At 35.4% G+C, this 65259-nt stretch overlaps 2 protein-coding genes, 1 long non-coding RNA gene and 1 pseudogene across 4 annotated transcripts; 2 read left to right on the forward strand and 2 right to left on the reverse strand.

The window, feature by feature from the left end:
• The first annotated feature begins 23723 nt into the window (after positions 1 to 23723).
• LOC145140967 (uncharacterized) lies at positions 23724 to 24971 on the forward strand. The gene is made up of 3 exons (XR_013722376.1): positions 23724 to 24138; positions 24513 to 24609; positions 24703 to 24971. It is a non-coding gene; the product is annotated as an uncharacterized LOC145140967 (long non-coding RNA).
• A 3423-nt stretch (positions 24972 to 28394) lies between these two features.
• Positions 28395 to 30327, reverse strand: LOC145136983 (AAA-ATPase At2g46620 pseudogene; annotated as a pseudogene).
• Positions 30328 to 39068: 8741 nt separating this feature from the next.
• On the reverse strand, positions 39069 to 52064 carry LOC145138318 (uncharacterized). 2 transcript variants are annotated; one of them, XM_079072420.1, is made up of 5 exons: positions 51787 to 52064; positions 50945 to 51245; positions 50698 to 50856; positions 50315 to 50610; positions 39069 to 39175 (listed from the first exon to the last, which is right to left on the reverse strand). In XM_079072420.1, exons 1-5 carry the CDS (start codon positions 51982 to 51984, stop codon positions 39086 to 39088), a joined length of 1044 nt encoding a protein of 347 aa, XP_078928546.1. In that variant the 5' UTR covers positions 51985 to 52064; the 3' UTR covers positions 39069 to 39085. The 2 variants fall into 2 exon arrangements, with proteins under 2 accessions (XP_078928546.1, XP_078928545.1); XM_079072419.1 differs by lacking the exon at positions 39069 to 39175 and adding an exon at positions 49781 to 50224 and having other exon boundaries at positions 51787 to 52054.
• A 2913-nt stretch (positions 52065 to 54977) lies between these two features.
• Positions 54978 to 55829, forward strand: LOC145139219 (uncharacterized). The gene has a single exon (XM_079073125.1). It carries the CDS (start codon positions 54978 to 54980, stop codon positions 55827 to 55829), a length of 852 nt encoding a protein of 283 aa, XP_078929251.1.
• The last annotated feature ends 9430 nt before the right edge of the window (positions 55830 to 65259 follow it).

Raw genomic sequence — 65259 nt, forward strand, 5'->3', positions numbered from 1 at the left:
TGAACAACTTCCTTGGAACTTTCGTTTCAGGATGTTAGATCGGAGATCATATGTGTCCTTTCTAGTAGGTACGATTTGTTGAGATTGGTTAACACCAAGGTTTGAATTGCCATTAACACGTCCACCCACACTTGTAGCTGAGTCCATCTGGAGGATTGGTGTCTTACCGGTGGGTTGGTTCCGTTTCTTCGAAGGCATGATCTGCTATATGTCAAGAAAAGAAGTTTGTGAGCAAAAATGGTTGACTCTGGATATATCCTAAATGTTTATCTATGTATTGAGATTGTCTGTTTTTCTATCTGATTCTCATTGATTCGACCCACATCCCCATGATGTGGTCTTAGCAATAATAGAAAAGATTTGAACACAACAAAGTTCACATTCGATAAATTTACGAACTCTTGGTTGCTCGGCTCATCGGGCTGGCTGAGTAACTCTCCTATTTTCTCCGACTCTAGACGATATGGAGGGTTAGCTATAAGAGTAGCTTCGGGGATCAAGTCGATACAGGATTCAACTTGGCGCTCAGGAGAAATCCCTGGAATGTCCTTGGGGAAGACATCAGGAAAGTTGCTGACTTCGGAGGTGCTCTCGAGGTCTTTAACTCTTTGCGTCTCATTGACAGCATGAGCCCGGAATGCGTGGTATCCCTTTCGTAGATACTTCTGGGATATGACACAGGAACTGATACGAAGGTTCGAACAGTCTTATCACTGAAACTAGCGAGGACTTCGTCGGAGGAATGGCTGAGACGAATCGCTGTCTCGAAGCAAAGGACATCGGCACGATGGGAGGCTCATTCGTCCCATGCCAATTAGGACATTGAAGCTTTTCATGGAGACCGATATGAAATCGATGGGAAAAAGGAATGATTGCCCAAAGTAAGAGTACCTCCTACATGTTTTAAAGACAAAACAATGATAGAACCTTGATAAGGTTGCTCCATTTGCATGTTACCGATCTAAGATATACTTTGACAACGATCATTTTTAACTGAAATACTAGTGAATCGGTACTTGCAAGACAAGAATGTCTACAGGGAAAAGAGCTACTTAGAACATAAATATGAAAGCTATTCTTTAAACCAAAAGGAAGGATGAGTAGAATATTTCCTACTGGCGACGGGCACTCCTCGGACGGAACCTTAAGTTAGCCAGCTGGCGCTCCATGTCAAGCAGGCGGCTCTCGTATACTGATTGGCGTGCTCGGAGCTCTATGACCTCAGCTCGAGTTGCAACTAGCTCTCGCTGCTGGGCTTCATTGTCTCTCAAAATTCTCCCATGAGCAACTTCGAGATTGCGAATACGGTTTATGTTGGCATCCGAGTCTGCCTCAAGTTCCACAGTTCGCTGAATGGCCGCCGCGTTTAGTTCAACATTGCGGGCCACTCGGCGGACTATGATTGGAAGGGCTCTATCTGCGGAGCCTCCTTCGTCCACATTGTAGAAGCGGCGATCCCCATCGTACGGGCGGGGTTGGCCTTGTTCGTGACTCCACCTATCCAGGCTTCCGACCCACATAGGCGTTGGGCCTTCGAGTACAAGCTGAGGGTTGGGATTTGGTATTGGGGCCACTGGAGGTAAGTTCTCGACTTCGGGTTCCGAGTCAGTCTCTTCAGGAAATGGTTCGGCAAAGTCATCGTCCAAAGGAATTTCATGGTTTCCTTCTGGCTCTGGCTCGATCCATCCACCATCTCCTTGATTGGGAAAATACGGGTCGCCAGGAAGATGGAATCCAGCCATGTTATCTACGTGAGGTGATGGTAAAGGAATAGTTAATAGGCATCGAATCTAATAATACTTCCAATGTATTATAGCCACATGATTGATTCTTGAAGAATGGATCCTTGGGTAAGTTTCCAGCTTGGTCGTTATAGCATCCTAAAATACTCCTATAGTATTTTAATCCTTATGTTTGGCTCTAGAACTCTTCTGGTATCTAGGTAAGTTTTAGGCTTGCTGCAACACCACAGTCACTCCCAAGCACATGTTGGTCATGTCTCGAATGAATATAGTTGATCAGGTTATATTGACCCTAGACATGATTACATAACTGCTCAGGTTTAACCGCAGTGTCCCAACATCCAAATACTTTTGTGTTGTTCTACCTATGACACAGATTTAGGTACCTAGGTATATTTGTATACTTTTATAAAAATACTTATATTTTAGAAAGTATACTTTTAGTTTAGAGCACTTAGGTCCCTTAGTATTTATAGTTGTATACCATGTAAGGTTCGATATACTTAGTTCGCTATAAACAAGGGCTCTGATACCAATCTGTCACACCCCAGAACCGGAACGGCGGAAACGTTATGGGGTGGAGGACGTCATGCGTAGTATCACAACAATTGTATCATAGCAAACATAGTAAACACAACCAGACATTGAATACATATATGAAAAATGTTTACATTGTTTAATACATAGTTTTGTTCATATCAAAAGTAAAATGTAAAGACGTGACTCTAATGCTCCGACTTCTCCAAACTCCTGGAAGTACCTGTCTACTAATTCCCTGAGAATACAAGCAGTTTGAAAAATGTCAGCATAAAGCTGGTGAGTTCATAAGCATTTAGTTTTGGTGGAAAAATGTTCTTTGATCCTTTTGAAAAGCGTTCCTCGAGAAAATCCTATATTTTCTTATGAAAAGCGTGTTTGAAAACCCGTTCCTCCCACAATTTCCAGATTCATACAAGTTATGTACAATCCATAGTGTCGTGGAATGAATGTGAATATCTGTGAGTTACATGTTAACAATTCGTTTTGAAAAGCCGAGTTATCCCGGGAAAATCCGATATCTTCCCAAAAAGTTGATGATTGGTTATCCGTTCTGAACTGAGGTGTACAAGTATCTACCATACTTATATTGATAAACGTAGTTTTCTTTTAAAAACCCCGGTTACTCCCAGTGAGGTATATTAGCCTTATTACATAAATAAAACTAAGTAAAAGAAAACGTGATGAACTAAATCCTGAAGGTATTATTAATACCCTCTAGTAATTAAATCAGTTATTACTTTGAGATTAGTTCACTTGATTCATTATTACCAAAGTAAATTCGTGTTATCTACGTTGCGAGTGTCATGACCATAACTGACTGGATATGGCACGTATCGGGGCAGGTATCCTTTATGACTTTGTCACCCGTAGACCTGTCGGTCCTACTGTAGCTAGCAGTAAGGTGCGGAATTGTCAGTCCCATATAGGTCTATACACAACAGTCACGCTCTCCCTAGGCTAACAAATTTACATGTAATAATACTGAAAACCCTTTTTGTAAATAACATGAATTCTTTACAAAATGATACATTTTACTTTATGATTCATAAGTTCATTGCCGTAGTTCTGAAAACTGTTTCTGCGAGTTGATTTCATAACCGTTTGATAAAACTGTTTTCCATGTTCAAAGTATACTGAAAATATATTTATCTTAAACAAAATAATGTATTTTGAGCACAAGATTCCTTATGCTTTTGCTTGTATTCCCCCCCCCCCCCCCCGAAAACATGAAAACTCGGAAAAACGTAGGGGTATGTGATGGGTTTGAGCCATAAGAACTTTCCTATGTGCACATGCAAACCCTAATGCTTGGATCTAGGTTTCTCTAATTGAACATGCAATGTATCCAAGGCTTACAATTTTAGATCTAGTGAATACAATAGAAACATAACATATGAAATTAGATCTAGATGAATACCTTTTGTAGCTTGCTTGAATCTTCTTGTTCTTGGAGCTTAGAGTCACAATTATCACTCCTCTAATGGCTTACAAACACCAACTAGCAAGAGGATGATTTGGAGAGAGAGGAGGGATGTAGAAATCGGCTCTAGGGTTCCCAAGGAAGCAAGGTGGTCGATTTCTCCAACCCATGGGGTTTATTTATAATGTGAGCTTCTAGGGTTACATCCTTAACCCTAATTGAATAACTTAGGCCCTAAGCAATTCAAGGATCCTTCTAGAGTAAGGCTTGGACGAAATCAAGGAGCCCATGCTCCTTAATTTCGGCCACCCTATATCCATAAGGCTCCATAGCCCAAAAACTAACTATCACACAATTGACAGTTCCAGTCCCCTTTATTTAATTAACCTCTTTTAGTCACCAAATTAATTCCTAATTAATCTATGACTAATATTAATTAAATAATATGATTATTCCTTTAATATATTGTCACACCCCAAAACCAAGAACGGCGGAAACGTTCTGGGGCGGAGGACGTCATGTACAGTATCATAACAATGCAAAGTAGTAAACAAGCAAGAACATCATCCATTACAATAATAGTATTGTTTAATACATGTGTGTTCTTTCGTAGTAATATGACACCGAAACAAGTAATCAAAATAAAAGACGAGTCTTGAACGTGCTTCTTCTTCTCAAAACCTGGCATCGGTACCTGTCTACTGACGACCTGAGAATACAAGTTATTTTGAAAGCGTAGATCAGCATTTAAGCTGGTGAGTTCATAAGTATTTACTGTCAATGTTTGTATAAGTTTGAATGTAAATGTTTGTAAAAGTTTGAATGAAAATGTTTGTAAATATTCAATGTAAATGTTTGTATATGTTTAAAAACCCCTAGAAAATCCCATATTTCCTACTAGTATAAAAAGTAGTCTTCTGCCAAGACCCGACTATTTTGAATGTTTGTTTCTCTATAAAAGTGGATGTTTTTCCCTAGTTTATAACTATCTTAACTCGAAAATAGCTTGCATTGACTTTCAAGTAGAACTGTCACTATATGAAAGTAATGGGAAAAGTAAGTACTCAGGGGTCTTCAGAATTGACAGCCTGCAGTACTAATTACCTGAAAACATATTTGTTTTATTAAGGTCATAATGTGATAAGTAGTTCCCATACTAAACGTTCTCCCTACAAGAGATTCTGGGAAACAAGTGTGACTTCCGCAACGAATTGCTAGGCCGTAATATCCACATTAAAGTTATATGATCATGTATACCCAATTTATTATCACCTTTTGTTTAGAGCAATGCGTTAGTGATCATTGGTATAGTTAGATCATGTAGTTGTTCCATGCTATAGCATCTTAGTATGTTCTTTCTGTTATAGTATCTTAGTATGTACTTGTATATGATAGTATTCTCTATGTGTACTTGTATATGATAGTATTCTCTGTTATAGTATTCTCTGTCTAATATTTTTTTATGATAGGTATCTCCTAAACTATACCTATAATAGCTTACTAGTAATTTTTGTTACAGTATTCTTCTTTGTAGTATTCGAATGATTGACTGGTACTTTTATATCTACATATGTATACATAATATATAACTAATGTTTAGATGACCTTCGAACAACTAACCGATTACTCTAAGTACACATTCAGACAAGAAAAAGGAAATAAAGTGGGTTAGCAGTTCTAAGTCCTTTAAACATTACTTACATAACTCTACATATATAGGCATGCATTTGACGATATATAAGTTAAAAAAAAAAGTTTTGTAAAACCTTTTGAAGAGTTTAATAATAAATATTGATGACTTGATGTCAATTTATAAAACGATTTAAAAGTAGTTTGTTTGATAACACAGTTTGAAGTATATGAAATCCTATTGTTTGAAACACAGTTATAAATCACATATGATTGATTTAATAACAAAAAGTATAGCAAAAGATTTATGTTTTTCACATGAGGATAATCGTGTGTTTACTTGTATTTCCCCCCCTTAAAAGTGTATAAAAGCATTTACAAAGCATTTGAAAACTTAGTTGTAGGGGTATGAACTCACTTGATAGATTGAAGAAGGTGAAACGAAAACCGAGCAGAACTTCGACTTGAGAAAGTTGATTTCTCGGAATTCTTGGGAATCTCTGGAGTGTAAAACCTTCTTTCAGAACTTGGATGTGAAGACCGGGGCTTCGGGATGGCCTCGGGGTTTAAACGCAGAGCTTCGGCACGAGAAAGAGAAGGAATGAGCACCTAAACCCAAAACCATCGGCTTCTATTTATAGTCCTATTTTTGGGCGCCACGTCGTGGTCTTCTTCACCACGTCGTGGTGTTGATCTTATCCTCTTCCATGGACGATACGTTTGTAGATAACCCTGGCACCCATCAGTCACAGTACCACGTCGTGGCCTTCTGGTGCCACGTTGTGGCCAGCCTGACAGCCTCGGATTTTGTGTCTCGAACTTGTAAAATCCATAACCTCGGCGTACGAACTCAGTTTTCGACGTTCTATATGTGCACGCGTAGGTGAGATTATGCTCTACAACTCTCGTTTAGACTTCGTCGGCAAATTTTGAATTTATTTTTAATTAATTATTCTTGACTTTTTAGGTCATTACATTGATTCGAAATATCGGGTTGTCACATCATCCCCCGGTTAGAGAGAATTTCGTCCCAAAATTAGAATTCACGCAGAATTGATAACTACTCTACAGATAGAAGTTTCATTTGATCCTCGCGTTCCCAAGTGAATTCAGGTCCTCGCATGGCATTCCAGCGAACCTTTCACTATCGGGGTACGACTTTGTTTCTTTTGTTTGCCTTCACTGGGGTGATAACTCTTCCTGGTCAGATGTGTGTTGCATGTTCTCGTGGTCTGTGAATATAGTACTCTTTGGAGGTGTTGACTATGCTCCTCCTTACTTCGGGAGTAGATAAGGATGTCATCGAGAAATGATTCGTCTTTGTTCTTCACGAACAAGACCGATGCTCCCCATGGTGAGAAGCTTGGCCTAATGAATCCCTTCCTGAGAAGTTTGTTAAGCTGACTGGAAAGTTTATGCATCTCAGTTGGAGCTAGACGATAAGGTGATTTGGCTATTGGGGTAGTTCCTGGAACTAACTCGATTCTGAAACTCGACTTGGCGCTGTGGTGGAAAATTCGCGTACTTCTGGAATGTTCTGAATGTCTTTCACTTCTTGGCTCGTATTGACGATGTGTGCAAGGAATGTATGCCATTCCTTTCGTAAGCACTTCTGAGCTTGCATACACGAAATGATGCAAAGGTTTGTACTTGATTCGTCGCCGTAAATAACTAGAGTTTCATTGTTAGGGAGGTTAAGACGAACTATTTTCTCAAAGCACATGATGTCGGCTCGATGTAGACTCAACCAATTCATACCGATTATGACGTCAAAACCTTGGGGTGGATTAGATGTCGTGAAGATCAAAAAGAAAGTATGATTACTCATGAATTAAGGAAAAGGATAGGTACTTCTAAGTTTATTCTCACGGAAGCACGATCACTCACAGTCTTGGGCAGTCTCCGTCCTGAAGTTCATAGTAGAACTCATACCTGGTTCATCAATCACAGTCTCGGGTATACGAGTCGTATATAATTAAGATTGAAAAGGTAGTCGAATAAATGATTATTCTCTAAGCTCACATCCAAACAAGGAAAAGAAGTTAAAGCAGAATTATCAATTCTAAACCTGTAGAACCTTGATTATGTACCACCCTTGCGTATACATTCCTCAGTGATAGATTAACCATATGGGCCTTCGGATTGAACTTGACGTACTATACGAGTGGTATTCCGGGGAGGTTTGCTGAGGTTACTTCGGAAAAGCTACGAAACATAAGGCAATCTACGCATGAGTGCCTCGGAGTTCTGGAACTTCGGATTTGCTAGAAAGTTGATTACAGGGAGAAGAATTTTCGCACGAAACTGGCACTGTGAGGATCGAATCGACTCATGTAAAATGACAATGTTGGACTACTCGGAATAACTGGCATTAGACTAGTTCAAAACGGTGTTACAAGAACACAACTGTGCAACTTATGAAGGAGTTTCAGTACTTTAGTTTTACCTATGATGTTGCTGTTGCGAATAAGGTATACTGCGTAAAAGCAAGTACAAGAAGCACGAGAGTCCCTTGAACTGATGGGACCTCGCAGAAAGATATGACTCTAGTTGCACTAGTTTTATACAAGTGTTAAGATTTTATTCGACCGAGGGTATAATTATAAGTGTAATTAATTACTGTGATTCAGAAGTGTACCCATATTACAGCAGGATCCTTTGATGCCTTTTTGTTATTCTGAGGTCAAACTCCTCCTGTTCCCCCGTCACTCTTCTCTGTTGGTCAGTCCCTATTGAAATGTCCCATTATGCCGCATAGATGGCATATCCGAGAAATTTCGACATTGGTGGTCGAAGTAATGTGTTGGATCCGAGTCCTGCAGAAACGGGTAGTGTGCCCGTTCTTGTTGCAGTCCTTGCAGTGTAACTGTCGGCAATTACCTAGATGATGAAAACTGCACTTATTGCACTTTGGCAAATTTCCAGCATACTGCCTGGCTGGGTTAGGGGTAACTGGGATACTAGTAGGGATGGTAGTAGGAGTTACAGACGTCGTGGTCGCGAAGGCTGCCACATGTTGTCTTTTGTTCGTCCCTTGGGGTGATTTGCCTTTAAATCTATCCCAGAACTTTCGTTTATTGCTCTTCGGTTTGAGATTCGGGGTGTCGTGGTAGTTTAATACTCGTTGATGTACTTGGTTGTTACTTTGATTGGAATTATTGATAGCAATCCCGCTAACATTTGCATTGTTAGCATTAAGGTGAGTCATGACAGCTGACACTGCCGCTGAGACCGCAGCTTGAAAAGTAGTTGTATCTATCTGAAGAGTTGGTGTTTTGTTGATGGGTTGTTTACTTTTCTTCGATGGCATGATTCTGTTACACGATAAGAAAATGAGTTCGTGAGCGATTGTGGTTGGCCTCAGATGTATTCTAATCATTGAGGTAAATGTAAATCTTCCGTTTTGTTAAACTGTTCTCGATGGTTTGACCTACATCCCTATGATGTAGTACTGGTAAAGAGTGGAAGAAAGTTCATAGAATGGTCGCTAGATGATTTTTATCCAATCTAGGCTATCATTGGTTGGTGGATAACATGATCCAACATTTGAAAAGAATTGGAAGTGATCCATGAGCTAAGTTACCATAGTTCAACAAATTGACTAGGGTGAGATTTAGATAGAATCCCAACGATAGTAGAATGAAAGTATTTGAACAAGGATTGTCACAGAAATTAGCCGACTGTTAATATCAGTGATATTTAAGATGTAATAAGTTTGGGAAAAATTGATGGGTTTTGAGCATTCTAACACTCCTATGGTGTACATGCAACCCTAGAAACCTTGGATCTATGTTTGACTAAGATACATGCAAATAATTATTTTTCCAAGGTTCTTATCCTAACTAGCATGGCATGGGGTACTTGAATCAAATAAAACTAGTAGAATTACTTACCTTGTAGTAGTAGTTGATTGCTTGGAGTTTGAGAGCCTAGCACCAATAATGTGGATGCCTCAAATGGAAGTCACAAATCACCACAAACTTGGAAACTTGAGAGAATAGTCACAAACTTCTTGAAATCGGCCCTCTTAGTTTACACACATCAACTAGTGTTATTTCAAGAACCAAAGCCTCCTTTATATAGTGTGGTGGATTAGGGTTACATCCATGTAAACCCTAATACCCATGTCTTTTCATTTCCATGAGATCCATGGGTTAAAGCTCCATGGAGTATCCATGGACTTTCCATGCAAGCCTAGCCCATTCCAAATAAGCATTAGCCCACACTATATAAATACAAGAGCCCATATTTAATTACTCATACTTTTGATCTCTAAATTAATCCTAGATTAATTATAGATCAATACTAATTAAATAATATGATTTTATATTAATATATTAGAACTTATAATATATTAATAAATCATAACTTATACTATTCTCAAAAGATTATCCATAAATTGTTCGGGTGAAGTGCAACCCAAATGGACCATGCCGGGTCGGGTCAAGTACATACCAAATATAGTTATGGACTTAGACACTATATCCAACAAAAATGACCTTGGAGTAGGTCTTACATCATATCCGAAGTAGAAAAGTTTTGACAACGTAAAGGTCTACTAAAAGTACTTACAGTACAGGGATAGTTACATAGAAAAGTGCTACTTGGAGCATAGATAGGAAGACTATTCCTTAAGCCAAGGAAAGAAAGGTAGAATATCTCTTACTGGTGACGGTTATCCCTCCGGTGAACACTTAGTTCAGCCAGCTGACGCTCCACATCGAGCATGTGCCTTTCATACACCCTTTGGCGTACTCGGAGCTCTATGACTTCAGCTCGAGTTTCAGCTAACTCTTGCTGCAGGGCCTCGTGGTCTCCCCCAGATCTCTCACAAGCATATTCCAGATGAATGGTGTGGATGGTATGCATTCTCGCATTGGCGTTAACTTCCGTGATTCGATAGAGAGCTGTCCTGCTCTTGGCTCCATGTTTCCAAGCTTTCCACCCAAGAAGGCGCCGGGCCTTGAAAAGCCGGGCGAGGGTTAGGATTTGGGATTGGAGCCACTGGGGGTAGATTCTCAACTTCTGGCTCGCGATCAAGATCCTCTGGAAGGTCTTCTTCCAGATCATCATCTAAGGGAAGTTCAGGTTCTGCTTCTGGTTCTGCATTTAGCCCTCCTCCATTCTCTTGGCCGGGAAAGTAAGGGTCGTCGGGAAGGTGGAGTTCAACCATTTATCTAGACGAGAAATGAGGGTAAGAAATTTATCTAACAATTCCTAAATGCATCGATAAACAAATAAAATGTTTCTATGAGGGAAACTTACTGTTACTCCTAAGAAGTTTGTTCTTTGAATGAATAGTGTCTAAAACACTCCTTTAGTATTTTAATTTATGTTTTGTTCTCATGTTCTTCTGTATAAGAAGATGTATAATTTGGTAAGTTTTAGGTTTGTTGCAACACCACTATCACTCCCAAGCACAAGTTCACCATATCTTAAATGAATATAGTTGATCACGCTATATTGATCTGAGATATGATTACATAACTGCCCAAGTTTGACTGTTGTGCCCAACAATTAAATACTTTTGTTATGTTCTAGTATGACACTGTTCTATAGTAAGTATGCTGGTATGTAATTAGGTATAATTTTAGTTAAGTATTTTAATACTTAAAAGCATAAACTCTTTGTCAGAGTATTTTAATCCCATTGTGTTTATAGTTTGTATATCTTTTATGGGTTGATATACCTGATTCACTATAAACAATGCTCTGATACCAATCTGTCACACCCCAAAACCAAGAACGGCGGAAACGTTCTGGGGCGGAGGACGTCATGTACAGTATCATAACAATGCAAAGTAGTAAACAAGCAACAACATCATCCATTGCAATAATAGTATGGTTTAATACATGTGTGTTCTTTCGTAGTAATATGACACCAAAACAAGTAATCAAAATAAAAGACGAGTCTTGAAAGTGCTTCTTCTTCTCAAAACCTGGCATCGGTACCTGTCTACCGACGACCTGAGAATACAAGTTATTTTGAAAGCGTAGATCAGCATTTAAGCTGGTGAGTTCATAAGTATTTACTGTCAATGTTTGTATAAGTTTGAATGTAAATGTTTGTAAAAGTTTGAATGAAAATGTTTGTAAATATTCAATGTAAATGTTTGTATATGTTTAAAAACCCTAGAAAATCCCATATTTCCGACTAGTATACAAAGTAGTATTCTGCCAAGACCCGACTGTTTTGAATGTTTGTTTCCCTATAAAAGTGGATGTTTTTCCCTAGTTTATAACTATCTTAACTCGAAAATAGCTTGCATTGACTTTCAAGTAGAACTGTCACTATATGAAAGTAATGGGAAAAGTAAGTACTCAGGGGTCTTCAGAATTGACAACCTACAATACTAATTACCTGAAAACATATTTGTTTTATTAAGGTCATAATGTGATAAGTAGTTCCCATACTAAACGTTCTCCCTACAAGAGATTCTAGGAAACAAGTGTGACTTCCGCAACGAATTGCTAGGCCGTAATATCCACATTAAAGTTATATGATCATGTATACCCAATTTATTATCACCTTTTGTTTAGAACAATGCGTTAGTGATCATTGGTATAGTTAGATCATGTAGTTGTTCCATGCTATAACATCTTAGTATGTTCTTTCTGTTATAGTATCTTAGTATGTACTTGTATATGATAGAATTATCTGTGTGTACTTGTATATGATAGTATTCTCTGTTGTAGTATTCTCTGTTATAGTATTCTCTGTTATAGTATTCTCTGTCTAATATTTGTTTATGATAGTATTCTCCTAAACTATACCTATAATAGCTTACTAGTAATTTTTGTTATAGTATTCTTCTTTGTAGTATTCGAATGATTGACTGGTACTTTTATATCTACATATGTATACATAATATATAACTAATGTTTAGACGACCTTCAGACAACTAACCGATTACTCTAAGTACACATTCATACAAGAAAAAGGAAATAAAGTGGGTTAGCAGTTCTAAGTCCTTTAAACATTACTTACATAACTCTACATATATAGGCATGCATTTGACGATATATAAGTTAAAAAAAAAAGAAGTTTTGTAAAACCTTTTGAAGAGTTTAATAATAAATATTGATGACTTGATGTCAATTTATAAAACGATTTAAAAGTAGTTTGTTTGATAACACAGTTTGAAGTATATGAAATCCTATTGTTTGAAACACACTTATAAATCACATATGATTGATTTAATAACAAAAAGTATAGCAAAAGATTTATGTTTTTCACACGAGGATAATCGTGTGTTTACTTGTATTTCCCCCCCTTAAAAGTGTACAAAAGCATTTACAAAGCATTTGAAAACTTAGTTGTAGGGGTATGAACTCACTTGATAGATTGAAGAAGGTGAAACGAAAACCGAGCAGAACTTCGACTTGAGAAAGTTGATTTCTCCGAATTCTCGGGAATCTCGGGAGTGTAAAACCTTCTTTCGGAACTTGGATGTGAAGACCGGGGCTTCGGGATGGCCTCGGGGTTTAAACGCAGAGCTTCGGCACGAGAAAGAGAAGGAATGAGCACCTAAACCCAAAACCATCGGCTTCTATTTATAGTCCTATTTTTGGGCGCCACGTCGTGGTATTCTTCACCACGTCGTGGTGTTGATCCTATCCTCTTCCATGGACGAGACGTTTGCTGACAACCCTGGCACCCATCAGTCACAGTACCACGTCGTGGCCAGCCTGACAGCCTCGGATTTTGTGTCTCGAACTTGTAAAATCTGTAACTTCCGCGTACGAACTCCGTTTTCGACGTTCTATATATGCACGCGTAGGTGAGATTATGCTCTACGATTCTCGTTTAGACTTCGTCAGCAAATTTTGACTTTATTGTTAATTAATTATTTTTAACAGGCCGGGACACGAAAACTCCGTCATAAATCCATAACTTCTTCGTCCGACGTCCGTTTTCGTCAGACTTTTTACCGTTGCACTACTATTGTTGAGATATTCGATTCTCATATAGATTGTTTCGGCCAAAAGTCGCTCGATCTCTATTTCGAGTTTTTAGCTGTCTACTGCTATATCCGAAACTTAGAAAAATAATAACTTCCTCATACGAAATCAGATTTTCGACGTTCTTTTTAAGTACGCTTATGGTTTAGTGATATCTACTACTTTCATTTAGATACCTAAGACTGAAAGGTATTTTATTGAAATTTCGCGTTTTACTCTTAACAGTGTTTTACCGGTTTTGACGCGGATCTTTGATTGGTCATAACTTCTTCGTTATAACTCGGATTTGAGTGTTCTTTATATTTCTAAAAACCTTGACACGATATCTATCATTTTATGCAACCCAATAGAGACTTTTGAACATTTTATTTTTGACGCTAATTTCATTATATCAAAGAGATTACAATTCTTGACTTTTTAGGTCATTACATTGATTTGAAATACCGGGTTGTCACATATATTATTCTCATAATATATTAATAAATCATAATATCTTTTCTCTCTTCATAAATCACCTTGTCAAGTTGCTATGGTGAAGGCAACCCAAAAGGACCATGCACAACCGGGTCAAGTACTTACCAAATATAGTTACGGGCTTAGACACTAATCCAACAGTCTCCCACTTGGATAAGTCTAGTAACTATAAATGCAATCCTAATCTGATTAGCAATCGTAGCTCTCAAAGACGCTGTCAAACTCTGATCTTATCAGTAAACTGTCCTTCAGATAAGGGATCGTATAATCCTCTGTTCTAGATATCGTGCGGACAATTACATGGAACATTGTCATACTTATTGTCCAGCAATTGGTTTCTCGATCTCAGATTCATTTGACATAGAACTTAATTGAACACATCAATTCAGTCCTGACCGGGCCCGGCACATAAGTCAAATCAAATCATCGAGGGGCCCTGATATTGCTTTTACCCTCTTAGGATAAAAGGAACAGATAAACTTCGACTTATATGCATTTTTATCCACTAATCAAATCATACACAACAATGCGTTTTATAACATCAAGTTAATGATGCGTTTACGCATTATCAATGCACAACCAATTAGCAAACAATAAACCATGTATCTAGGTTTTAAGACCATATGATATTACCATCTTGCGATCACTCGTGATAAATTCCATGAAGTGATTCCAGCAAGTGTGGGTTTATTCCAATGCTCAAATCAAGTTCATAAGCACTCATGAACGTTGCAGCAAACTTTTGCTATGTCTAATACATTTTAGACAATCTGCACACCAATTCATGACAGTCTTCATTCATATCTACTTCCAACCTATGAACGACTGTGGACCGTTTGATTAATTCGATTATTATCAAATAATTCAATTATTCAGGAAGTCAAAACATGCAAAATGAAACAATAGGTAAATGATTAACATAAGACAGTAACATTACTAATAAATAATACTCTTTTATTTAATCATCAAATGTTAATAACAACTTATCTATTACACGTTTCCAAACTATCTAATCTAAACTAATATCGTCCTTCAGCCCAATGCTCCTAGCGTGCTGCAAGTGCTTAACCCTGCTCAGTCCCTTCGTAAGCGGATCTGTTGGGTTATCTTCTGACGATACCCTCTTCACTACGAGGAGTCCCTCTTCCACCCGATGTCGAATAAAGTGATATTTTCTGTCGATATGTCGAGATCTACTGTGATCTCTTGGTTCCTTGGTTAAGGCAACCGCTCCTTCATTATCACAAAAAATCTCCATAGGCTCCTTTATGGCTGGCACAACTCCAAGGTCTCCAATGAAGTTCTTCAACCATATTGCCTCCTTTGACGCTACGCTTGCTGCAGTGTACTCTAATTCGCACTTTGAATCAGCTACGGTTTCCTGCTTGGAACTCTTCCAAGTTACTACTCCTCCATTGAGGGTAAAGACCCAGCCCGACTTCGAACGATAGTTGTCCCTGTCGGTCTGAAAGCTGGCGTCACTGTAACCTCGCACCTTTAAGTCATCACTCCCACCGAGGACTAGAAACCATTCCTTGGTCCTCCGAAGGTACTTAAGAATGTTCTTGACTGCGATCCAATGTGCTCTGCCATGGTTCCCTTTATATCTGCTGACCATGCTCAAAGCGAAGGACACATCAGGGCGAGTACAAGTCATAGCGTACATGATCGAGCCGACTGCGGAAGCGTAAGGTACTCGGCTCATCTCTGCTTTCTCGACTTCAGTACTCGGACTCTGAGTCTTACTCAACTTGCATTACTCTGGATTGGTAATTCCCCTTTCTTTGAATTCTCCATACTAAAACGTTTTAGTACCTTGTCCAACTAAGTATTCTAACTAAGTCCTATTAGTCTCTTACTTCTGTCTCTCACTATCCTTATTCCCAGAATATAGGAAGCCTCTCCGAGGTCCTTCATAGCGAAGCACTTCCCGATCCAGGACTTAACCTCCTGCAATGTCGGGATGTCGTTTCCTATGAGTAGTATGTCGTCGACATACAATACGAGAAAACTTACTACACTCCCATTGGCTTTGACATATACACACGATTCATCTTCGCTTCGCAGAAAACCAAACTCTTTGACCTTCTCATCAAAACAAAGATTCCATCTGCGAGACGCTTGTTTAAGTCCATAAATGGACTTCTCAAGCTTACACACTCTATTGGGATGCTTCGCATTGACAAAACCCTCTGGCTGAGCCATGTAAACATCCTCAGCCAACTTCCCATTAAGGAAAGCGGTTTTGACATCCATCTGCCATATTTCATAGTCATGAAATGCAGCAATGGCCATCATCACCCTGCTAGACTTTATCTTCGCAACTGGTGAGAAGGTTTCGTCGTAGTCAACTCCAGGAGTTTGAGTGAAACCCTTCGCAACCAATCGTGCCTTATAAGTGTGCACATTTCCATCCACGTCAGTCTTCTTCTTGAAGATCCACTTGCACCCGACCATCTTACGACCTGGTACATTGTCAACCAAATTCCAAACTTGGTTGTCATACATGGATTGAATCTTACTGTCCATAGCCTCTTTCCATTTCGCAGACTCCGGGCCTGCCATGGCTTCCTTATAGCTGTTAGGTTCGCCCAGATTCACTAGTGTACTATCACTAATGAACGTATCCCCTTCCATAGTAATATGAAAACCATAAAACTGGGGTGGAACACTAACCCTTTCGGAACGTCTAAGAGGTAAGGACTCGTCAATCGGTTCAACCGGAGTTTCCTCCTCGAGTTGAGCGCCAGTGCTAGAGGTTCCTTCATCGCTCGACTCTTGAAGCTCTTCAAGATCAATTTGCCTCCCACTGTCTCCTTGGCTTATGAGTTCTCGCTCTCGAAAAACCCCTCTCCTCGCAACGAAGACAACATTGCCACTCGGTCTGTAGAAGAGCTATCCAAAGGATTTCTGTGGGTAGCCGATGAAAATACATCGCTCACTACGAGGTTCGAGCTTGTCGTGAGTTTCTCGTCTTACGAAAACCTCGCAACCCCAAACCTTGATATGTGCCAACGAGGGAGCCTTCCCTGTCCACATCTCGTGAGGTGTTTTGGCAACCTTCTTTGTAGGTACTAAGTTAAGGATATGGGCGGCAGTCTCTATAGCATACCCCCAGAATGAGATAGGTAGTGAAGCACGACTCATCATGGAACGAACCATGTCTAGCAAGGTTCGATTACGCCTCTCAGCTACACCATTCAATTGTGGTGTCCTAGGTGGCGTCAATTGCGAAACTATTCCACATTCCTTAAGGTAGTCGTGGAATTCAAGACTTAGGTACTCTTCACCTCGATCAGATCGAAGCATCTTGATTTTCCTGCCCAACTGATTCTCCACTTCTTGTTTAAACTCTTTGAACTTTTCAAAGGTTTCTGACTTGTGCTTGATTAAGTAGATATACCCATATCTGCTATAATCATCTGTGAAAGTCACATAGAAGCGATTCGCATCCCTTGTGGTGGATCTAAAGGGTCCACATACATCTGTATGTATGAGATCCAATAAACCCTCACCCCTCGCACAAGTGCCAGTGAAGGGTGACTTGGTCATCTTTCCAAGTAAACAAGACTCGCACACGTCATCGTCCCTAAGGTCGAATGACTCCAACACTCCATCCTTTTAGAGTTGGGCTATGCGTTTCTTGTTGACATGTCCAAGACGACAATGCCACAAGCATGCTTTATCCATACTATTGGAAGAATCCACACACAACACATCATTTCCTAAGTTATCTACAACCATCACAGTTTCATATATTCCATTACAAGGCAATGCTTCAAAAAATAAAACATTATTAAAATAAGCATAAATAGAACCCTTTTCATTATCAAATGAATATCTAAAACCTTGTCTATCTAAACCATGAAATGAAATGATGTTTCTAGCCATATCTGGCGAATAGCAACAATTATTCAAATTTAAATCTAAACCATTACTAAGCACTAAGGAATAAACTCAAATCTTGGTCACAGGCGACGATCTTCTGTTTCCCATGATCAGATTCATCCTTCCACGCTCCACATCCCTATTTCCTTTTAGTCCCTGCAAATCAGAACATATGTGAAAACCACATCCTGTATCAAGAACCCAAGAAGTAGCATGTGATAAACTATTAGATTTAATTGTGTAAATACCTGCGAAAGATGGCTTGATCTTTCCATCCTTGATGGCCTGCATATATTCTGGTCAGCTTCTCTTCCAATGCCCTATCTTGTAGCAGTGGTGGCACTCTGCCTCTTTATGGTTTGAGTTGGGTTTAGCAGAACCAACTTTGGTTCCACTAGAAGATGTGTCATCATGAGACTTTCCCTTGTGGTGGCCCCTTGAAGAGGCCTTCCTCTTCTTACCCTTCCCTTGCCCTATTGCCAAGACAGGGGCAGCAGCACGAGTTGGAGTTGATGCAACAGATTTATACTTGAGGTTGCTCTCAGCAGTCCTCAACAAGCCCTGAAGCTTGCTCAAGGAGACCTCTTCCTTATTCATGTGGTAGGTCATGCGGAACTGGCTATAGCAGGAAGGCAATGAGTGAAGGATGATGTCAATTGCCAGCTCTTCATCGAAGTTCACATTTAACTTCAGCAGGCGATCAACATATCTCTGCATCTTTTGCAGATGGGCAGTAAGGGACTCTCCATTGCCCATTTTGGTAGTGATCATCGAAGTGATGATCTCGTACCTCTCTTGCCTAGCGCTCTGGTGATAGCGTTCCAGTAGATCCTGATGCATCTCGTAGGGGTACTTGTCCTTATAGGACTTTTGGAGTTCAGCAGTCATAGTCGCTAGCATGATGCAATGGACTTTCGTGGCATCACACTCGTGGGCCTCATAGGCCGCGATCTCTTCGGCGGTAGCAGTGTCGATGTCAATCTCCTTTAGCTTCTCATCAAGGACATACTCTTTGTCCTCGTAGCGAGTGACCATGCGAATGTTGCAGATCCAATTACTGAAATTGGTCCCATCAAAGATCACTTTCCCACACAAGTTCATGAGTGAGAATGAACCAGAGGAGTTTGACCCAGAAGCGTTGTTGTTTGCATTCGACATCTGAAAAGGAAAAAAGAACAAAGTTGATTAGAAATGAATTTCCCAAATTAATCACCCAAATGAAAAATTAGGGCTAGGAACCAACAACATTATTTACAAATTAGAAATGGGATGCCGTAATCTAACAAGTAAATAATTTGAAGGCAAGTAAATAATTTGAAGGCAAGGAAATTAGGTTTTAAATGTATTAAAAAACTCCTAGATACTTTGAAATTCATTGAGCTTTTCAATGGCATGTTTAAATCTCGATGTGCCCCTCAAGTTTGTGACTGGGATGCCGAGGATCACAAAGTGGGTGTGAATAACCATGCAAATGTACATGGTGCCCTCATTGTTACAGTCACCTATTCGATGTGCCGGTTAACCACACACGCTCCATCGAACTATGACAAACAATGAGTCACCCTTTGCTACCATTGCTTAGAACCCAATTAATGTGTCGGTTAACCACACACACTCTATTAACGTCTTAGCAAGGGTACAAAGTGTAATTTCATGGAATTGCATCAATTCACTTTTGCCTAAAGTAACTAAGATTGGGAATTTCGTAAAAACATTTAGTTACTTTATATAGATTCATTATACTTTTAATGAGGAAAGGTTTGCCTTATCCTACCCGTTCGGCTAACGACCCTCCACCAATCAAGAAAGCGATGGGTGAGAATGGACACCCATTAAACGATCATTTTATAGGCCATAACCTTATACCCCCTTATAGATCGGCTTCGTGAATGAGGCCTACTAACGGTAAGACTAGTATTTAAGTTATATATATATATATATATATATATATATTAATCTTATAATATTATAAGTATAAGGGTGAATTTTAAAACTTGTAAAATTCTAAGGTTTGAAATTTAAATAATTCAAATTAAACTTTTAATTACAAAACTTAAATTTCAAAACTTGAGGACAAGTTTTGAACTTTTCAAAAGATAAAGGATCAAATAGCAAATAATATAAATTAACTTATTAATTTAATAATTATCTAAATTTGACCTAGTCAATATTACTTGCAAGACAATTCACCAATTAATTCAAATAATCAATTATTATCAAATAAGGAAATTATTATTTAACTAAATGGTAATTATCTTTTGTTTTGTCAAGGATATAGTCAAACATATGATAAAATTCGGATTTTTTGGACCCAAAACGATTTAGGTAAGTATCCTTAAGCAAAACAACAAGAAATCCCGAAAATCACTCTGACAGACGCTCCGACTCGCCGAGTACCATTATGGACTCGTCGAGTTCATGCGACTCGTCGAGTCCACAATGGGACTCGCCGAGTCTGTCAGTCAGGGGCACAAAAAAACGATTTTTCATGGCAAGAACAATCAAACAATGCATCAATTCAATAGAAATCAATCAAAGCTCTGATACCACTGATGGGTTTGAGCCATAAGAACTTTCCTATGTGCATATGCAAACCCTAATGCTTGGATCTAGGTTTCTCTAATTGAACATGCAATGTATCCAAGGCTTACAATTTTAGATCTAGTGAATACAATAGAAACATAACATATGAAATCAGATCTAGATGAATACCTTTTGTAGCTTGCTTGAATCTTCTTGTTCTTGGAGCTTAGAGTCATAATTGTCACTCCTCTAATGGCTTACAAACACCAACTAGCAAGAGGATAATTTGGAGAGAGAGGAGGGATGTAGAAATCGGCTCTAGGGTTCCCAAGGAAGGAAGGTGGTCGATTTCTCCAACCCATGGGGTTTATTTATACTGTGAGCTTCTAGGGTTACATCCTTAACCCTAATTGAATAACTTAGGCCCTAAGCAATCCAAGGATCCTTCTAGAGTAAGGCTTGGACGGATTCAAGGAGCCCATACTCCTTAATTTCGGCCACCCTATATCCACAAGGATCCATAGCCCAAAAACTAACTATCACACAATTGACAGTTTCAGTCCCCTTTATTTAATTAACCTCTTTTAGTCACCAAATTAATTCCTAATTAATCTATGACTAATATTAATTAAATAATATGATTATTCCTTTAATATATTATTCTCATAATATATTAATAAATCATAATATCTTTTCTCTCTTCATAAATCACCCTGTCAAGTTGCTATGGTGAAGGCAACCCAAAAGGACCATGCACAACCAGGTCAAGTACTTACCAAATATAGTTACGGGCTTAGACACTAATCCAACAGTGTGAACTCACCTTGGGTGATTTGAATGAAGGGTTGACACAAAATGGTGGATGTTCAAGTGAAGCCTTGAGCACGATTTGATCATAGTTAACATGTAATGACACATAAAGGAGTCAAATGAAGATATTTCACCACTAAATGTGATGGAGAACCACTCTAAGAACTTGGAACTACTTGCACTAAGTGTTAGGACCTTAAAGGATTGCATGAGGGAGGTGTATGACCACCTTAATGGTGTGTGTGGCCATGGGTGTGCGGCCGTACACTCATGTTGGAAAGTGTTCTTGGGGTGTTTCAAGGTCCATACTTGCAATCCATGAAGTGTCCTAGGTCTATACTCAATTGTAGTGCAAGTTAGGGGTCCTAGAAGTGGGTCGGTGGCCCTAGGAGGAGTGTGTGGTCGCACACTAGGGTGTGTGGTCGCACACTTGAGTGTGTGGTCGCACACTAGGGTGTGTGCGACCGTACACAGGTGTGTGCGGTCGTACACCCCACCAGATGATGTCCAAAATGTCTTTTCCAAGGTGCAACAAGGCTAGGGTCATATCTATCTCGAATATGGAAGTCAAACTCTCACTTTGGAGGGTCTTTTAGGAGTGTGTGGCCACCATATGTGGGTGCGCGGCCGCACTCCTTCAAGTAGATGAAGAACATGACGGGACTTGATGATTAAAGGCTTAGATCAAGTGGTTCTTCAAGCACAATAAGTTAAGGGATGGATTACTCACGTTTTTGAAGCCTTGGAGGGTTTGTGGTTGAAGAAGCTTGAGAGAAATGGTGTTGTGTGCTGCCAAGGTGTTAAAGGAATGAAAGGAAAAGGGGTCTACCCTTTATATATGAGTGAGTATGCTGTCTAAAGGTGAGTGTGCTGTCAGGAGGTGTGTGTGCGGCCGCACACCCATGTGTACGGCCGTACACTCCCTCTAAGGGTGTGTATGGCCTTGTTTTGACAGTATACGACCTGCCGACTCATTCCTAAACTCAACCTTGGTCATACTCAAGCTTAGAATCACTTAAACGAACCCTCAAACAGTGCAAGAAGTCAACAAAACAAGTTTAACTTTGATTGAATTGACTAAGTGTGCGAGATAGAAGTTCCAGGTTGTCACAAAAATTAAATTGTATATTTATAATTAATCAAATATATTTAATATATAACATGATTTTGCAAATATTATATTTTTATATTGATATTTTGACTAATAAATTAAAACAAACTAAAAATATATAAACCTAAAATGAGAAAGAAAAAAAGTTAACAACAAGAAGTTCCACTTCATTTTGGTGCAAGTGAACAATATTACTTTACATTTTTTTTTCCGTAACCTTATCAAAACATCATTCTATTTATTAACTTTTAACAAATATGTGTTATATCTTTATTGTTACAATAATTTTATAAATTGTATTATCCAAAATTATAACAAATAAATTATGTGTATAAAATATCTTACAAAGTTTTGATTTTTTTAAACGCATTCAAATTTTTATTTAAATACGATACATAAAAATTAAACTGTATATTTACGATTAATCAACACATTAAATACATGACATGATTTTGAAAATATTACATTTTTATGTTAAATATATGATCAATAAATCAAAATAAACTAAAATTATATAAACCTAAAATGTGAAAGACAAAAATTAACAAATGGAAGTTCTGTTTCATTTTGGTGTAAGTGAATAATATTACCCTACATTTGGAATTGAAAGATGTGTTAAGACATTGAGGTAGTTTAGGATTAAATTCAAGGTTGTTAAAAAAGTTAGCACGTTGGACAGAAACAAAGTAAAAAATAAAGTAAAATTTAGGATTTGGTGATGCTGTAACCGGCCACATTTGAAAGATACAAAAAATAATCAGTTTTTTTGGCATTTGCAAAAATAACAACTATTTTCCAAATGGAAATTTGGGATTTCATAAAATATATCATGTGTATTTTTTTCTTGTTTACAAAGCACTTTTCAAAAACTCTTTCTATTAATTCTCAAAATGGTTATTTTGAAATATCTAATATAAATGTGATTGTTTAACTAAATGTCACATTTTATTATCGTCTACGTGTATATATATATGTGTATATATATATATATATATATATATATATATATATATATATATATATATATATATATATATATATATATATATATAGAGAGAGAGAGAGAGAGAGAGAGAGGTAGGTTCAGGTGTTTAAAGTAATTATTGTGTTATTGTATGCATAAATGTGGGCCAATCAAAACTTAATAAAAAATTAAATAATTAAATAAATAAATAAGGGTAATTTAGTAATTTGTTTAGTAAATTCCAAAAATAATCCCTATAATCATGGTATTGACTAAATAAATAAGCGTGTCTTCCTCAATCTCCCACCAGATAAAGCCCTAGCATCCTATAGGGTATCGTCGCTTTTCCTAGAGCTGCTCAAACTCAAAATCAATCATCGGAAACTTCATATGGGGATAAAGACGAGCATTCAACACTTAAAGCGGGATTAAGAAAAGTTAAGATCTTCAAGGAGTACGTCTCGATTAAAAGAGGCAAAAAAGCCTCCGGCGATGATGATAATGAAATTAGCGAAAGCAGGAGTGACGAAGGTGACTATTCCAATTCCAATTCCAATCTTGTTGACTCTGAATCAGGCGATGATTCCGGAGACGACGAATCGTTCGAGAATGCTAACGTTCGAAAATCATTTAGCTATGGCACGTTGGCATATTCAAATTACGCCGGTGGATCTCTTTTCGAGGACAATCTTTATTATAGTAACCAGAAATCCGATGAGAGTGAGCGTTGCTCACCGGAAAATGACCCGACCGCTTCGAGTTCTGAACAGAGTATAACTCAGATTCCGAAACGCAGCATCTTACCATGGAAGAAGAGGAAATTAAATTTCAAATCACCACCGAAGGGCGAACCGTTGTTAAAGAAAGATTACGGTGAAGAAGGTGGAGATGATATTGACTTTGACCGGCGGCAACTCAACTCCGATGAGTCTCTGGTTAACCTACCTCAGGTAATTCTTCCGGCTTCTGAGTTTGGGGACGACAGTTTTGCAATCGGGAATCGGGAACAGAGGGAGATAATCTTCGGCTTCGATGTGTTGACAAAATATTTTTTGGGTCTTGCTTTCTGCATTCAGGTTTGAGTTTTTATCATTTTATTATTTTGTATCTCATTCAATGTATTTTTTAGGACTTGCTTTTTGCTTTCTGCATTCAATGTATTGCTGGAAGGGTATTTTTGTCCATGGGGTATTGCATATATGTTATTGTCTCTTAAAATATGTCACAGTTTGGTGTTGCTTTGTTCAATTATTTGAATTGCTAATTCTTCTTGGAAATTGTTAAATTGCTTAGGGTGCTATACAGTTTTAGGGCTCAAATTATTAAATCACTTATTAAAGAATATGAACTTTTAATTTTTTTGTTGTTTACGCATTTATTTCATAAAATTCATGAATATGTGTTTGTTTTGTTACATATATGTTTCATAAAACTTAAATATGAACTGCAGTTTTACGAGGTGAAAGATCGACTGTGTCATAAATATAGAAGCAAGAACCAAGTTTACCCATCTCTAGTGGTGTTCTTTGGCAGGAAAACAGAATTGGGTATGTTTCTTTTGATTGGGTTTTACTAGTTAAATAGATAAAAAAAAATCAATTCTCTTGATGATCTTATTGTATAGTTGTGAATTTTGATAGATATGGAGTACATTGTGATCTAAGGGAAAGAAAACATAAACGTGTGGTACAATTCTTGAGATTGACATGAAGAAGATAAAATGAATCATGAATTCCAATTCTGTTGGAATGGAATCATGAATTGCAATTCTGTTGGAATCTAAACTACAATTTGGTTTTGTTTTCACAGAATTTGATGCTTGAAGAACGGACCGCAAAATTGAAAGTGATTCTAAGCAACATTATTCTTTTAGAATGTAGTAGTGTCGTTGTTAGATTTTGATGTTTTCTTTCCGATTTTGAAAGTTTTTTTAGTTTTATTTTTTAACAATAAATGTAATTCTTAACAATTGTTACCCGTATTCTATAAGAAATAATGTATTTTTTGTTTTTATTCTTCAATTAATTGTTCAAGAATTTGTTATTCTACGAGAAGTTTTTAAAGTCATGATCAATAAATAGGTTCAAGAATATTTTTATTTTTGAATATACTCAAAAACACATTCTGTCAGAATATCCGAATTAAAATAATTATAATTCGTAAAATCGGATTTTTAAAATTAATAGAATCTATGATCCCTTAAAATATGCAATTTTCCTTTATTAAATCTATATTAATTGACTAAAATACCCTTGTAATTAAATTAGATGATATTTTTCAATTATATTTAATTCAATAATATATATTAGTCACTTTCTTAAAATAAGTAAAATTGATTGGCCCACATTTATGCATACAATAACACAATAATTATTTTGAATAGAATAACGTAGGCCTATATTTTGCAAAAATAACAACTATTTTCCAAATGGAAATTTGGGATTTCATAAAATATATCATGTGTATTTTTTTCTTGTTTACAAAGCACTTTTCAAAAACTCTTTCTATTAATTCTCAAAATGGTTATTTTGAAATATCTAGTATATATGTGATTGTTTAACTAAATGTCACATTTTATTATCGTGTATCGTGTGTGTGTCTATATATATATATCAAATCGTCTACCTGGTTTGTCCATGTGGTTTTATTTTTGCATGGTTGATCCTTATTGTATAGGAAATAGTTTTTCTACCTTTTTAATTTATATGTTTTTACATTTTCTGTATATTATTTATTTATTTTTTATTAATAAATAAAAAACATTTAGTCCCACCACCCCAAACACCATCCTCCATGTTCCTCTCTCTTGCCCCCATCCTACCTTTTTCCTCCCCTCCAAGTTAACAAATCCATGTTCCTCTCTCTTGCCCCCATCCTACCTTTTTCCTCCCCTCCAAGTTAACAAATCCAAGATTCTCCGGTGATCACCATCGGTCACGTTCATCAACCACCAACACCAAATCAAACAAAAACAGAACCAAAGACAAACTTGAAATCTATAATCAAAATAAAAAAAACAAAGTTAATCATAATCAAACGAACTCGTGAAATCAAAACCAAACGATAAAATTTATAACCAAACCTTTTGAAAATCAAAATTAAACCTGATGAAATCAAGAAAATCAAAACCAATAAAAGCGAAACCCTCTCGATAATCAAAATCAAACATCAAAAAAATCAAATCTAAACATGATGAAATCAAAACCAAAACCGATAAAATTATAACCAAACAAAAATCAAAATCAAAATCCCATTTCAAAATCCAATATAGCTTCCGCCCAACAATCTATGAAATCAAAACTGAAATCAAACGTGGGGTTTATTAAAAAGAAAATAACGTAAAAGCCCTTAATTTTGACAAAAAAATATAGGATTTTACCCTTTTGCTTATTTTAGGTTCATTAAAACCGGAGCTTTTTAACTTTTCTTTCAGTTTTAACTTTTAACCTTTTTGCAAGTTTACCTAGTAAAACTGAACATTTATGCTTAACCTGAGGAGTTTGATGAAAAAAGGGTAAAACCGAACACTTCTGTCAACCATAAGGGTTTTAATGAATCAAAAACACACAAACGGGTAAAATTGAAAAAAAAAAGTAGCAAATCTTCGGTTTTAATAAACCTAAAATACACAAAAACGTAAACCCGTATATTTTTGCCAAACATATGGGTGTGTGAGCCAGTTTTCCTTTATGAAATGACCACCAATTTCAAAAAATGTTTTATGAAATCGATTTAAAGAATATAGTGGATTCTGAAATCTAGTAAAAGAACCATGTAGAGTTTGCAACAGTGGCGATAAAATGTAAGAGGGTTACAAGTATTTGGTGGAGGAGAGAGATGGTGGTCGAGCGAGATTGCAATAATTGTGATGGAGAATGGTGTCACTTCAATGTTTTAAATTAAAATGGAGATGGTGGAGGCTGGAGGGGAGGGTAGGAGTTTTTAGTTTTCACAGTCTAAATAGTAAAAAATGGATGTGGTAAATTAAGGGGTGATTTTTTAATTAATAAAATATTATTTTCAAATAAAACTATATATATAAATTATTAAAAAAAATTAATCATGGGTATATTAGTAATTTTAGACCAATATTGGGAAAAAAATGAAACCGTAAGGATTAACCACACAAGAAATGAAATCAAAGGGACCAACCGTGTTAGACAATTTTATAATTGTCTAAAATCAATCTATTTTGACAAAACATAGAAACCATCCGCATAATTTTGCCTATTTTTATCAGGTTGTTAGTGTTTACATAAAACTGGTATAAAATAATACAATTGCCCCTATTTTAAGGATGATGATTATTTTAATAAAATAAAAAATTAAGTTATATATGTGTTCAATTTCAAATAAACCTTTTTGGGAATATCAAAAAAGTTGGGTTATATATAATTTATATGGTACAATTAATATAATTATAGGACTCATCTAACATCAAGGTTGTTATCTTTTTATTATAAAATCGTGATCATAAATTAGATTGAGATCGAAAGATCCTATTAAACTAAACTAATCTTCAAATTTGAACTAATCACCGAATTTGAATGTATCGTCTTGTTTGTACATTATCTATTATAAATAGATGTTGATTAAGACATTAATATTGGAATCAAGTTTAACTTAATAAACATGAATCATAATTCTTATTGTTGAAAACCACAAATTAAATTGGGAATAAAACATTTTAAGCAGGAAAAAAACAAGACCACCGTGACCATATACAACTAAAGACATAAGATCACAAATAAATAATATGAGTATCGCGAGGTTCTGTCTAATTCGAAATAGATGGAAGAAATGGTAATACTTAATGAGACTTATTCTGACATGTCATGTTTGATTTTAAGTTGAATGAACGAATTTTATAGGCTCAACTATATAATAATGATTTAAGAAGTAGGATCTAATCAGCTTAATATCTTAAGCTTCTGGTCGAGATTCTAAGATCTCAATATAGATATTGCTTGAAAAAGATCCTACTGTGATCGAAATCATTTTTTGTTTGTAGGATCTTAAAATCATAAGAACTTAAGATCAGATAATAACCGGTCAAAAAGGTTATGGTAAACACAAACAACAAGTTCGATGATATATTACCTACAAAAAAAAATATCAAATGTGAACAAAATCAAATGTTGGTCACCTCCTTACTCATTTTCCCTTAGAACAAAATAGTGGCATTGCTCTTAAAATAGTAAGAATAAGTGTGAATTGAGAAGTCATTTCGAAGCAATCACATTTATATTACACTCAATTTTTGTTTTTCTATAAATCATCTATCTCTGCCCCAATCATATAATTGAAAGGGAACTCTAAAAACAGGAGCATGTTAATAAAAAAGGGAACAAATAAGAAATTGTCTGTTTTCAGCTAACTAACAAATAATACGAAATTTTACAGAATTTAAAAAAAAAAAAAAAAAATCTTAACATCCTAACACTTTACAACATGATGTCATGTCGAGAGTTTTCCTTCTCTGATCCATCAAAATCCATGAACTCCTTCTTACTATTCTTCGTCTTCAGCAATCCATAAAACTTTTTAAATTCCTTAATTGTCGGAATACGTTCCCGTTGAAACAGACGTGTTTCACGTGATTCTTCAACAGTCCTGGCCGATCCACTATGCATCAATCGAGGTGGTGGTAACCCCACCGGACCACCGTGCCCAATTAATCCCGATGGCACACCAAGTGCACCACCAACTGAAACACTATGTGTCAGTCTTAATGGTTCCTCATTCTTAGTACCAGATATTGTTTTGCTAGCGATTACCGTATCGTTGTTTGATTTTAATGCGCTAATCACAGTTTTAAGAGCTCTGGTTGGTGAACCTCGGTTGAAGATCATAATCTCGCCGATCTCCGCTGGGCTTAAGCTAGCTCCGGTTAGAAAAATCTCTTCAACTTGTGGGAAAAGCTTGTGTTCTTTTATCCCCAAATGGCTATTGGCTAGGGTTTTGAAGGCGGGAAAATCACATAAGGGGAACTGCACGTGGACGTCGATTCTACCTGGTCTCAGAACCGTTGGATCAATTTGTTCTTTGTTGCTGACTGTGAAAACCATCACGCGTTCTTCACCACAAGATGAGATGATCCCGTCCATGAAATTTAAAATTCCAGATAAATTTACAGTCGTTGATTTGTCAACCAAATACCGGTCTAAATCTTCGACGACGATCATTGACCTTCTCGTTGTCTGTAGTAGAAGCAATTTCAGATTCGAATCGTTGGCCACTTTTGACAAATCGACGTCGTAGATGTCGTAACATAGAAACTTCGCCATTCCGGCGACGAAGCTTGATTTTCCGGTGCCGGAGGGGCCGTAGAGTAGGTAACTCCGTTTCCAGACACGGCCGAGACGGTGATAATACTGTTCGGATTTCAAAAACGATTCCAAATCAGACTTCATCTTGTTTTTGAGATCGGAATCGAGCACCGCCGTGTCGATTGTTGCTGGATGAGTGAACGGAACTGATATCCACCTTCCGTTCCTCTCCGGTTCTTTTTCCGCGTTGATGTGTAGCCTGATTTGCTTCGTTTTCTGCTGGATTTCGTCGGTGACATTATGAATGTGTTGAAGGTACGAACTGAGAATTCTACGTTTTTCTTTCGTCCTCATCTTCAAAACTAAACTATCCTTCTCGAATTTCCAGAAAATTCGCGAACCGAGGTACGTGTCTGAGAACATCTGATGTGCAGCGTTGATCACGAGATTGATCTCGTTGGGCTTGTTATCACCGGAGAAGAGATTAACAAAATCCGAATCTTCAGCTGAAGGTAACGAATTCAGATACATGAAAACTTTGCGATAAACTTGATTTTCCTGCATGTGTTGATTGAATCTAGGGATTTTGTAGAACTGATGCACATGAAAAAATTCCTCCAAACCTCTCCACTTATTCTGTAAGAAGTGTCCTACTGGTGTCCTTGATAATATTCTATGAATCAACCAGAAACCAATGATTACCACCATAAACACGACTAAATTTAGGAGAAACATACTTGTGGTAGTATCTACAACACCCCAAATTAAGAACACAATAATATCTATATATCAATTTGAATTCGATTGCGTGGGATGATGAGAGGGAGATGCTTGTGGGATATGCTTTTAGGAATGAATTTATAGGATTGATTATCAAGATGTGTTGAACTCTTTGGGGATGGAAAGGTTCAACAAGTCAAGAAAGAGATACGATTATAAAATGACTCGACACATGTGAAGAACATCAAGGAAGTCAAGAGTGGGGGGTGTGAGGATTCAGGAAGAGAATGTATTAAATAAATTTATTTGGTCGTGGATTTTTTCATTTTTTATTGGTCTATAAACGTGTGCTTGTGTCATGGTTAATACTAAATTTGTTTCTACTCAATCTGACAAATTAAGGTCATTCCAACTAAGTTTTGTTTGGCCTTTATATATTTTATATGGTTGTTTTGCTTGGCCTTCATATATTTTATATTATAAGTTAACTTATTTTTTGAAACCATAAAAATATAGCTTATAAGTTTCATTTATTTTGTCATTTACGTTTAATAACAATTCCATTTATATTCTATTTATTAAAAAAATTATTTTACGACTAGTTAATTTATTTAACTGAATATACAAAATAAAAATAAAAATATTTTATAAAAAAATTATGTCATTAAAAACATTTTTTTAAACTTTCAGAATGACACAAATATCGGAGATTAAAAAATGTTATCATTACATAATATTTTATGGTTTTTTTTATTTATATAAATACTTCAAATACTGTTATTTTTAGAAAATATAATGAATTTTTAAGAAAATGACACATTAGGTGACTTTTTATATCATTTAAGATAGAAAATGATAAATTAGGGCTTGTTTGATTTACCTCTTATTGGGTCCAATAAAAGGTTACCCTCTTACTCCACTCGGTAAGAGTGTTTGATACCCACCAAATGTACATTCTTACCTGATCCAAAGCCTCTTATCGAGTCCACCCAAAAAATTAGCTGACTTGAACATAATAAACGTATTTTCTTCTAGTTCAGTACAAGTGTATGCTTATTGATTCGATGAAGCAGGTGCAATTAGTTGTTCGATTAGTGTTTAATTAGTGTTTAAAGCACATCAATTAATATGAATCCTAAATTCCTGGTATCTAAACTGTGTCCAAGACCTTATGTAGTGTTTTTTGGTGTTTTTGATGGTCAACAATTCTTCTCTTGTTGTATTAATCTTGATTTTTTTTTTCTACAAGTAAACGTTGATGTTGAGGATGGAAGGAGTTGCACATTTGTTTATTGGATTTTATTGGCAGATGGCTACTTCTTTTGTATGGAATACATGGCTATTTATTGTGCATAAAATGTGATGTTGATTTTGTAGATAGGGTTTACTCCAAAAAAAAAACACAAAACATTTGTGTTCATTTTAGCAAGATAAAGGTAGATCCGTTCTTTTGAGTTGTGTGTTTGATTTCAATAGAAATGGATAATAACCTTGGTGAATTGGATACAATCTCAAAGTACAATGCCAAAATTGGATACAATTTTCAAAGTTCATTATCCTTGATGGTTGGTTTCATTTATGTAAAAAATATAAATTTGTATCGTTTGAATTGCAAACAGAATAGAAGGGTAAAATGGTCATTTTTATCATTCAAATAGTCAGTCAGACGTATAATCAAACAACATGGTTTCAGTCAGATGTAGATTCAACCAGAATTCAGATCCAGACAGGCCTATGAGGCTTATGTGGTAAAAATAATTAGTTTTTGTGTTGTTAACCACGTGGGATGCCCTAGATTTTCATATATCATCTAGTTTATAAGATAAAAATTAACTTATTAACTAAAAGCTAGTGTTTTTTTTATTTAATCTAAAGCCGGTCTTTATTAAACAACTTAAAAATGTTAATACAACCAATAAAGAGAAACATGAGTCTAAAATTTTGCATTATTTACACAAAAATAACATTATAAGTATATTTTTGTACAAAAAAAGAACATTATAAGCAAAATATGATGTTTTGTAAATCTACATAAAAGTCCTAAAATTTTACCCTAATTTACGAAAAAGTCTCAAACTAAAATTTGTTTACGAAAAAGCATGAATTACCGGTAAAAATGGCGATTTGACCCATTTTTTCCGGTTTACCGGTTTTATTACTTACATGTTTCACTAAAGTCTCATTATTTTACCCTAATTTGCGAATAAGTCCTAAAATAAAATTTACCGATGATTTGACAATTTTCTTCTTGTAACATACATTTTATCGGTTTCATTGCTGACTTAGACACCTAGTCATTAAATTAGCTGATAAAATGAATACGATGGGTTATATAATATCACATTTACTGTAAAATTTGATATCCATCTCATCGGCGCATTTGTGAATATGTATCTACGTCAGCAATGAAACCAATAAAATATGTGTTTCCAAGAAAAAAGGACAGAAAATGAGTTGATGTCTGATGAGATGGATATATTGAGTTACATAAGATTAGATAGACAATTTGATATTTCTCATAAACGTAAAAAATAATGTAGTTGTTGTTAGTTTATGTAATTATTGTAGTCTTCGTTGGATGCATTTTATGTTCAAAAAAGATATATAATATATCAGGATATCAGATTTTATGCTAAACATAGCATTATATAACTCAACATATCCATCTCATCATCTTATTTAATGACTAGGCGTGCGGGGCAGCAATGAAACCGGTAAAATGTATGTTACATAGAGCAAATGGCCAAATCATCAGTAAATTTTATTTTGTGACTTATTCGCAAATTAGGGTAAAATAATGAGACTTTTGTGAAACAGGTAAGTAATAAAACCGAAAAAAATGGGTCAAATCGCCATTTTTACCGGTAATTCATGCTTTTTCGAAAACAAAATTTAGTTTGAGATTTTTTCGTAAATTAAGGTAAAATTTTAGGACTTTTCTGGAGATTTCCCTATAATAATTCTATCTTAGCTTATTATAATTTTTCTTACATAAAAATAGAACAATATAAGATTTTTTTACTTTGACTATTTTTAATAATTCCTTACATTATTAATTAAACAAATTATACTGACACTTTTTTTTATAACTACATGGTAAAATTATAATATGATAATGTTTTAATCAATTTTAAATTATTAGTTTATACTTAGTTTCGGCCAGATTATATGACATACTAAACAAAATTTTCATTAAATAAAAGGTTACATTTTCAACACATGTTAAAAAAAAGAGTAAATTACACGCATGGTCCCTATGGTTTGGGGTAATTTGCGCGTTTGGTTCCTAATTTATTTTTTTAACTCGGAAGGTCTCTATTGTTTGTTTTTATTACGCGCTTGGTCCTTACTGTTTGTTTTTGTTACGCGCTTAGTCCCTGTCTTACCTAAAAAGACTATTATTTAAATAGGAAAAAATGGTGGGGTAGATAAGGTAAGGTGAGGTGGGTGGGGTTGGGGTGTGTTTTTTTAAATAAATTAAAAAATTAATGGTAAAATAGTATTTTTAGGTAAGACGAGGACCAAACGCCTAACAAAAACAAACAGTAGGGAGCTTCCGAGTTAAAAAAATAAGTCAGGGACCAAACGCGCAAATTACCCTAAACCATAGGGACCATTTGTGTAATTTACTCTAAAAAAAGATAATATAATGTATATAATCTCCAAATTTAAGACAAATTTCAGAATTGGTCAATGCGGTTTACAAAAAATAGCTTTAAGGAAACCTAGGGAAAACATCACTCCATTGATCCATATGACTTCAAATTGTTACGTGATTAATCCTTAACACTGGTAAAATGTTAAGGATTATATGAAACCCTAAACAAAATTTTCATTAATCCTTAATATTGGTAAAATCCTTAACGTCACGCCATACTTAGTTTCAATTAGATTATATGACTTTCTAAACAAAATTTTCATTAAATTAAATAAAAGGTTATATTTTCAACATACCTTAAAAAAAAGATAATATAAGGTATATAGTCTCCAATAAAATTTTAGAACCGGTCGCTGTAGTTTTGCAAAAAGTAACACTTTAACGACAACTATGGAAAACGTCACGTCATTGGTCCCTATGATTCCAAGTTGTTGCATGATTAATCCTTAACACTAGTAAAATGTTTGGTTTACCCTTCTAAATTTCCTTTTTCATTATATATATATATATATATATATATATATATATATATATATATATATATATATATTGTAAATAATTGGTGGTGTTGTAAATAATTGGTGGATGACATAATAATTGGTGCATGGTACATTTGTCAACATTTCTAACTAGTTACAATTATATGTTAGTAAAATTTGTAGTATAAATACCCCTCCATTGTAAAGAATGTGATACACCAAAAAGTTATAAGAGATATAACTTTCATATTCTCTATAAATATTCTTTCTTCTCAATTAAAGTTTTTATCAAAGTTTACTAGTTTGGTTTGATTTATAGTTACATTAATTACACTTAATTCATAACACGTTATCAGCACGAAAGCTCTAATCAAGGTTATTAAACAAGTGGAAAATCACATCTATCTTAAAATAATAATAATACTAATGAATTAATGAAACTTATACATTATGGACATTATGGACTACTAACAATTTTTATTTCTTATACTAACATTTCTTTATGTATTCTAATTTTTATACTAACATTTACATTATGCAACTAATTTTTATTTATGCAAACTAACATTTACATTATGCAACTAACTTTTATTTATGCATACTAACATTTATATTATGCTACTAACTTTTATTTGTGCATACTAACATTTAAATTATATTTATTTATACATGTCAGTGTTTATTTATATTTTAGATACTCTTCATAATTTTATTTAAACATTTACTAATATTTATTTATGTTTCTAATTAGTAAAGTTATGTATTAGTTATAAGTCTTATTACATGATTTATAAAATACATATACATATATACACAACGGGAATATATATATGCAACGGTTATAAACAGCAAAAACAACGGCTATATTTTTCTACCATAAATAAATATCTTTACCCTGCTTATTTTACCCACAACAAATTTTTCTCCCTTGTATCAAATAAATCAATTTCAAGAAATCAAGCTTCAAGATGATTCATCCTTTTGTGATAATCATGACTATAATAGTCATGTTACTTTTCATCCCAATCCTTAACATCGAAGATAATATGGAATTTCATCTACTTTTAGGCTTGTATGCAATGTTAGCTTTACCGCTTCTTTTTTGTGTAATATTTATTGAAATAAATGGATTTTAATTTTGTTTAAAATTTATAGTTACATTATGTCCAACATTGCAAAGCTCGAGTTTGCAGCACTTGAAGTTAGTGGGAAAAACTATGTGCCATGGATGATAGATGTAAAAATGCATCTTGAATCCATGGGTATCTCAAATACTATATATGAATTTAATAATTGCTTGGCACAAGACAAAGCAAAAGCATAAGTTTTCCTTCGTAAGCATATTGATGAAATGTTGAGATTTGAATATCTTGATGTTACTGATCCAAGTATTCTCTGGAATCTTTTGAAAGAAAGATTTGATCATCAAAAGGAAGTTATACTTCCAAATGCTAGAGATGAATGGAGAACACTAAGGTTTCAAGACTTCAAGAAAGTAAATGAATACAACTCAGCTTTGTTCAGAATATGTTCACAACTCAAGTATTATGGACAAGAGGTTACTGATGAAAATATGTTGGAGAAAACTTACTCAACATTTCATGCAACAAACATTACTTTGATGCAACAATATCGGATGCAAAAGTTCACAAGATATTCTGAATTGAATACATGTCTGCTCGTTGCAGAGCAAAACAATGAACTCTTGATGAAAAACCATGAATCTCGTCCAACGGGATCAGTAGCACTTCCTGAAGCAAATGCAAAAATAAGGCTTTGGTGGTTAGGTTTTTACTGGCTTTTAAGACGTTTGACCGGTCCAGTTAAACGTGTTTTTTTGTAGACCGGTCGTTTTTTATTGGTGCGATACGACTCGGGCCACCACAAGTATTATTGACTTTTTTTTATCAGCTCACATAATTAAAAAAAACCATGTGTTTTTATATTTTAGATTCGCTATTAAGGGTAGTCACTGAGACTTTTAGGGTTCAACTCGGTTGATGCAAATTAGAGTTACTTTGATGAAGTAAATAAAGTAACTTTTGTGAAAGTAAATAAAGGTAGTTATATGAGAGTTGTCTAAGATAAATAAGATCCGTTAAGTAGATGCTATTATAGTATTATGGATTTAATAAAACATTGTTTTCTGTAGTCAAACCGGAAAAATTATACAATTATTATATCAAAACTTTGAGTTGGATAAAATGTGTATGTCGTTGGTCAAAGTCAAACTGATGGCTAACGTTGAAAACTGGTTTTGTCAATATGTTCATGATCGAAGTAAATGATTCAAGTTTTTTTTATAGTATACGAATAATTTTCTTGATATTTATGTGGGAAGTCGATCTTACATCATAAAAGAGGTTATTTATTTTGATACTAGTTGTCGCGTGTTCAACAGAGTCTTTCTGCTTTATAAATGAATTTTAACTATTGTATTGTAGAGGCGGAACCAAGGGTTCCAGAGGTCGCATATGCTACTCCTTAAATTTTCAGGCATAAGGTAATTTTTTTGTGAAATTTTCCGGCGTAGTGTTAATTTTCCGACATGCTACCCTCAAATCATGTGTGCTATACCTTGGACTTTGTCCAGTTTCCACCATTGTTATCGATAAAAGTTAGGTACACTTGCATTCGTGGGTAGATAATTAATTAAATATACAATGTCAATACTACTGACTAACTCCAATTTATACTGTCGAATAAAAACGTATTATATGTGACCTAACTCATATTTAGGAAACGTCCATAAAAATAAACACAAAAATGTCCACAAAATTTACGTCGAAATGTAAATAAACTCGAATTTATGCCGTTACGTACATAAAAAATAAGTAAGTAAGATTTTTTTTAAGATAATGAATGTAAGTTCAAATAATCAAAAACATATTGTATGTGTGATACATATGACTCGTACATAAAAATAAACACGAGAACATAAAAAAAATTACGTCGAAACGTAGACAAACTCGAATTTATACTGACATATAGGGTTGTAAACGAACTAAACGAACACGAATGAGGGTTGTTCATGTTCGTTCGTTTTAAGTTATCCGAACAAACAAACGAACACGAACGGATAAACGAACGAGTTTTCTTGTTCATGTTCGTTCATTTAACAAATTACATTGTTAATGTTTATTCGTTTATGTTCGTGAACATGCTAAACGAATATAAACGGAAATAGATAAACAAACATAATTGAACATATATGAACATATAATATAGTAAAGTAATCAAACCAAATTGAACATATATGAACATAAAATGAACAAACTTAAACGAACAACATAAACGAATGTTCATGAACATAATTGAACAAACAAAACTATTGTTCATGTTCGCTCATTTAACTAAATAAACGAACTTTCCGCCGAACGGTTCACGAACAGTTCGTTGAACGTTCGGTTCTTTTACAGCCCTACCGACACCACGTACATAAAAAAACCAAGTAATTTTTTTTTATAAAATTAAGGAACGAAAGTTCTAAATTACTTCGAAACATTGATCATCTCAAATTTATACTGACACATACATAAAAATAAACACTTAATAAATTAGTTTTTTTTATGTTAATGAACGAAATTTATTAAGGAAAACCAGATTAAATATATTACGAGAATAAACACGAAAGTTCCGAAAGCCGAGGGAGTGAAAGTGACATTTACAAAGTTCAAAGCTAAGGGGTCAAAATGACATTTTATATAGTTGAGGGATGGTAATTGTCAGGGGATGGGATAAACACTAATGTTTAGAAAGTCAAATGGGTGAAAGTTATATTTTATAAAGTTCAAAGCCAAAGAGGGTCAAAGTAAGATTTTACAAAGTTGAGGGGTAGTAACTGTAGAAAAATCAGATTATATATACTACAGGGCTAAACAACGGAAGTTTAGAAAATAAAGAGGGTGAAAATGATATTTTAAAAAGTTCAAAATTGAGGGTGAAAATGATATTTTACAAAGTAAAATGGTGTAAAGTGTCGTTTTACAAAGTAAAGAAATGAAAAGAATAGGTAGAAACATTTACCGACATTGCTAAATGATGTATAATAAATATTTACATTTTTTTATGGTAGTAATAATTATAATAATAGCAAATAACAAAAAAAAAAAAAGATGTAAGAGATGAAGATGTACAAAACCGAGTGTTTTCCATTTAGACCTTAGTTACATGTTGCTTAGGTTTTTTTTTAAAGGATTACACACGCACACACTTTTGATAATTTGATACTGTTTAGATGTGTTTAGTTTAAAACGTTTATAGGATCAAAGCCTATAAGCCTATAACTAATTTTCACACGGATAAGAAGAGTTGGTCCGACTAGTATAAGTTAAAAAATAGCTTGATTCTAGTGGGTCAATAAGTCCTGCTGGTAAAAACAAACAATTATGGTAATGGTCGCCTTTTTTTTTAATCTTCTCTTTCTAAACCGTGTTACTATCATATAAAATAATAATGTCCGAGTTATCAAAGTTGGTGAACATTAGTCATGTTCTTGATCTTGAAGTTGACAGCATGCATGGATCAAGTCAAATAAATAAACCCATCACATGATTCTGTTATTAAAAAACTGATACAGGAAAAAAAAAACAATAACTTAGCTCTGAAAGTTACAAAACCAAACTAAAGAAAAATCAAACGCATGTGGTAATAAGATAACTTTTTGCATAAGTATATTGTACATCATACCATAATATGACATATAATCCTGACTAATCAAAATTGAGAGGGAGATGAAATCTTAAATATGAATGATCTTCAATCACGATCTTGGTTGTCGGTTCTAATGTTCATAATGACATAATCTGTGAGACAACAATCTTGGAAAGCCCACTAATTGCTGCTTGATAATCATCCGTTTCCCTTGGCACTGACCATACTTCTGATTCTGAGCTGCTCAAACCACTATACTCACTTGCTGCAACCTCGTCTTCTTTGATGTAAGCACCACCTTCTCCAAATCTGCTTGTGTTAATGCCCTTGGCCCCTAAATTATTATAAAAAATCTCAATTAACATCAACAAAACACGTATTCAATGCAATATAATTAGACACAATGACAAATAAAATAACCACATTATACATCCAAAGCACCGAACTCAATCTTAGACGTTGATGAAATCTTAGACGTAGCTACTAAGACTAAAGGTAGGTCCTAGACCTACCTAAATTTTCAATTTTATTTATAATATCTATAGGAGAAAAATTAGGAACTACCTTGGAAAAAATAAATGACCTATCTTAAATTTGTTTTTTAGAAAAATGTCTTAAAAAACCATTTTAAAAGGAGAAAAAATATGTTACCACAGACAATTTGTTAATTTAAATTATGGGATTGATAACAAAAAGTTAATCACTATTTATCAACACTCTCAAACTATCAATAAATAAATAAATTGCTCTAATAAAAAGAAGCTCACATGCCTCAACTCCTTCCCATTCTATAACTTTTACAAATCTATAAAAATAAAAAATTAAAAGTGAAAAATAAAAAAACCCAACTGTGCCTTTCTCGCATCCGTTCGCTGCTTTAGAATTGACGTCAGACATTGCAAAAAACTCCCACTTTCCGTTCCTCACTTTATCAATGAACTAATAATCAACTATTTTTCAATAAACCGTACAAGTGTTTTTCCATTATATTTCATTCGTTTTTTTTTAAAAAAAAAGAAAAAATCGGTGGTGCCCGATCGGTTTTAACCGGTTGAACTGGTTGGTCCATTTTTTTAAGGTACATAACCGGACCCCCCACAAGTGTTTTTGATTTTTTTTAATGGCTTTACTTAATTTGGGAACCACGTGATTTTTTGCTCAGGTTAGACTCTATAATTTGGTGCCAGTTTTAACCCGACTTAGATAAAGGTAAAGGAATGAATACTAACATTTGATTTTTTTGCCTTTCTTCTCATCATCTAGAAGATCCCTGATGGGGAAATAGGCTGCTTGTTTGTAGAGCTCTAGAAGATCTGAACTAGTGTATCCTTGTGACAACCCGAAATTTTTTTGCTTTTAAAGCTCAGTCAGTAAACTCAACTGAGTGTCAGACTCATTGGTAATGAGTTCTAGCCTGGTTAAAGGTCATTCTAAGGAGTTTTAAGCATAGTACACTTAAGGAATGAGTGTTAGAATGTACATGCTAGAGACATTGTGCAACATTCGGGCCTTAACCTCATCATAAGGAGTTCACGACCACAATGCCAATGAGTTTACGGCCGTAAACTCATGTGGCCGTAAACTCAAGTCCATATATATGACCCTTGGTCATTTCTAGCCATTCTTTCACTTCCAAACTCAAGAACTTTCAATTCTCTCTCAAGTATCATCGAGTTCATCATCTTAGATCATCAAAAATTTAAGTGTTCCTTCCTTGATTTGTTGTTACACTTCATCTCCTAGTTACACTCTTTGATTTCATTCATGAAAACATCCATTTGAACTAGATCTTCAAATCTTCAAGTTTCACCAAGAACACCAAGAACACACACTAGTGTTCTTGGCCAAAATCGACCATTTCAAGCCTCTATATCGTAAGTACTCTTCCCTATACTTGATATCTAGTTAAGACTCATACATAGAGCCTTGAAAACATCAAGAATGCAAGACCAAAAGGAGTTTACGGCCAAGCCATCTCCCATGGCCGTAAACCCCTATAAAGGTGCCATTTGAGCCATAAACTCTTCCTAAGGCTTGGATTTGAGGCTAGAACACTCCCTTGTGCTTTGTAAGACCTTGAATCATCACCAAACTCATCATTTAGAGAGTTTACGGCCCAAGAGTAAACACCCTTGGCCGTAAACTCCAATTATGGTCAAGTCTTGGACCTTAAACACATCTAGGTGTAACATACACATTTTGAAATCGTGTTATGTAAATTAAAAAGTTAATAATATTATGAAATATTATGAGAAATTGAGTATTGAGTTCTAACAAATAGTTTTTACTAGAAATAAAGTAAAACTATGTTTAGAATCACTAATAAAATATTGGAAGTCTTATGAGATTCCAATTAAAAGTCATATAGTGAAAATTAGCGAAAATATAAAATTTGAAATAAGTAAAATTTTATTATTGAAAGTTGTAGATAATCTCTTTAGAAACATATAGGCGAAAACCTCATCGAAATCCGAGTTATAACGAAGAAGTTATGATCAATCGAAGATCCGCGATAAAACCGACACGGTGCCGAATGACGTAAAAAGTGAGTTTTTTGATAAACTACTTTTTAGCCTTAGCGATCTAAATGAAAGTTGTAGTATTCATGAAACCGAGAAGTTCGACAAAAAGAACGCCAAAATCTGACTTCGTATGAGGAAGTTATGATTTTTCTAAGTTTCAGCTTAGCAGTAGACAACTAGAAACTCAAATTTTAGATCGAGTGATTTTTAGCCGACACAACCTAAACGAGAATCGAAGGTCTCGTCATTAGTAGTACAACGGTAAAAAGTCTGACGAAAACGGACGTCAGATGAAGAAGTTATGATTTTTTAACGGATTTACCAGTCCCGGTCTGTTAAAAATAATAATATAAAAATAAAGTCAAAATTTTCCGATGAAGTCTAAACGAAAGTTGTAGAGCATAATTTTCTCTACGCGTGCATATAAAGAACGTCAAAAAACGGAGCCTGTATGAGAAAGTTATGGATTTGACAAGATTGGACATATTTTTCAATAATTTTTGCATGAATAGTGTTCGATCCACGTGGCGTCTTCTAATTGGACCGCAGCCTCGCGTGGCACCCGCTGATTGGTCCGAAGTCGTCACCCTGTACCCCCATTGGATCGAAGCTCGGTCCACTAAGAAGCTTCCAGCCGTCCGAACCGAGCTCTCGCAGGACCGACGCGTGTAGAAGCCATCTGTCCGATGCCAGCTGGTCCGAGCCTCGCATGCGTGCCTTCGCCTCCTGATGCCACGTGTCCGAACCCCTCGCTGCCGCGTGTCCCTTCTCGGCCGAACTTTGGATTTCCCCTCCTATAAATAGGAGCCTTGCGAGATTACCCGGGGAAAATGGGAAAATGACCATTTTCACCCCTCTTTTCTATATTTTCATTATTTTGATATCCCACGAAGCCCCGAAATTATTTCCAACGCCCGAAACACGCCCCGAAGTGCCCGAAGACCCGGAAAATTTATCTTTTCGGTTTCGAAGCCCAACCCTCGCAGGGCCCGGTTTTCAAGAAAACTCCTGGTTTTCAACGAAGAAAGTCATATTTAGAGCCGAAGTGCTGCCCAAATTATTATTTTGACCCCCGGTTAATTTAAGGTGAGTTTAATATATAGGAATAATTGTATGTTATGTGTTATATGTGCTATGTGCTTTTCAGAATTATTATTCCGGGTTATTTTCCTGTGTTATTTTGGTTTTATACCTTTGGCTATGTAAAACATGAATTGTATACTAACGGAATACTAACGGAGCTATACCTTTGACTTGAAGTGTATGACATAGGCATCACTTTGGCTTCGGTAGTATGCTAAGATAAGGCTGAAAGTCTGGATATTCTAGCAAAATAATATTCTTGAGTATTTTTACGTGTCATTATTATTCGTTATTTTTAATAGCAAAAGAAATACCTTTGACCATGTGATCAGTGAAAGGACTTAGATTCATATTGGTACTGGTATGTAACCTCTGGCCATGTAGAACATGTCTCCATAAGAGAATGATTTCTATTCTATGGCATTGGCAGAAGGTTAGACAGGGCTATAAGCCTGAAATCTACTAAAAGGTTAATCCGAAGTTGTATGTCTTCTGTGCCATTTGGGCCAAAGCTTTATTGATTGTATATCAAGTATGGAAAGCTTATCACGTTATGTCTTGTTGTTCCTTGCTCCTATTTGCTTCCGCCATATTGGTATATATATGGCATAACGTTATATTGTATCTATTATTGAACTCACTAAGCGTTATCGCTTACCCTTCCCAATGTTTTAACATAATGCAGGCAATAAGCACCCAGTATAGTTGGAAGACTTAGAATAGTTTGTATTAGTACTTTTGTACTTCAGTTTATGTTTGTATAAAATTACAATATCCTGGGTAGTTATGTAAAATCTTAAAACATAGTCGGTTTGTATCCAATCTTTTGTAATGACTTTATCAATGTAAAAATATTATTTTATAAATATGCATGTAGCATGTTTTGGAATAACTATATTGTCAAGTATGAAAGTTTGGGTCTTTCAGAAATATGAAAGTATAGAAAGGGGTTCTTTCACTAGGCTCTTGTTAAACCTAAGAACACTTGAACCCTTGAGACTCCTTACCTTTAAGACCCTAAATGTGACCATTTAGAGAGTTTACGGCCAGGAGTAAACTCCCTTGGCCGTAAACACATGGCCGTGAACACCAAACCATGGCCATAAACACCCTTTAGGTCAATCACATGTGATTCCAACACTTGGTCAAAGTGTTTCCTAGTCCCGTGAGGTGTTTCCTTGCATTTGGTTGCTTCCAAGCACTATATTTATGTCAGTATATGCCAATGTATGTCATTTAGGACTTGTTGTGTCTCGGGACTTCACTCGTGCAACTTCTCATCCTTACGCGCGTATTCGTTGAATCACCCACATCAGGTGAGTTCATACCCCGTAATGAATCTTTTAACTGTTTTAAATGCTTTTAAGGGGGGGGGGGGAATACAAGTTGAACACAATGATAATTGTGTAAATGTTTGCTATATACATCTTTCAAAAGATTGCTTATGTCGTTTATAAGTGATCAAAACATTTCAAAAACTCTTTTAGAGTTATGTTACTTTATAGTTTTACAAAACTCCGTTTTTAAAGTACAAGCATAACTTAGTAGATAAAAGAGTCTTTTCAATAACAGTACAAGTAAAACATGAGTAAACTATAATAGGTATAGTTTAGGAAGACACTACTCCTTACTTCTAGTACAATGAAGCATACAAAGAGTCAGTTCATACATGAGTCAGAACACACTATTATGAGAAACATTTCACACTATACACTATACAAGAGAGTGTACTATACACTAGTACAGAGAGAACATTACTACACTACTACACTATGACTTACTATACAAACACTGTTATACGATAAATTAATGTGACACACTATTTAAGGATACAACAATACAGTGTTGTATCATATTGTAACCAGAGTCTCCTGGAGGGAGAGCGGGCATCTTGTGTATAGATCTATATGGGACAGACACTCCCACACCCTGGCTGCTAGCTACAGTCCCAGCCGATAAGGCCAAGGGGTGACAAATGTCACCTCACTACATATGACACCGGAGGGTCATCTTTTATTCAGTCGTCGATCAGCATGGTTACATTCGAGTTCACATTTAAACCTTTAATTAACCAACTTGGAATTAAAGGCAAAAAGACTCCCTGAGGTGTATTGTACATTTAATACTACCTGGAGTCTGTATTTTATTACTTTATAGCCAACAGTGTCACTGCTGAGGAAAAACATTATTTTCCCTATTACATTTACTTTGTGATCTGCTCACACATTCATTAATGTATAAACTATATTTAGTTAATGAGAGTCTCACTCGGGAAAATACACACTCATACAAGAAACAAACATACATAACATTTGATGCCTTGGTAGAAGGCTACGTTTAGTAGAAAGGACCATAATGCTAACCTTATGATTCCTTAATGTATACATCAAAGGATACATATATATATCAATAGGATCCGATAGGTAATAGGATGTGTGCTCTCCGCTTCATTTCCTGTTCCTTGTTTGGTTGTGGGCTTGGAACAGATTCACCCAGTCTATTATCTATTCGATTCTAGATATATATGTCCAGTATACATTGAGTCATCATAAGGGTACCAGGTATGGGTCAAGGCATAGGACACAGAGTCAATGCACAGTTTTCTAGTACAAAACATACTTTCCAAATCAGAACTTTTGGTATACAAAACTAGAAACTTACTAGTTAAGGGTTTAATCCATTTTATTAAACCAGTATAAATTTAAAGGACCTTAGGTGATTAACTCTGTAATACTTTAGTTTATACATCACGGTTATATATCATTAATACCCAATAGGTAGTTGGATGTGTGCTTTCCGCCTTACTTCCTGTTCCTTGTTTGGTTATGGGCTTAGGGAAGATTCACCCAATTAACTCTCTATCCGATATTAGATCATATATAGCCAGTATAAACTAAGTGATTATAGAAGTAATCACTGTGATCACCATTTTATTATAAGAAATAAGGGTTTTCTTAAGGAATCTTTTCATTAAATATAAAGGAACCATTATAATTAACTCCATGAGTAACAAGTGAACACGCCAGAGTTATATACAACAATGATCTAACAAACAATGGGATGTGTGCTATCCGCCTTACTCCCTGTTCCTTGTTTGGTTGTGAGTTTAGGGCAGATGCGCACAGTCGATTGTTTGTTTACTCTGAGTTTTATATCACTTGTATTCATTTAGTACTCATAGAAAGGATTGTAGAATCAATTTTATGTATCTTTCATCAAAGTAGGAAATATAGGATTTTCTAAGAGGAACATGCGAACTTTTCTAAACAGAACTTACAACTCACTACATTTTTCAACTACATTTTCAACAGCATTTTACCACAACATTTTACAACTTACTTACATCACTAAAATCTTATGAACTCACCAACTTAATTGCTGATCAACTCTTTCAAATAACTTGTATTCTCAAACGCCTAGTAGACAGGTACTCGTGCTGGGATTCAGAAGATGGAGCAGTATAGCTTCAAGTCTTGTTTGTTATTTACTTATGTATTCTATGTTTCGTGAACACACACCTTGTAAACACTTTCTTTCTAATGAAATGGTTGTTCATTACTTTGCTTACTATAATGCATATCTTGTGATACTAAACATAACGTCCTCCACCCCCGAACGTTTCCGTCGTTCCGGTTTTGGGGTGTGACAATCCTTCACACAATGCAGCTATGGAGTTAAGGTTAATTGGTACTAATTTGAGTAAATTCTTTCGGTTGTAACCTTGCACTTAGTTTTCTTGAAGTCCTACACATCAGAACAGCAAAATACCTTTCCCGACAAGGGAAATCGTCATCAACGAAAATTAAAATTTAAAAATCAAACAAAAAAATAACTTTCCCTTCATAAAAGATCAATTGATCGATAATTAGATACAACAATATTAGTTGAAATCTATTCCCCGATGATGGCGCCAAAAATTTGATGTGTAAAAGATAGTCTATAAACTTGAGATAACTTGAAAACTATTCCATCTGATAATGACGTCCAAAAACTTATGACATAAAAGATATAGACTTGGAAATATAAATCTAGTTTTACATTTATAATTCCTAACCAACCAAACTGACTATCTACAACAGGCAGTGAACCTGGTCAATGACAACATAGCTCAGGTAAAAGTAAAGGTGTCGAACATATGGGGAACAAAAGTGTACTAACATATCAGTATCTTCTTATCAATCAATCTTAAAAGAAAGAAATTATAAGGGAATTACATAGTGTCACTAGTATAATCATATAAATAATCAAACAAACATAACAACTAATCTTATCAGCCATATGAATAAACAAATAACAACCATGACTAACTGTATAGATAACATAATTTGAAGGTAATAATATTTGTAAAATCCGTCATAGTTCAATTAATTAATCTCCTTATAACGATATTGGTAAGTTATTCACCGATCCCTAAATTGATTAGATCGGATGGTAAGTAACTAGTCCTATGATTTTAAGTTATCTACCAACAAGGGTAGCTCCCCTAGACTCAGTCTATTCATTCCTATTATGTAATGACTTAATTGGGATGATCAATCCCAATGTTAATGGCAACTTCTCAAATTGTTCAAACTATCATATTAATCACAAACATTAACTCAATCTTATTATGTTTAACATAGGAATACAATTGGCCTCTAATCTTACTGTCTTCCTTATTAATGGAGTTTTAGGCCACTAATGTTAGCAAAGCAACATGATACAAGATACATAATCCTAACATCATATCATTCTACTTATCAATTCAACTAGACTCTCTCCGAGAGGATCTTCTCTAGTTGACCAGTCCCCGACCATTTTCTTCAAGAGGATTTTCATGGTCTAACATCCTCATGTCACGTAGTCCATATAATAAGAGAGTTCGTGAAAACTTACCTGAATATCTGATAAGATATATCCATACAACGAGATATGTGACATCGAAACTTCCTCGAACAACTACATAATTGTATAACCTTAACTTAGAGATTAAGGTATAATACTTAATTTTCCTTTCTTTTAGAGTCTTTTCTTCCGTAATTCGACATCTTAGGGCAAAAGACCATTTTCCCTTTCCATTCATGGTCCGAGACTCAAATGCAACAAAGTCGACCAAAAGACAAACTAGTCAACAGTCAACACATCGCGACCCAGCTACTAGTCGCGCCGCGGTCATGCCATTACAAAACGGTCATGAATGTCATTCATTTCTCGTGTCACGACCTTTCCCAAGCCGCATCACGGTTCCCCTGGTGGAACTCTTAATTCATTAAACACTTAATCTCTAAAGATCAAGGCTTATATCTTCGGATATGATTCTTTCTAGTGACTTAATGGATAAAGTTTACAACTTTATCCATTCAAAGGCTAGATCTATCCTAATCTACAACCCTAACTTGATTAAGTCCATTTAATCTTATAATCTTGTGAATAGTTGCAAAAGAACCTAAGCACACTCATCTTTCTTCTTCCTAAAGTCCATAAACATACCCATTTGCCACCCAAAGTTTTGGAGTTGCTCAAACTCCAAGAACATAAGGTCAAAATGACCAAAAATGACTAAAAACCAAGATGGATCCTAGATCTATGCATAAAACCTAATAAAGCAGTAAACTTTGTCACTTACAATGCAAGGGAAAAGACTAGAAGGTGGATTCTTCATTGGACAACAATCCTTCAAGCTTCCCTAGCTTCCTTTCCTCTTCAAAAACCTCACAATCACCTCAAAACTCTCTCACAAGCACATAAGGCTAGGGTTTCGTCTAAGGAGAAAGAGGCTGAAGATTCCGAGAAACCCTAAAAGTTAGCACCATTATATATGACTTAAGGCCCGAGTTTTAGGGTTGTGGGTTGTAGCGGCCACCACGCCGCTACTTAATGACGTGACACGCACCGCGACCCAATCAAAACCCCAAATCAAAACTTAGACAAACCAACCATAATTAACTCATACATGCAAAATGGGTGTTAGAAATGTTTATCAAAACATATTACATATTGGAGATAAAGAGAAAGAGATGTAATTGTTTGATGTTATAAAAATGAATGGTGAAAGAGTTATATGGAAACTTAAAAACCAACACAACTCCTCCCACCTTATTGGTTGTAGGAAATAGTTGTTGCAAAGTGGACTATTTAAAATGAAAAGAGACTAGTAAATAGTTGTTGCAAAGTGGACTATTAAAATGAAAAGAGACGTAGTTGTGCAAAGTGGCTTTTTTTTTACAAAAATCTAGCTTTAGGGGTCATGATTTTAAGGCGTTTGACCGGTATGGTTGAACTTGTTTTTTTGCAAACCGGCCGTTTTTTACTAGTTCGACCTAACTCACCACAAGTATTTTTGACTTTTTTGTTTTTATCAACTTCACTTAATTAAGAAACTATGTGCTTTTCTATTTAGATTCGCTAGTTGGTCCAACTATAATAGAAGTTTAAGGTTCAACTCAGTTGAGGCAGCAAGTGAAAGGAGAGTTATTTTGCTGAAGTAAATAAAGTTAGTCAAACTAAAGTTGTCTAACAAAAATATGATCCATTATGAAGATGCTATTATAGTATTATGGATTTAATAACATTGTTTTCTACAGTCAAAACGGAAAAATTATAGATTTATTATATCAAAACTTCGACTTGGGTAAAATGTGTTTGTCGTTGGTCAAACTGATGGCTAAAGTTGAAAAACTTGTTTTGTCACATTGATGATCGAATATATGATTACAGTAGATCTTACATAAAAGAGGTTACCTATTTATTTTGAGAATGTTCACATTTTTTTTAAAATAATAATAATAATAGCAAATAATAAAAACAAGATCTAAGAGATGAAGATGTACAAAACAAAGTGTTTTCCATTTAGACCTTACATGCCCTTTAGGTATGTTTGGTTTAAATTTTGTTACTGATTCACAATTTCAAATGTATGAGAATCACCCAAATCTAACGAGAGCATTTGCAATGTTTAAAAAATTTGCTGACTTTTTATATAATATTAATGTCAACTAAAAATGTAAAAACCTCAGATAAATAAATATCTATTTGACAGGAGTACAAGATTGTTAACAAATTTATTAACTAATAAGCTCTATCAGAAAAATATATATAAAAAACGTTTATATAGGATCAGAGGCTATAACCAGTTTTTCACACGGATAAGAAGAGTTGGTCCGACTAGTATATGTTAAAAAAATAGCTAGATTCTAGTGGGTCAAAGGATTATGGTAATAGTCGCCTTTTTTTAATCTTCTCTTTTAAACCGTGTTAGTTTGTTAGTATCATATAAAATAGTAAGTCCGAGTTATCAAAGTTGGTGAACATTTGTCATATTCTTGAAGTTGAAAGCATGCATGGATCAAGTCATATAAATAAACCCATCACAGATTCTGTTATTAAAAAACCGATACAGAATTCAGGAAAAAACAATAACTTAGCACTGAAAGTTACATAACCAAACTAAAGAAAAATAAAAAACATGTGGATGTGGTAATAATATAACTTTTCGCATAAGTATATTGTACATCATACCATAATATGACATATAATCAAAATTGAGAGGGAGATGAAATCTTAAATATGAATGATCTTCAATCACGATCTTGATTGTCTGCTCTAATGTTCATAATCTGTGAGACAACGATCTTGGAAAGCTCACTAATTGCTGCTTGATAATCATCCGTTTCCCTTGGCACTGACCATACTTCTGATTGTGAGCTGCTCAAACCACTATACTCACTTGCTGCAACCCTTGTCTTCTTTGTTGTAAGCACCACCTTCTCCAAATCCGCTTGTGATAATGCCCTTGGCCCCTATAATACAATTTCTCAATTAACATCAACAAAACACACTTGTAGTTGTATTCAGACAAAGAGAAAAGGAATGAAATCATGAATACTAACATTTGTTTTAATTCCTTTCTTCTCATCATCTAGAAGATCCCTGATGGGGAAATACGCTGCTTGTTTGCAGAGCTCTAGAAGATCTGAACCGGTGTATCCTTCACACAATGCAGCTATGGAGTCGAGGTTAATTTGGTCATCTACTCTTTCACCTTTCAAAACCACCTTCAATATCTGAGCCCTTTCTTTGCGATCAGGTATCCCAATCTCAAATGCCTGTGGAAGTCGTCTCAGTATTGCTTCATCCAGCTCAGAAGGCCGGTTTGTTGCAGCAAGAACCATCACTCTAGCATTATCTACATAAATTAAATATTATTAAACCATTTATAATATTAAAATAGGCTTTTTAATTACTATATCCAAGTTTTGAAAAGAAAACTTACGATCTGTAGTGAAACCATCCCATAAAGCCATAAACTCGGTCTTCATATTGGTCAACGCCTCGTGGTCTGTAGTCCGGCGTTGACCAAGAAAACTATCCACCTCATCGATAAATATTATAGCAGGCTGGAGTTTGTAAGCCAAACTAAACACAGCAGCAACTGCAAAACAAAAAAAGAAAAACCAAATTTGATTAATACAAAAGATTTTGTTTTTCTAAATAAGAAAAAAAAACATCAGAAAACTGACCGAGTTTTTGTGCATCTCCAAACCATTTGCTCATGAGATCTGATATTCTGACATTGATGAAAACAGCACCAGATTCTTTAGCAATAGCTTTTGCAAGCATGGTTTTCCCAGTACCTGGTGGGCCATATAAAAGAACGCCTTTTTGAGGGCCAAGGAGCCTTCCATAGGAAAAAAGCTCAGGCCTACGTAGAGGTAATATCACCAATTCATAAAGTGATTGTTTGATGGTTTCCAGCCCTCCAATGGAGTCAAATTCAACCCCAATGTGATCAGGGTTTATCACGTTGCATGCAATCACATCCTGTTATTAGCAAACAATGATAAAAACAAGTTATCAGGCATCCGCAACTTTTAGCAAACTGTAGAAAAGCAAATCCAGAAAGATCAACAAACTAGAGACACATGTTTTGCACTTTTGCAAGATTGATGGTTTGTTTGCAAGGAGAAGCCTGGAATGTTCCACAATTCAGGAACCCCTAATCTTAAGCAATTAACCAGTGCTTTTATGCAAGACTCTCAGTACAATCGCTTGTATTAGCAGAGCATCAAGGCAACAACTTTATCATAAACCCTAATATACTTCTTAACTTCTTACATCAATTCAAAGAGGCGCACAATTTCAATCGTCAAATAGCGATGGGCTTTGTTGCAATTTAATCCCTAACCCTAATTCGTAGTGGCACTTGTTACAAACATGAAACCGGTAAAATAACAATTTTTCAGAAACTACGAACAGACGACTATGTTTGAGTTCTATGTAGATTGAAATCGTCAATCAGAAAGTGTAAAATCTTCAAAGAGATTGAATTAGTCGATTGTAAGCGTATAAACCAACTACATACCTCGTAGGGATTTGTATGAATAAGGGGGCGACCTAAGCGCTTGGAGATTTCTTTTTTCTGTTCAAGGGCTTTCTTCGAAGATTCTCGATTAGGATCGAGGTGTTTGAGGCCGGCGAACAGCACCAGGCAACTGAGGGCGGCGCTGGCGGCATACAGCACTAGTTCCTGCAAGAACTTCGTCTCCGTCGACCCCTTCATCTCTTACGTTCGCTTCCTTTTCCTCTAAGTTACAGTCGTCTGCTTCTTCTGTCGGATTTGGTGTGTTCTACTGAACCCGTATTTATTTGGGGACAATTCAACGCCCAAGTGTGCTGAGCTAATCGGCGTAGCGTTTTTACTTTGGTAAATTAAAGCACGTTTGGTCTCTATTTTCAAAAATTAACATGGATCGTCCCTTATTTGTTTAAAGCATGCACGCTTCGTCCCCTATACACATTTTTGTTGCAATATTAGTCCTTGCCATATCTGAAATGACCATAATGCCCTTTATGTTTATATTTTCCAATTAATTTTATGTTATTATCGTTATTATTAATTAAGAAAGAAAAAAAAAGATGTGGTCCCATTTCATACCCAACCACATCTCTCCACCCACCGTATCTTCCCTTTACTGTCTCTCTTATCCAAACTCTTCAAAAACCCTAAAATCATTCATCCTTAAGCCATCATCAGTGGATACCACCGTCGACCGTCGTTTTACACTCCGGCTACATTCATGGAAACTATCGCCGTTTTACACACATCGTACTCCAGCCATCATCTTTTCCGGCGTAAGTGGTTTTGAACCATCTAAAATTGATGCCTCCACCTGTGATTGTGATTCAGTCTTCGATCTCCGATCTCCATCAGCTAGGGCTTCGTCACATGTACCCTGCAATCGGCGTCGGCTAGGGTTTCAATAGATGTCATCGATCTTTGTGTGTTTCGACATTTGTATAGAGATCGATCTCTACCTCCATCGTGGATGAGATGAGTGGCTGAGATATAGAGATCATCGAGCTCCACGTTCGGAGTCGATGTCGATGTAGGGGTGGTGGTTGGATGATTTCAGGTGTAAGGTGGAGAAGACGATGAATAGTGTAGGTTTCACCTGCACCTCCTCAATCGATCGCAGGATTATGGTTTTATGTCCCCCACCCTTCGACCCTATATCTCTTAATCATAGATTCCTCTTCAACTTTCTTCTTTTTTCTTTCTTTTGGGTTACAAGTCCGATCAGGTGAAGATTATCAGATATGGTAGGGTAGGTGATGGTCCCGATGGTCGTTTTTGATGGAGGTTGGTGGCTGTGAATGGCAATAATTAACGGGGAGGGGAGATGTCGGGGTTTAAAGATGGGATAAGGAAGAGAGAGAGAGAGAGAGAGAGAGAGAGAGAGAGAGAGAAGTGGTGGTTTCCGATGGCGGTGGATGGTGGTCGGAGGTCAAGGGTGGTCGGAGGTCAAGGATGGCCGAAGGTGGATGGTAGCCAGAAGTGACTGTAGTTGGAGGTGGTTGATGGCCAAAAGGGTTTGAACTCCTTTTTAAGGGATGTTTCATTTTCTAAAAATAATAATTATAAAAAAAACAATAGATAAGTTATAAACAATTAAAAAATTAATGAAAAAGAAAAAGAAAAGGGCAAGATAGTCATTTTATGTCCGCGAGGGACGTAACGTGCACCTTTTAATGATACGAGGGACGGTCCGAGTTAATTTTTAAAAATAGGGACTAAACACGCTTTCTGGCATGTGCACGAGGGACCAATGGTGTAATTTACCCTTTTACTTTTTACTATAACACCCATGTTCCTGAGTTCAAAAATAAAAATAAAAATAAAAACTAAAAAATAAAATAAAATAAATTGGTGTTTACAAAGTTTCATTAAAACAAGGAAGAAAATAAATTATGGAAAATAAAAGGATAATTTTAGAAAGAACAAAATGATTAATTTTTATTCTACTTCTACTACCCTTCAAAAGAAAATTTTCTTGTTCTTTATTTATTTTTCTTTTATCTCCTGACTTTCTTTTCTTAAACTCGGAACTAGACGTAAAAATTTAAGTGATTTATTTTGATGACTTTATGTTTAGTTACAATGCAAAGCTTATAATTAGGAGATTACGGGTGATAAATCAGTTATATGATACGATAAAAATTGAATTGGATTTTTGTTCGTGTCGTATACAAGTCAAGTAAAAAAAAATATGACGTCATGTCGTGTCGTTATTGTTTTCAAGATGCCACACGAAATTGACACTATATTAACATTTGTTTGTTGTGTTTTTCGTGTTTGCCATGTTTTGTAACATTAATTTTGAATTAAATAAATTAAAGGGTTTACTTTGTATTATCTTTTCGCGTTTGTTGTGTTGATCGTTTGTATCGTGTTTTAATTGAGTCGTTTTCGTGTTAGTAAAACAAAACACGACATTGTGTCGTGTTGTGTTCGTGTCATATAAAAGTTATTGTGTCGTGACGTGTCCACTAAAAATATGTCACAACTACCCGATTTGTCACCCCTACTTGGGATCACCTTAAAATGGAGTAAATATCGCCAGTCATGTATTCAATAAAAATGATTGACATATAGGTTTTCAGCATGTATGAAAATAAGTACATGCAAAATGAGTCAAAATATGGAATGGGGGTGAGTCGAAGTGAACATACATAAGCAAGAGTAATCGAAAGTATATGTATGTGAATCTGAGAACCTGCAAATGAGGAAAACAAGAGAAGAATAAGTCAATATGGGCTAAAGAAATAGATACAAACATAAATCAGAATCCCTATCCTAATAAATAAGTATATTTTGTCCACGTGTCAATCTCTCAGTAGCCCTAAATCGTTTTTTCCCGCTTATTTTCCTCATCTACATTTACGAAACTGCCCTCCAGATCATATTCATATGCAGTCAAAGTCAATCAGTAAATCCGAAAAATCTGCAACAACTAAAAGTATACGGAAAGATAATTATGCAGAAATCTTAATTTCAAATTTAAAATTCGTTCATATCCAATCCAATGCAAATATGGAAGTTTGTTTATTATAATGGGAAGCTAATTATTATCCAGTCAATAAATCCCAAAAAATCTGCACCCAATAAAATCATACCGAAATATATAGCAGTATTCATTTTGTAAAATAAATCCAGACGGTGAGTTGGCTAGCTTAATAAGAAAAACCTCTTTAATAATTTGGGATGAAGCACTTATGGTCCATAAGCATGCATTTGAAGCTTTAGATCGAACTTTGAAGGATTTGTTAAGGTGCGGAAATTCAACCATCTCAAATATTCCATTTGGAGGGAAAGTTATTGTCTTTGGAGGAGATTTTAGACAGATTCTACCTGTTGTTCCGGGTGGCAGTAGACAGAACATTGTAAATGCTTCTTTGAGTTCTTCATATTTATGGCAACATTGCAAAGTCCATAGATTAACAAAAAACATGAGGCTAACTGTTGGAAGGGATCAACCTGATATAGGAAAAATAAGAGATTTTGCAAATTGGCTATTGGATATAGGAGAAGGCAAACTTGATGGTCCGAACGACGGTGAAACGATTATCGATATTCCGGATGATATTCTCATTAATGATTCACATGATCCTATAGGTTCCTTAATTGAGTTTGTATATCCTTCAATTTTAGAGAACTATAGCGATATAAATTATTTCCAAGAAAGAGCGATACTTGCTCCAAAAAATGAAGTTGTCCAGGAAATAAACGACCGTTTGCTTAAGAAGTTTCCAGGAGATGAAGTTGAATATTTAAGTTCAGACAGCATATGTGAATCCGAATTTGTCCATGATCAATTTGATGTGAATTTATACTCTCTTGATGTATTAAATGGTCTCAAAGTATCCGGTTTACCAAATCATAAGTTAGTTTTAAAAATTGGTGTTCCAGTAATGTTACTGAGAAATATTGATCAGAAAAACGGCTTATGTAATGGCACAAGACTACAGGTGTTATCATTGGGCAAACGTGTTATTGAGGCACGTATAATAACTGGAACTAATATTGGAAACCAGACTTTTATTCCAAGAATGTCTTTAACTCCATGAGAAAAAAAGATTCCCTTCAAATTCACAAGAAGACAGTTTCCTTTGGCCGTATGTTTTGCAATGACTATTAATAAAAGTCAAGGACAATCGTTATTAAAGGTTGGTTTGTTTCTGAAAGATTCAGTTTTTTCACATGGACAATTGTATGTTGCCTTATCTAGAGTTCAAAGCAGAGAATGATTAAAATTATTAATTTTAGATAAAAATGACAAACTCACAAATAAAACTTTCTATGTTGTTTATAAGGAAGTTTTTCGAAATTTGTAGCCAACTTTTTTGTAGCATATTTTATTCATTTTTAGCAAATCACACTTAATCCATCATATTACTTTATTTATTTATAATTACGTATTGTTGTATTTTATGATAATTTCATTACACACATTGGTAATGCATCATCTGCATATGTCCAACAAGAATCATCCATCAAAAATAAGGGTTTTCAAAAATCTCCATTTCTAATTAAATACTTACCATTTAGTTTGTAATTAAATACTTACAAATCAAAATTTTATTGAAAAATGCAATATTACAATTCATAAGTTTTCAAAATTAATGAAATATTATTTTATTAAATAATTCATTTTTAAATTCAATTGAAAATCAACACACGTGGGTTCCACGGGTTTTAACCTAGTACCAACATATGAGTAAGAACCAAAGAAAATAAAAGAAGACTACGATATTCATCTACCAATGAGATTGGACATACATAAGATTTATCCAACTTAAATAAAACTATTTTGCTACATTTTAGTTCCACCTAAAAATGGAACACGTACTTGCTAAAAAGAAAATGATTTATAAGGGTAATTAAGTTTTAAATTTGTACAAAAAAATATCATTGAAGTTTACCATATACAAAAAAATACCAATTAACTAAAAAATTTGTACAAAAAATAACATCTAACTTCAGTTTTTGTTCTTATCTTACCTTATGGTACCCGGTTATTCTGGTTAGGAGGTAAACATTATCGGTAATGGATTCACTATTCACTGCATCTTTAATTAAATGAGCCCAGATAAGAAATCATGTGCCTAACTTGATTTATTCCCTTGATGTGTATTCCTCGCAGCCAAAAAAATCAACAATTGCTTATCTTCTTCTTCTTTTCTTTTTCTTGGTCATGAGCTCAAAGAGGTGGTCGAACGGTGGTAGTGTTTCCGGCGATAGAAGGGTGGTGGTTTCTGGTTCTGCTAGTGGCTTCGAAAGTTATGGCTTCGGTTGTGGTTCTCGGTAATATAGGGGAGGTGGATATGAAATATGCTAAATCGGTGGTGGTGTGGTTCACAGTGAAGGAGGAAACGGTAGAGATAGGCTTGGTTTGGTGGAGGTAGCAGGTGGTGAACGACGATTGTAGCGAAGGTCTCAGGTTTGGAATCAATAGTTTTGAATAAGAACTTTTGACCGTCCCAAATGTCGAGCGAGAAAGAACTATCACCCGAATGTGGTTCTCGGTAAAACAAAACAAGGAAGGGGTGACAAAAATTGGTAAGTATGGTGGTGGTGTGGTTCATAGTGAAGGCAGAAACGGTGGAGATGGCTTGGTTCGGTGGAGGTAACAGGTGGTGAACGGTGATTGCAACGAAGGTCTCAGGTTTGGAAGGCCCCTGACTTTGAGATTCAACATATGGGTGAAGTTCAAGGTGTGGTAGTTTTTGGGGAAGAATTGAGGCACCGACTTCGAATGTATCTCCGTTGATGGTGACGGTAAGAGAGGATGATGCTCGAACATGCAGATTTGGATACGCTTGAGGAGTATTGATGAAGGAAGTGTGTGACAAATGAGTCGACGATGTTGGTGTCGATGATGCAGACATCGGTTAGAGGTTGGGGTGGTTAATTAGAAGAAGATGATGGGATTGTTAGAGAGAAAATCAAGAGGAATATGAGAGTAATTGTGAACATGTTGGCGCAACCCCCTCAAACACAGTCGTCGATTATGGATTCGTAATTTATTGGTTTATCGATGGAGGTAACAGGTTGTGAACAACTATGTTTAGAAGAAACTTTCAGATTTTTTTTGCTACGACACATCAAGGGAATAAATCAAGTAACGTTTACATCCTAACCAAAATAAATAATTGATTACCACCAAGGTAAGATAAGAACAAAATGTGAAGTTGAATGGTATTTTTTTGTATGAATCTTTTAGTTCATTGATATTTTTTGTACAGAGTAATCCTCAATGGTGTTTTTTTATATATATAAAAATTTGATACTTAACTATCCTAATTAATTACCCTAATAAATCACTTTCCCTTGCTAAAAAAACCATTTGTCATTTCCTACTGATAAAATATCATTTCCACTTTTCTCATCATTCTATCCTCTTAATTTATTATCATTACTATTTATAATCGAATACTCTTCTAACTTTGATTTAGCATTTTTTCCATAATTAGATATTATACATAATGATATGAAGAATTACAATTGATTATTCTTAGTTAACTACAAAAAGATATTAGTTATTTCGTATTGTTTTGTATCAATAGCGATTTAGTAATTTAAGAGAGTGTTTGGGATTGCTTATTTAACTCTATAAGTACTTTTGGCCAACTATGACTTATGGTGGGATTGGAAATTAGTTTTTTAAAAATGTTTGAATTAGTTTTTATGGTTGCAAAGTCAACAGTGTTTAACTTAGGTTATACATGTAAAATGAGCGAATATGACATGTTTACATATTTAGAACCATTTACAACTCTACATATAATATTTTATACTTAATATTTTATTTTGGACAAAATTTATATTTTTTATTAGACCATAATAATATTAAAATTACGTTCATACACAACTAGAATACAAATTGTAAATGATTCATAAAAATATCATATGTAATGTCATAAAATACAAATTGCTCAATAATATTGACTCACCATGCTCAAAACATATGAGATATCAGGTCTAGTACATTTCATATCATACATGATCGGTCTTATAGCAGAAGCATATGGGACTCAACTCATTCAATCCAATTCTTTAGTTTTGGGATATTGATCCTTACTCAATTTTATGTCATGTGGCATGGGTAGACACCCTTTCTTAGAATCTTGCATTTTGAATCTTTTCAAAACCTTATCTAAGTATCAATGTTGGCTCAGTCCAATTAGTGGTTTAGATCTATCACTACAAATCCAAATGCCCTATATATAAGCAACTTCGTCTAGGTCCTTCATAGGGAAACATTTCCCTAGCCAAGTTTTGACAATCTGCAAGGTTGGAATATCGTTTTTCCTATAAGGAGTATGTAATCAACATACAATACTAAGAAGACCACATTACTCCCACTGGCTTTGACATATACGCAAGACTCATCCTAACTTTTAGAAAATCCAAACTCTTTGACCTTTTCTTGAAAGCAAAGATTCCAACTACGTGATGCTTGTTTAAGTCCATAAATAGACCTCTCAATCTTACACATTCTATTGGGATATTTTTTATCAATGAATCCCTCGGGTTGTGCCAAGTAGACATCCTCTGCCAATTTCCCATTAAGGAAAGCAGTCTTCAAATCCATTTGCCATATTTCATAGTCGTAGAAAGTTGGTATGGCAAGTAATATTCTAATAGAAAGCTTCTAAGGCAAGTAATATTCTAATAGACTCAAGTATTCTACACCCCTATCGGGTCAGAGCATCTTGATCTTCTTGCCCAATTGGTTTTCAACTTCCTTTTGGAATTCCTTGAACGCTTCAAAAGTTTCTGACTTATGTTTTTTTAAGTAGATATAGCCAAATCTACTAAAATCATCAGTAAAAGTCATAAAGTAATGTTTACCATGCCTTGTGGTGGATTTGAACGGTCCACATACATCAGTGTGTATTACATCTAACAAATCGTTCCCTCGTTCACAGTTTCCCGCGAAAGGTATTTTTGTCATCTTTCCAAGTAAGCAAGACTCACATACATCATTTGAATCCAAATCAAATGATTCCAAGATCCCATCCTTTTAGAGTTTGGTGATGTGTTTCTTATTTATATGCCCATGACAACAATGCCACATCCATCATTTATCTAAAAAATTTGAAGAACCAACATTCAACATTCGATTATTAATGTTTCCTACACAAACAACACTCTCATAAACACTATTACAAGGAATAGCTTTGAAAATAAAAGAACCATTTTTATAAACCAAAATGTTACCAATTTCATTATAAAAATCAAAACGAAATCCATCCTTGTACAATGCGTTAAATGAAATAATGTTTTGTGTCATATTTGGCGACTAGCAACAATTTAATAAACTAAAAGAAACACCATTATTTAACATGATCTTGTAAGTCCTGATCCTTGTAACATGTGTTGTTCCTCTATTACCCATGATTAACTTCGGCTACCCATACTTCAACTTTCGACTTACCTTTAGTTCTTGCAAATCCGAGAAAATGTGAGTACCACATCCAGTATCAAGAGCCCAAGAATTAGATGTTGACACACTGTGGAGTTCAATTATGAAAATACTTGAAGTGTCAATACTCTTGTCTATGTTTTTCTTCACGTCTTCTAGGTACTTAGGGCAGCTACATCTCTAGTGACCTTTCTCTTGGCAGTAAAAGCAAATGACCTCCTTTAGGTCGATATTAGGTACTATCTCATAATCGGCCTTTCTCTTAAGACCTAGATTAGACGCTCCAACATTGGTTTTACTCTTAATATGACCACCATGCCTAATGGCCATGATAGGAGAAGTAAGGTTGGAGCTTTTGGTTTTAACCAAAATAGCTTTGACTGTTTTCAACATGCCATGAAGCTCCACGGGGATCTTGTCGAGATTGTTTGTATTATAATTCATGACGAACTGATAATATGAACTAGAAAGTAGGTTCAAGACCATGTCAATGGCTAACTCCTATGGAAATTCGACAACCAAGTTCCCTAATCTATCAATGTACGACTTCATCTTCTGAGTGTGCGCACACATAAAATTCCCATCTTGATGCTTACAAGACATCAAGGATTTGACGATCTCAAACCTTTCTTGTCGAGCTTGCTCTTGGAACATTTCCTTGAGTTTCTTGTTTATATCAAATGCCCCAAGACTCTGGAAAGTCTTTTGAATCTCATAGGACATGGTCGCCAACATTATGCAAGCAACTTTTGTAGATTCATCGTCATGTTTATTGTAAGTAGCTATATATTCTTCAGATGACTCATCATCCACGTAAGGGAGATTCTCATCGAGGACATACTATTTGCCCTCGTACCATAAGGCAATCCTTAAATTGCAAATCCAATCCGAATAGTTATGACTTGTGAGTTTCTCCATAGATAGGATCGACATGAGAGAGAAGTTTGAGTTTGAGGGAGGCAGAGGAGGTGGAGGATGAGGAGGATTGTTGTTGTTGTTATCGTTTGTCATTTACAAGATGAGAGGATTTTAGTTAGCTTGAATTTATCTGTAAACACACAACAAAGTTATTTAGGTAGGCAATGAAACTTGCCACTTTCAAACTTTTGAAACTCCTAGATCATTTGAGATTCATTGGCATGTTAACCTCGATTGTGCTCATCTCAAATTTAATGATGGGGATACCATGGACCATTAAATAGATGGTGAATCAACCATGAAAAACCGCTTGACCCTTGACATAAAATTATTCTCACATTGACATGGCAGTTAACCGCACACGCTCCATCAACAGAATAATTTCCTGAGTGAATCATCATTTTAACTTATATTTTCGCAATGACGTGCCGATTAACCACTCATGCTCCATCATCATAATATAAATAAAATGTGTGTTTTATTGGGTAGTACATGACTCACGTTTATATATATATATATATATATATATATATATATATATATATATATATATATATATATATATATATATATATATGTTCCATGGAAAACAAAAAACCCTAAAAATCATTAAAATGCATAAAAAAAATACTTAGAGATCACAAAACTTTTTTTTGAATTTTTTTATCAAAAAATCGCAACTTTTAGGTCAAAATGGCTGAAAAACAATTTTAAACTTTTTTTTTTTTACAAAAAAAAAATGATTTTTTATTTTTTTTTTCAGCGAAATTGTAAAAAATGCTGCGATTTTTTGATAAAAAAATTCAAAAAAAAGTTTTGTGATGTCTTGGTATTTTTTTATGCATTTTTATGATTTTTAGGGTTTTTTTGTTTTCCAAATAACCCTTCCCTATATATATATATATATATATATATATATATATATATATATATATATATATATATATATATATATATATATATATATAAATGAGAATTTTGTTTTATTACTTGTTTAATACTTTTAATCTTGAAACAAAATCCGATCGAACCCTTTCGGTAACTACATTCTCAAATACAAAAAGGAGGTGAGGGAGGTAAGCGCAAAGCATTTTAAAAAAACCAACCTCATTAAGAATGTAACGCCTGGTTCCTGGTATGCATTTAAATTATAATTTATTCATTTTTGTAGAGCAACTCGATGAGCTGGGAGCCCCAAACTCGTCGAGTAGAGATCAGAAGAGACGCGGGTTTTAAGTAACCTACTCGACGAGTTGAGAGCGCTCAACTCCACGAGTAGGCTGGCAGGGGTGAAACCCTAATTTCGGGGTTTTGCACCCTATTTAAGCATCTTAATCCCCACATGCTGGCCTCATTTCCAGCCTCCAAGTCCCAAACCCTAAATCACGAAACCCTATTGCTTTGTATGAGCTTGTGAGATATTTTTGAGTGAATCTTGTGTGTTTGAAGCTTGTGAAGGAAGGAGAAGCTTGGGGATTAAAAAAGAAGCTAGTAGATCCAGAGACACCATTTCATTCTCATCATTTTCTGGTATGCAAGTCTCAAACTTGCTTAGTAAATTCTTAGATCACCTTATTATCATTTTATGGGATTTTTGGTCCAAGAAGCATGACCTTTGGGAAATGGACGTCCCAAGTGAGTATACCATCAGATCTGGAAACATGGAGGGCTTTCATGGCATAAAGGTGCAAACTTTATGGCCATTGAAGTCCCATACAAGCTATAGGATGTCATTTTGGCCTTTTAAGCTCCAAAAGGCCATGGATGGAGAGAAAAGTGGAAGCTTTACGTGTTCATGTAGTGTAGACCTGGAAATGGGGCGGGTTTGGAGCAAATCGACCTTGATCCAAACCCATTTAACACATTTCAAATTCCGATCCAAACCCGCTCTGTAACCCACAGGGTTTTGAAAAATCAAACCCATATCTTTATCCGTCGAATCAACAGATATCCAAACCCGCCCCGTAACCCGTAAGTTTTTTGAATAATCAAACACATTTTACTTAAACCTCAAAATAACATTTGTTAAATTAAACATATGTTGATTTAAATAACACATTACGTACTCTAGATCTTTCGATTGGAATTAAAATCATTTTCGTAGTAACTTCTGATTGGTTTTTGACCGTCGATTGCATTGATAGAGAATAACAATTTTAGACTTTCTTCTGATTGATAAATGATTATTTGGTTGATGAAATATAAATGAAATGACATCATGTTTCTTGTTAGAATACTGAAAGTCTAGAAGTTGAGTCCTCGATTCCTATGTAAAAACAATATACTATTTGGTCTTTTCTCTTTGGAATTTCGATTAGAATTAAAAGTAAACTTTAGGTTGTATAAAATATAAATTTATAATTCTAAAATTTATACGGGGCGGGTCATAAACGGAGTGGATCAGTGATGATCCATACCCGACCCTTTTAATAAAAGGGTTAGCGGGTACGGGTCGTTAACGAGTAAACGGATCAAAAACTATGATCCAAACCCACATAATTATTAAGGGTTTGGATCGGATCAGGGTCAAAACTCGCTCCATTGTCATGCCTAATGTAGTGTCTAGGGTCCAGATCTCAGTTTGTATGCTTTTGCTTGGAGTATTGATGGCTTGTGGACCAAAATCTAGGTCCTAAAGAGTTAGGGTTTGAGCTAAACCCATTAAGTAAGGGTATTAACGGGTAAAGTTGGAAACTTTACCCTTAAAAGGACATTTTCAGTATGTATGTGAAGCATGAAGCTCATATCTGAAGATTAGGGGCTTAATCCATTGAGATGAACCAACAGACTGAAGAACTCGACGAGTTCATAGAGGAACTCGACGAGTTGAGTCGATTTGTCCCGATTCTGTAAAGGGTAGAACTCGACGGGTCTGAGGAGGGACTCGACGAGTTGACTCGTTTTATCACGACTACGAGTAGCAAGGGAACTCGATGAGTCAGGGGGATGACTCGACGAGTTGAGTCAACTCGAAGTGTTGACTTTGACTTTGACTAGACGTTGACTTTGACCTTGACCTTGACTTTGACCAAGGGTGACCCATGAAGGGGTCTTGAGAAAGGAATAGTATCTAAGGGGTTGTTTCTGTATAGGGCATGAGTAGAGTCGGTTGCAGGAGCAGAGACGTTCAGCTATTTCACCCGACATTTGAGGTGAGTTTTCTCATGTAGGAACGAGTCAAAGGCACCAATGCCGGCCCATTTATGTATGTTAGTATGTTCCGGACTAAGGTCCGATGTCGGGCAGGGCTCGATGTAGGTTTATATGTTTTACGGGTTACGATCCAATGTTGGGGCGGTACCTGATGAATGTTTGTATGCTTGATGTCTTTGTGATTCTTGCATGTGTTTGTATTTGTATGCTTTCCGGACTACGGTCCGATGTCGGGGCGGTTCCCTAGGAGTGTTTGTATGCTTTCCGGATCTCGGTCCGATGTCGGGCGGGGCCCGAGGAATGTTTATATGTTTATGATTAGGTGATTATGCTTATGTTTATGTGTATTAGTAGATATGCTCATACGTATGCCGAGCTTTGTTCGATGCCGGGCGGGTCCCGATGCCGGATGCGGTCCGTGCAGGGCCCGATGTAGCAGGGCGGGGCCCACGATATGTTGTTATGTGATTATGTGATATGTGTATGGTGTGTGGTAGTTTAGGGAGCTAATTAAGCTTCGTACTTACGGTTTTCAGTTTTGATTTCAAGTACTTCTGGTAGCAAGGGGAAGAGCTCGGGATGACTGCATGGCACACATCGTTTATGTTTAGCCTGAGATGTTTTACTCTGATTTATTTGACATGTAATTGATATGAATATACTGTTTTGATAGTTGAGATATTATGGTTCATGTTTTGATAAATGAATTTTAGTAATTATGGTTTAATTAATGATTTAAAAATGAAATTTTTGGCCGTATTTTTGGGATGTTACAAGTTGGTATCAGAGCCTTGGTTTGAGGGATTCGGGCACACTCTCGGGTCTGTCTGAACTCAAACTGAGGACTTGGTATGAAAATTTTCAAAAGAAAATCATTTTTATAAAAAGGATTATAAAAAGAGAAAAAGAGAAAAGGGTGCGGTGCATGCAATCAGCCGAGCTCAAGTAAGTACTCTCAAATTACCCATACAAGTTTGTTATGGTATGATATGATTATG

This window comes from Lactuca virosa, chromosome 9, assembly GCF_052849685.1.
Source record: "Lactuca virosa cultivar CGN04683 chromosome 9, Lactuca_virosa_CGN04683_v6, whole genome shotgun sequence".
In the NCBI taxonomy this organism is placed as follows: Eukaryota; Viridiplantae; Streptophyta; class Magnoliopsida; order Asterales; family Asteraceae; genus Lactuca; species Lactuca virosa.

Coding starts and splice junctions, on each gene's coding strand:
- LOC145138318 (XM_079072419.1), bottom strand. CDS start 51,984: ATGAAGGGGTCGACGGAGACGAAGTTCTTGCAGGAACTAGTGCTGTAT. Junction 50,857..50,944: donor TGGAGATGCACAAAAACTCG/GTCAGTTTTCTG, acceptor TTTGTTTTGCAG/TTGCTGCTGTGTTTAGTTTG. Junction 50,225..50,314: donor AGAAAGGAATTAAAACAAAT/GTTAGTATTCAT, acceptor ATTGTATTATAG/GGGCCAAGGGCATTATCACA.
- LOC145139219 (XM_079073125.1), top strand. CDS start 54,978: ATGGTCCATAAGCATGCATTTGAAGCTTTAGATCGAACTTTGAAGGAT.